We start from the raw sequence: 60,948 nt of genomic DNA, 5'->3' as shown, positions 1-60,948 counted from the left end.
AATGTTTCGAAGTAAGAACGTATATGATTGGAAGGTTGTGAATGAAGTTCTAGTTAGGTTTATCAGCCATGTGGTGTGGTCATAAAGGATCGTTAACACCTAGCATGAAAGAAAGGAAAGTATAAAAAAAAATTAAAATATTAGAATGAAATGAACACGACCAAAGAATAAATTTTAATAATCATCTCGAAGGATATAGTAGAAGTCTAATGAAAACGAAGAAATTGTTAAGAAAATATGTTCCGAATAGCGGATGGTGCGAGCTCGGATTCGAACACACCACATCATCCATATATGCACTTTCGGTTCAAGTTATCTTTTGAAATGGGTCAAATAATTTTTGTAATGTAAATGTAAATTTTATGTTTTAGGGTGTTTGTAAGTAGTTTGAATTTTAAAACCTTTTTTTTTTGGGTAGTTCGGACATAACCCTTGTGTTAAGTCTTGTATGGTCACAACTTTTATTTCTTTTGAAAAAGTGTCATAGAAGTTTATTTGAATGATGTTTGTTAAAAGCAGGGGAATTGTTTATAGTACGAACGGGTTATGCCCAATTTTCGTTAAAAATAGTATGTCATTATTTGTATTTTTGAATGTGAAAAAGTGGGCGTTACAGTGGTGGAAGTGTAGAGAGAGAAAGAGAAAGATTCAAAGGGTTTCTGGAACTGTGTGGGTTTTTGGTGTTTGGTGAAGAAGACAAGATTTAATTATATAATGGGTGATATTTACAAAAATTGTCCTTTATATGTATAAAGACTAAACTACCCTCATGTGACTTGCATGTAACCAGATTTAACAAGAAAATCTAACTAGGTTAGGGTCAAAGGACAAAATGTGTAACAAAATTCCCTATAAAGGGCAAAACCTGTCAAATTCGTTGAAAATGACACCGCCTGAAATATGGTATCAAGATAAAGGACAAAACTTATAATTTTTACTTTTTAAATATGTTTCTAATGACTTTTGACCTGTTTTTATGATTATATAAGTTTTAGTTTGATGTTCTTTTATTTTACATGACCCGACCCGCTATGAACCGAACTTTTTTATATAGCCAGGGGCCTAAAATGTTAAAAAATATTCTTCACCCCAAGGAAAAAAATCTTAGGTCTGCCACTGATGGCTAATTATAATACCTCGACAATTTGAAAACACTAAGACCATGTGTAGCGGGTAACACCCCACCCTTGGGCGTTTTGCGTCATGTGACAGCCCAGTCAGCAATGGAACATTATGGGGCGTTTCCTAAAATGGGTGTAGTGGGGATGTGGGCATTGTGGGGCATTATGTTTGTAATAAAATTAAATAAAAAAAATCAAAAAACCTGATTGGTTTTACAAAAAGGAAGATGAAGGTGATTGGACACAAGAAATGAAGCTGAGCGTGGAAAATAAAACGCCTAAACCAATTTTTGCCAAAAAAACGCCCCGAGTGCCAATGTTGGGCGTGGTTGGGCATTATTGGGCAAAAAAACGCCTACTTTTTTGACCACTACGCATGGTCTAAACAACAAATATGAGAATAGTTGTAAATTATTATGTCCTAAATTTTTATTTAAGCATTTATTGACTGTGATAATATCTTGGTGGTAAATAAGGAATAACTTAAACATATACTTTTTAGTATTTATACAAAGGAAATTTCATTTTTTTATTGTAAATTAGTACATTAAGAATTTAGAGTATAATACAAATAAATTAGATGTTAATATCTAACTAGTAAATTTAAAAGAGGTTAATGTGATTAAATAAATATTAAAGAGGTCAATTTGGAAAATAAATTAAATAAGAAAATGGTTGGCCTTGAAGGCACTACAATGCAATGCCCTAAAAGAAATATAACACAAAAAGCTAGAGTGGGAGGTTAGAACTCTTGACCCTTGACTGAGAGTGTTATGGCAAGTGAGATTAGCTATGTGATATATCTTAATTTTGGTTTCATATCATGCAAATAATTTTGATGGGTCACGTTAAAGAACTTGCGAGTCCTTCGGATTTCAATTGTATAGATGCTATATATGAATTATTTTTTGTGTCGTCATTTTACCCTGTATGATATGTCTTTGGTCTGTCATTGTTTATAGTACCCAAAAAATATGTTTCCTATGGTATGGTCACGATATGGTAGGTAAGAATCACACTTCTTTGTAGGCCTATGTTGCATGTGCACATGTTGTGCCTAAGCTAATGTCACACGCAAAAAAAAAAAAAAAAAAAAAAAGAAAGAAGAAGAAAGAAAGAAAAAGAAAAAAACAATTAACATTCATAAAAATCATTTTTATATCCCTTCAAAAAAATTTAAATGGTTATGCTACCTCAAGTCACAAAATCATACTTAATTTAAGAGGCAATATTTAAGGAATATATGTGCATCTAGATCAAAACTTTTAGGCACTGTTGGTAGATCAGAGCCTCTGACTGAATAACAACCTTTACTCCTTTCAATGGTTCAACGACTCCTTAAAGCTAAATAGTTAAGAGCTTGAAATCCTCATTCAGATGCCATTTAGATGTCGAACCAAACACCAAAGCCAACATCTGATTGATTCCATTCAGATGCAAACAAACAGGGCCTTAATCAAATATACTTTGATACATACCCAGGGGCGCAGGATTGAAGGGGCGGGGAGGGGCGCCCGACCCCCCGAACTTTTCGCGCAGTAGTGTTACGTATGTACTTTTCGTATAGAAATTTTTAGATATGTACGTTTTCGACCCCCCCCCCCCCGGTTTTAAAAAAAAAGTAGGTATATATGTTTTCGACCCCTCGGTTTTATAAAAAGATTATTTATATAGCCCAAATAAAATATTTAATAAAAAAAACCCAAAATCAGATCGTTATATTTATTATAGCCCAAAAATCATTATATAAAGACCAAATTAAAAGCCCAACCTAACATTGTATAAAAAAAAAAACCCAAATCGGTGGATTTCCGGATTACGAACAATCAAAAAAAAAAAAAAAAAAAAACAAAAAAACCAGCGCCATTTAGCTGAGAACAGAAGAACAGAAGTGGCTGGACAGCTGGTGGTGTTGTTCGACTTCGAGGAGACGATGAACAGAAGATCAGAAGGGTTGCGCTGCTTGTGGTCTTGTTCGACTTCTTCAATAAGGTATGTGTTTTTTATCTTTAGGTTTAATTTAGGGCTTCAATTTATGTGATTTAGGTTGAAATTAGGGGTGAAATTGGTCCGATTTTTTGCCCTAAACTTGTTGAATCTTTCTGTAACTATTAGAGTTTGAAATTTAGGAAACCGGGTACCCTCCTTCCTTTCTCCTTTTTATTGTTTTGGTGTCTTTGTTCGTTTGTTTGTTAAACAATGTTTACGTTTTAATGTTTGAGAACGTTTTTTATTTGATATTAATGTTTGACCCGACCCGAATCGAATTACCGACATCCGACCCGAACATACACCTCGAAACTACGAGATATAATTTTTTTTTAGGTCCATTATCTTCCGACCCCTCGAACTTTTTTTTCAAGCTTCACCAGTGTACATACCATGTTTTGATTTTGAAATCACTATGTATACACCTTGGCCACTTAAACCTACAACAATTTATGTTGATAAAGTTAGTGTCACCTCACCATTCTATTATAGTTAACCGGGATTTACTTAACATCCAAAAAAATCAGAATAAACAGGATAAAATATATCTTATGTTGACGTAAAAGTCAAGCTAAGCCATAAATAATGTCAAATTCAAAAAAACACCAAACTATGTGTTTACTGTTTAGTGGTCTGAATAAAGGGATTCAATTTTCAAGGGACCAAAAGTGTCATCCTCACAAACTTAAACTCTGGAAGTGTTTCATTTAAGCAGAGAAAACTTATTCCATTACAAGAGCAAAAGAGTTATTATTGAGAAATCTTTGAACATCAAATCAGTTCTTACCAAGTAGATCACAAGATCCACATTATCAAATCATTTCAACTCTACTATGTGCATCCAAAGAGACTAGATTGTTTATATTAACTGATATATAGTGGATAAGGGAACAAATGAGATATTTTTTTATGATTTATGCTCCCTTTTAAGAAAGGGCATGCGAAGTGTAGATTTTCTTGACTAAACGTAAACTCAATAGGGTGAAATACGGGATAGTCTCATCCCACATCGGTGGAATGTACAAACGAGAGTATGTATATAGACTCAATGGAGTGACACAATGGCACGACCTTACTTGAACAGGATCTGTTCTATAGGCTCGTACCTCTGTATTCTTGATTCCTAAGAAGACAGAAACCCATGTCTGGTTGATGAGCCATGACCATGTAACCAGAGCGTGATTAACAGAGCTTATGGTCTTGACCATGGCTCAGTAGAGGATCGTTGCCAGCCCATCTGATGGGTTCTGGCATGGTTACATGGTTGTCTGACAGACAACTTCCCTTTTTTCCCTTTTTTGTGTTGATTCGGTTCTTTAGTTTGCAAGGATCAGTCCTCTTTTTGTCGTCCGCTCAACTCTTCTCTTCTATTCGATTTAGCAGTTCTTGTTAAGTGACATGTTGGCTTACCAGAAACTTTAAATAAGAAATTCAAAGGGATCGAAAGCGTCATTTCATGACTCTGTAATGTCTTCTGAATTCTAAGTGTAACATATACTAACATGACATATGCATAAGTTGAAGAACTGAAATATTTACATAAGGATATATGTCTACCTAATACCTGCATCTTGTGTTATCATGATAAATTGATGATACAAAAGCTGTTTTTCTAATGATCCAACTGCAGTTTTCATGAGCTCATCAACGGTGTATGAACCAGGGGCGATGCTTTGAAGGGGCCGGGAGGGGCGCCCGATCCCCCGAACTTTTCGGCCAGTAGTGTTATATATGTAGTTTTCGTATAGAAATTTTTGGGTATATATGTTTTCGACCCCCCGGTTCTATAGAATTTTTTGGGTATATACGTTTTCGACCCTCCGGTAAAAAATTTCAAGCTTCGCCACTCGTATGAACCTCATCAGTCACAGTGACTGGTGATATGGAGGCTTCTTATCATAAGATACCTGCAGATGCTCTTTGGGTTTCTTAGGTAACTTGTTAATTTTCGGAACTTATACATGAGTTTGTGGATGTGTAGTGCCACAACACTTGCACCATAGGTCTATGGTGGATCACTATAGCCTTATTTGCAGGGTGCTTGCGTCGTGTCGGTTTATGCCTATGCTACACTGCCCGTTTGTGGCTTGAAGAAAAACATACTTTCTATTTGTTCTTAAAAGTTTTTTTTGAAGTCGTGTATTCAATTAGTTTGACTAACCGTATAAAGTGTTAAGTCTTGTTATTTCTGTCTCCAATTTGGCAAATATGTGGCTTTTATGATACAACAGAATCAAGTTTAGGTAGTAAGAGTTGCCATGAATATTGGGCTTCGACTTCAAATTTATATTGATTCTGATGAAAAATGGATAGAATGAGCTTTTGTAATCTATGTTGGTACAACAACCAGGGTGTAACAAATCTTTTTTATAAAAAAAAATGTTGCATGTGAGTGAAAATTCGTTGACTAAACCCAAAAGAATGGGTATGTCTCGTCCCACATCGGTGGAAAGTGCAAATGGAATTTTGTATATAAACAGAAGATAGAGACACTGAGGCACGACCTTACTTGAACAGGATCTGTTCTATAGGCTCGTACCTCTGTATTCTTGATTCCTAAGAAGACAGAAACCCATGTTTGGTTGATGAGCCATGACCGTGTAACCAGAGCGTGATTAACAGAGCTTATGGTCTTGACCATGGCTCAGTAGAGGATCGTTGCGAGCCCATCTAATGGGTTCTGGCATGGTTACATGGTTGTCTGACAGACAACACCCCCTTTTTTGTTGACCTGCAGAATCTGATGGGTTCGTTGATGGTGCTGTCTGTTCTCAGTCGAAGACGACCTGGTTCAGATTGACGGTACGCATCTAAATCAGGTTGTCCCATCACTGGTTTGCTTAACTTGGAGCCCTATTAAAATTAACTTCTTGTGGCGGGCACAGTTAAATCGGCTCCCTATGGAGAGGCACTTGCTAAAAGGGGGTGGTGGGTCAATGTAGATAGTCTGAATTGTCCGTTATGCAGGGGTGCTTATGGAAACGCTAACCACATCCTGTTGTCTTGCATATGTTGCAAAAGTAGTGTGATCTTACATATGGTCATGGTGCAAGCTTCCCATTGCCTCTTTTGGATCTTCTTGGGCTTCCAAATCCGTGGTGTCATCCACTGATAGTGTGAATGATATCGGCTTGGCACCATGTCTTCCTTATTATGTTTTGTGTTTTGTTTGCCTTTCATTTCATGTCAGTTAATTTAGTCATAATAGTTAAGTGTGTTAGTGGGTAGTACTAGTAGCAGTGGGTCTTTATATCAATTCCTTGGTCTGTAGGCTATATAATTAGCCATGAAGTCTTTGTTTTAGATCATAAATGAAAAGTTATTAATTGAATCAGAATTCCTCTCTTATTTTCTTTCTAAGCTTCTATCTATTTTCTAGGACCACTTGATAACGATTTGGTTTGTATCATAACAATTTACGCCGTTAAAAAAAGTAATGATATGACTATAGGAGTTTCATATCAGTCCAACCCATATACTGCATAACATAACATAAAAATAAGTAATGATAGGACTATAGAAGATGTCACCTGTTTCTATCTGATCGAGTTAAAAAGATTCCTATAAATTATTCGTGAATTTGAGTATGTGTGCGAACCTTACTTTGATATTATCTAATACGACACGTGCATAAGTTGAGCTAATACACCCGTCAGTGGCGGAGCTTGAACAAAAATTCAGTGGGGGCCGGACTCTTTAAAATCCAATATTTTACACTAAAAAAATCGGAAATTTTCGATAAAATTAACACCACGAGCGAAAAATCAGTGGGACCGGGGTATAAAGCTTCGCCCACGACACCCGTGTCGTTGTGTGTGTTCACTTTTTTCACCATGCCTACAATGATGCTTCTTGCTTAGGTATTTACATAAAACAAACAAGTTTCTGGGAAGTTATCACATTGGATCCATTCCTAATTAAAAACAGTATTAAATTGAGGTGTCTGCCTGCATCTTTTGTTATCGCGATACAAGAAATCGGATAAATGTCTAACTTCAGTGAGTGGCGATTATGGTAGTTTTTACCTTAAGATAAACTGCAGTTGACTTTGATTTAGTCATGTATGTTTATCAATGGTGTCTGCAACTCATCATGTATGGTCTTTGATTTAAGCAAAATACCTTTTGAAGGAACAAATGTAGACAAAAATGGTCTTTGATTTAAGCAAAATACTCATCATGTAACATTCTTTTCTTTGACCTTTTTATGACCTGGCAAACGGGTCGGGTCGGGTTGGATCATGGGTCAAAACGGGATCGGGTCAAAACGGGTCAATTAAAAAAAGGGTTGTTTTCGTTCGGGTCGAAATGGGTTCGGGTTGGAACGGGTTCAGGTCGGAAAGGGTCCGGATCAGAATGGGTTTCGGGTCAGGTCGGGTTGGTTTTAAAAGAATGCTTTTTCCTAAAAAAGAAAGATGTAACAGTTAGGGGTATGACTTGGCAAAACCGTAGGGTCAAACGCCGGGTGGTTTATGAGAAATTAGATAAATTTTTCCTAATAAATAAATTTTAATAAGAGTAAACTGCCATTTTGGTCCCTGAGGTTTGGTCACTTTTGCCACTTTAGTCCAAAACTCAAACTTTTTGCATCTGGGTCCCTGTGGTTTCAGTTTTATTGCCATTTTGGTCCAAAAATGAAATCATGTCATATTTGTCTTATAAAATCCTGCAAATTTTGTCATTTTCCGCAGGGGCAAAATGATCATTTCTTTTTATAAATAAATATCATATTTTATAAGACAAATATGACCTGATTTGCCTCTGAGGAAAATGACAAAATTGCAGGATTTTATAAGACAAATATGATCTGATTTCATTTTTGGACCAAAATGGCAATAAAACTGAAACCACAGGGACCCAGATGCAAAAAGTTTGAGTTTTGGACTAAAGTGGCAAAAGTGACCAAACCACAGGGACCAAAATGGCAGTTTACTCTTTTAATAAACTTCAAAAGATTCCTACTTATCTATTTTTCACAAAAAAAAAAATACGAAAAAGTAAAGCCATAATAGTGTTTTTGTAAATTATAAATTAAATCATAAAAGTATTACAATTCTTTATCTCTCACCTACCCCTCAAAAGTCTCAAAGTTCAACCTTTCTCACACATTGAAACTGGGAAGAAACATAAACTAAACAAATATTAATTTTTGCTGCCAATTTGTTCAATAAATACGAAGATCGAGGTTGTATTTAGTTCGATTGGTTTTATCTGGGTCACTCTATTTTCAGAATCGATTTCGTGACATTTTTTGTCTCTCTCGAGTTAAAGGCAGTAGATGATGGTGGTGGATGACGGCGGTGGAAGACGGTGACGAGGCGACGACCAAGGCGGGTGACATTTTTTGTGTCTTTCTAGAGTTAAAGGCAGTAGACGATGGTGTTGGACTACGGCGGTGTACGATGGCAGTGGACGACGACGGTGGACGATGGTGGTTGATGACGGTGGTGTACGACGGCGACGAGGCGACGACCAATGCGGTAGATGAAGAGGCTACTGTACCCGCTCTTCAGTCTTCAGAATAATGGAGAACCCGAACTTCACCTGCCTCGACCCGTTCTGACCCGTTTGGTCACCTTCCTTGACCCATGCTGACCCGCTCCTCCAAAGCAAGAATTTGTCAGCTATCCATTTTGACCCGTCCTTCACTTTTTACTTACCCAAAGTAACCCAAAGGCATAAAATTTTGACCCATATCTACCCGTAAATGATAGTTTGGGTTGTGATTGCAAGCCCTTACCAAGATTCATGTAGTTTGTTTCATCGATTCAATAAACATGTTGAGAGATAAAGTTATTGGTTTTAAGATTAATTTTACCGTCATATTAATTTTGAATGTACACTAGGTGACAACTTATACTTGTTCTAAAAAATAACAAATACATCAAGTCAATAATGGGTGTCACTAATCAAGGAGACCTTAGCCTCACAGTCGGTTGACATGACAAGTGGAACTCGAAAACTATCACAAAGAATCAAGGATATTTAGAGCGTAGGCATGGTGGGGCTTGGGTTGGGGGCATGAGTTGACACGTAAAGTTTGAGCCCTTCCACCGTCTAGTGACGTGTCCGTGGGTTATGGCGGGGCGTAGGTGCACCGCTTGGGTTGGCAGGTTATTAAAAAAAATTTAAAAAATTCACACAACATTTATAAAAAAAAAAAAACCTAAAATTTTATTAAATTTTTAAAAATTACATAATCCTAAAAATTACATAATTCCTAAAAATTACAAAATAAAAAAACCTAGAGCGTTAGGTAAATTTCAAAAAGGGCGAGCTTGTCGAACGCCTTTCGCTCCTTGCCTCGAAACTCCAATGTTCGCCACCGCCATCCGGTCCTCGTGGCTTAACTCGCCGCTCGGAACGGCTTCGTAGTAGGCTTTGAAACGATCGAGCTTGGGCCGTAGCTCGCGCCATTTATGTTGGCACGCGTTGAGGTTGTGTCGGTCGTGTCCGACGTTATGTCGGTAGCTTGCGAATGCTTCCGGCCAATATCGTGTTTGGCCGGGTTGTCGGCCCTTCATAGCGTCAACGACGCTTGTGACGAGAGCCAATTCTTCTCCGTGGGTCCAAGAGGCCATCTTCTTTGGGTTGGGGTAGCGGGTTCGTGGGATCAAGCGGGTTATGGTTGGGGTAGCGGTGGACAGCGACGATTTGGGATGGGGTAGCCGGTGGGGTTTGGGGTTACATTTATAGGGGATGTTGGGGGTTGGGGTGACCGCTTGGCTTGGCCAAACGGTTGGAATTTAAAATTCAAACCCGCTATGACATGGCGGTGGACAGCGAATAGGAGGCCGCCACATCGGATCTCAAGCCCGCCCCACGCCCCGCTTCAAACCCAAGCCCCAAGGGCCACGCCCCAACCCAAGCCCCATACCCCATAGTCTTAAGGGATAATCACCAAAATAGCCATTGAATGGTCGACTTTTCAAAAATGGCCAACTGAAACGGCTCCACGAGCCTTTTCATGAGTTCTGACACTGTAACGCTCCGCATTTTCGTACCTTTCTTATTTTAGCAAGTCGTGTTGTACCTTCCATATTTAGACACTTGTACTCTCTTTGTAACCTACTTTCGTTTCGTTTGTAATTCGAGACTATTGATCATAATGAAAACGAAGCTATTTTATTCATGTTTGTGTTAGACTTATGTGCAATGTTCACGTTTGAACGATATATTATCATAGACTCCCGATTCGTTATTACGCTTAATGCTCGTTAAACAAGTTGAAACCCGTAAAATAGTGAAACTCGAAAGTTTCGCGAAATGAATAATCATTTAAAGATTTTTATTCGTTATAAATAAGGTCATTTAAACTAATTAAATTAACTAATTTTGTTATTTAAAAGTTTATTTTTATTAATAAACTGGTTAACCTCGTTAGATATTAAAGTTAGTAAACTAACTTAGTTAGTTTAAATTAAAACGTTAGTTTTCTTTTAATATAACTTGGTTATTTAATAATTCAGGGGTGAGTTATGCAATTTTTTGAAAGTATAGAACTTGCAGGGACTGGTTGTGTAATATTTGAAAGTTTAATAAAACAAAAAAAAAGAATAAAAAAAGAACGCTGGCCACGGGACTCGAACCCGGGTCAGTGGTTCCACAGACCCACGCATTAACCAGCTGAGCTGGGACTCCTCATTGAACAATATCAGCCCAGTAAAATATATATCAACTCGTTAAAACGGCCTGATTCACAGCCCAGCGCGGACAGACTCGTTTTGGGCGGGTTTTTGGTGAGTTTTTGAGTTTTAAATCATGTTTTAACATTAATTACTAAACCACAACCTAACCTAAACCCTCTCCTATAAATACACACTCCTTCCAAGCTCAAAACACTTTACAAACACTCTCTAATCTCTCCAAATTCACTCTCAAAACTCTTGCAAATCAGAAATTCGGGCAGATTCAGACTCTTGCATAAAAGTGAGTATAACTTGCTCATTTCTTAACGAAATCACTTGATTCTTCTTCCTACTTCCTTGGATAATCCTTGGGTTCGATTCCTTGACTTCTCCTTGGAGAAATCAGACCTGGAAATGCCCTGAAATGGTCCAAGAACTTTCTGTTTTGTTCAAACTTGTTTAAACTTCATCCAACTTGTGTCTAACACATCTCACACCAATGTCCTAATGCTTACAACCCTTCTTATGGTTGGTTAAGCTTAAAAACATGGTTGAGACACTTAAATCAGAGGATTAAACCTCATAAACTTTCTGTTTTGTTAGGGTATTTAACCCACAAGTCATGTCAAGCTTAGACTTTGGTGAATGAGTGATTGTAGAACAACTTGGGTTGTTCCAACATAAAATCCTCACATGATTTGATGATTTCTTTTAGTTTAGATTATTTACATAATTGTATTAACCCTAGTTCGTGACCCTCCTTGGTTGTCTTTACATCAAGTGAGGTGGTGAACATTCAAGGGGTCCCTAAATGGAAGCATGTTCTTCCTACCCCATACATGACATTCATGAATGACTCGAGGTGCCTAAACGAAGATCTTAATCTTCTACCTCCTACTTGAAATATTGAACTTAATAATATGTAATACTTAAATATATATATACACACATTCGAACCTTTAATATTAAACTTGTGTTTATATGTTAAGGTAGTAGAATGACATCTAAGACTTAACACTCCAAGTATGATTCTAATGGGCTTACTACCCATGAAATACAATATAACCCCAGTGGTTACGTAGTGTCATATAAGAGTGTAAGTTAAAGATGATTATTTTGATATCATACTTTATGTTATGTTAAACTCCAAATTTATAATCTTCCGTTATGCGCCAAACTCACACACCTACGTTTCCTTGTGTAGAAGGACTAGGTGCTCCAACTTAATCCATCCACCAAACTCGCTCGTGGGATTTCAAGTGGGAAAGCTTGCAACCACCGTGAGTATACTCGAACCCATTTTACTTTTAAACACTTTGGGTGCAACATGTATTCTATATTAAACGCACGTGACACTTGAAACTCATTTGAAACATGCTCTATCCTTTTAAACATGAAACATGAAACTTGTGATACTTGAGACTATTTTGTGCTATGTGAACGTTTAATCCTTGTGTGTAGTTCCGCCTTAACAATGGTAGCGCTATAGGGGTAATGCACCTCCCCCATTTGTAGTCGAGGGGTATTGTTAGGAGGAGACATATTAACCTCCCGTGAAACTTTGGGTTAGGTACTTTAACGCATTGGAAACTTGGGCTATCACTTGGACTGCGTAAACTAGCATGGCTGAAACTATTTTATTATGTTCATGTTGGATATGAGTATTATGCTATGTAGACAAACTTGTATACTCGCTCTTTGCTTTTGCATTGAAACTCTATTTTAATACATGTTGCAGGTTGATTATTGAAGTATGGATGATTGATGAAACAAGTTTAGGGTGGCTAGATACACACCTAAATTTATCTATCTTTTGTTGTTATGTTATTTGTTGAAACAATGTTGTTATTTCCTTTTGAATATTGTATAACATTTAGTTTTGAAATGAAATTTGAATTTAATTAAATATTGTCACATAGTGTTATGACGTCTCTAGCAATCTTTACACACTTCGTCTCATCCCGATGTTTCCGCCATCGGTTGGGGTGTGACAGACACGGCTTAAAAGAACTTTCCTCAGCAGCCACTCACATTTTGACACGTGGCGACTCCCTTTCTCTCTCCTCTTTATCACTCTCATCTCTCTCTCTAAACCATACATTCTCTCTCTATATCTATATCTCATTTCTCAGTTCATATTTCTCCGTTCACAACAATATTTCTCTTTTCCATTTTTACCCTTCACCACCACCGAGTCACACCGTTTCTATCACAGCCGGCATACCATCTCCGATCATCTTCATCGGAAACTCACATTATGTTCATTTTCAAAACCACATGAAAAGTTGGCCATTTTTACAGTGGTGGTTGTGGTGGGTGGAGGGTGGTGGTGCTCGGTGAGGGTGGTGGTTGGTTGCAGGGTGGTGGTGCTCGGTGAGGGTGGTGGTGGTTTGCGGTGGTGGTTGTGGTGGGTGGAAGGTGGTGGTGCTCGGTGAGGGTGGTAGCTGGTTGCAGGGTGGTGGTGATAGTCGTTGAAGAAGAAGAAGATATGTATATATGTATATATATATACACAGAAGAAAGATGTGCAGGTTCAATTCAAGAAGAAGAAGATATGATGTGATGATGGAAGCAGATACAGGTAGAGAGAGAGAGAGAGAGAGTGACTGAACAGAGGTGTAATGTCAAAGTGTCTTGAATTCTTGAAGCATATACAGTTGCAGTTGACACGTGTCAAAAGGTGAGTGGTTGCTGAGGAAGGCTCTTTTAAGCCGTGTCGGAACTCGTGAAAAGGCTCGTGAAGCCGTTTCAGTTGGCCATTTTTTAAAAGTTAACCATTCAATGGCTATTTTGGTGATTATCCCGATATTTAATATTGAGTTTGGTTAAATATAACCCCTTTAAACGTACCTCACCCTATGTGAGAGAGATACTATTTTTATATAATAGGTCCTTCCTCATATTTTGTGTTAGAAGGTATGTTAGGAGCACCTTTAATATTTTCTTAGTTTCACTCGGTTCATAGCTAGAATGTACTTGACTATGCCCATATGATTGTTTACATTTTGGCATTGTATATTTTTCGTGGTTGAGTATGAAATGTTTTACAGATAGAATTTGGTAAAATTTTGATTTTCAAACCTAAACATATAGAGAGTTTAATAAATTTTGATTTTTCAATTATGAACTTAACTAAAATTTTTAGTTTCAAAATTCAAATCATATTCAATCTTAAACTCATGTTCGATAAACAATTGCAAAAACATTTAGTACGCTCAAATCACATTAAAAAAACTGACCCTGCAACGCGGAGAATCAATTCTAGTTACGATAAAAATCGGGAGAATGTAAATTTTTTAAATCAATTTATTATTTAGGGTAAATTACTGTTTGGGTCCCTGTGTTTTAGTGGTTTTAACCACTTGAGTACAAAAGCAAAAAGTTTAACGACCTGAGTCCCCATAAGTATTTTCTTTAACCATTTGAGTCCAAATTTCTAACTCCATCCATCAAGTCTGTTAACTATGAGGGTAATTTGGTCATTTACACACAAAGTACAAGTACAAGTCTCTTCTCTTTCTGTAAACACCACCGCACAACCACTATCCCCACCACTGCCCCACCATCATCACCACCACTGCTACCACCATCGCACTACCGCCACCTCCAAACACCCACCACCACCGTGACAGAGTTCCTCGCTAGCTGAACTTTGTGAATGTGATCTAACAGACAATGAGACAAACGTAAGGATATTCAGTAGTTGCATAGAGATCTGTTTAATCAGATAACCAATGAAGCATTCGCAATACTGTTGTGAACCTAGAAGTGAACCTTAATTTCATCAAAAAATTTATTTCAACAAATTAAACATCCAATTTTCACTAATCTAGGTCAATTACGCACAAAACAAAAATTCAGAATACATAGATATAAAAACAATTCATATATAGCCAGTGATCAGATAGATTAAACCTACACTGAAGTTGAGAACAAGCGAGCCTAACAATCATACCGAAGTTGAGAGGATTGTTCCAAACTAAACGGAATGATTCTTCGACAGTGGAGGTTGTAGCGGCGGCGGTGTTGATAGAATTAACATTCAAATAGTAACCATCCACTGACATCAATGGAGTGTAAGACAAAGATTTAGAGATCCCGGCGCCGGAAATTATAAATCCGTTCGATGAAGATAAGCAGACAATGAACTTTCTAGGGAAGTCAAAAGCGTTGACCATCTGAGATTGAAACGCAACTTTTGACCTTTCGAAACCTAGCACACCTTTGGCACTGTTGACCGAGCCTTTGACTAAATATTCCGGCGAACACGAAAACAAAAAGATTTCAGGGGTCATACCATCGACAGAGACTATATCCTCGGCGAGATCTCCGAAAGTGGTGTCTCCGGTGATGGGTTTTGTTGGGGAACCTGACAACTGGGAGACGGACCAGCCATCAAGCATTGGAGGGAACCATGGCTGACGGTGGTGTTGATGATGGAGGTGTGGTGGTGGGATGGAGGCGGTGAGAGAGAGAATGAAAGATGAAGATCTGAGAAAGATTATAAGAGAGAGAGAAAGAGAATATTAAAAACAAATTAGTTTTTTTTTATTTTTTTAATTATAAGGGTATTCTGGTCATTTAACAATACTTAACCAAAAATTCTAACAGTGTTAGAAATTTGGACTCAAATGGTTAAAGAAAATGCTTATGGGGACTCAGGTCGTTAAACTTTTTGCTTTTGAACTCAAGTGGTTAAAACCACTAAAACACATAGACTCAAAAAGTAATTTACCCTATTATTTATCTGAAGGTAAATGTTTTTTATCCGGTCAATGGGCAAAAATTCATGATATTTACCGACGATCGGGTAAAAAACCACATCCCCTAGTCGTTGATACTACTCTACAAAACAACAACCGTCCAAAACCACACCCTACAATTTGACTTCTTATTACCACCGCTTCCAATCTCAGCTTCTCACACACGATCCGTCACCGGAACCACCAATCGCCACCGTTACGAATGGCGTGGTTAAGATCTGCCGTCAACAAGGCCGTCGAGGTCGGTAACAAGAACAACCTCACTCGCACCGTCAAGAATTACGCCGATACTGTTGTTCAACACGCCGGTCAAGCCGTTGCCGGCGGCGCTAAAATCTTCCATGACCGACTTGTAAGTAACGCTACTTCCTTGTCTTCATTAATTAACATTTGCTCGTTTTGTTATTGTTTGTATTGCAATTTGTGAAATGTTGATTGTGAATGTTTGTTTGGTTGATTGGAATTAGGGCTTTATTATCTGGCTGATAAATTAGGTTACATTTAATTGCAAGTTTATTATGTGCGTTTAAGATGTAATATTATTTCGTAAACCTAATAATATTTTGTAGTGGAATTGAAGATCCTATTGATTAAACTTAGTTAAGTTTGATGATAAGAGGAAAAATTATATTTGTTTTACTTTGTTAGATGCCTTTAGAAATAATGAAATAACGATAGAATCACACGGCAAAACAGGCACGGCCCCCGAACATCACATTAAGTTAAAGAAATTTGAACTGTGAAAATTAGAATCCGACAAATGTAACTTTGTAGATTTGTCCAAAGGACAAGTGGTACATGACATAGATTGTGAGTTTGTAGTAATACGAAGAGAATTATTGGAAATCATAAAGTTAAAAGACGATGACGTGGATGACCAAGACACCTGTGCAACAGAGAAGGCAGTCTTATGAAGAGTGTAAAGTTGCCATTAGAATGTGATTATATTGATATTTTCATTTGGGTTCCGTTTGGTTTATTGAGTGGTGTATATTTGATATTTTCATTCACTGATTAGTATTCCAATATGTTATTCTATTGCTTATTGACATTTCATTCATCTATCTACTTGCTGTTTCTTTCAATCTTTTGATGAAGCTAAGCATGACAGGGGGCTAGAAGTTTCAAAAGCTTTAAGCAGACTGTAAGAAGATTAGAAGAAGCATCCATTTCCGCCAGAGGTCCAGAAAGGATACTCTTGATGCGAAGATGGCTTGCTGCGCTAAAAGAAACCGAAAAATTTTCAGGGGGCTCTCTTGAAGATGACGACAAGAATCAAGAACCACATTTTCCTTCTGAAGAACTGAATGACAATCCGAAAAAGCCCTCTCTAGTGAGTAAATCCACCTTTTATAGTGATACTTTTCAATTTTTAGTGTATGCTACATTTGGTTGATGGCCCACCACTTAGTTTATCTTGTTTCTCTTTCCAATAATAAAGTATCTTTCTTTTTGTTTTATTGTAGTTTCACTTCACTAGTGGTGTAGTTATAATAAAAATAAATATATATTTTTTTCATTTCTTGTGCTAATACTTAGAAATCATGGCAGGTTCTGTACTACGACTCTGATATGGTTGGAGATCCAATGAATTTCCGTGATGTTTTTCTTTACAGTCAAGCTTTGGAGGGTATTACAATATCTATGGTAAGAACAATTGTAATGTTTATTGTTTTTTTGAAATGCATGAATAGACACTGCAGTCTGCAGCATCTGTTGAATAGACACTATATATGTATCTCTATAGCTTTCTCATGAACTAAAGGCAAGATTGTAAATTTGTAATTGGTCATCTGATTCTGTTCAATAAGATTTAGCTTCCATGCTTCTCATGATTATTGACGAAAATTATAATATTAACATCATCTTCGTATTTGGAGTAAAATGCCATTTTCTTCCCTGAGGTTTGGCCAGTTTTACGACTTTCATCCTAAGGTTTTTTTTCCGCATCTGGATCTAAAAGGTTTGAAATCTTGCCATTTTCATCTGGCTCGTTAACTCCATCCATTTTTCTCCGTTAAGTCAAGGGTATTTCCGTCTTTTTTTTTTCTAAATTAAAGGACAATTTGGTCTTTTTCACTCTATGTAAAAAGACCGAATACCCCTGAAAAAGACTGAATTGCACTTTAAGTTAACAAAAAAGACGGAAATACCCCTAACTTAACGGAGAAAAATGGATGGAGTTAACGAGCCGGATGAAAATGGCAAAGATTTCAAACCTTTTGGATCCAGATGAAGAAAAACAAACCTTTGGATGAAAGTCGCAAAACTGGCCAAACCTCAGGGGCGAAAATGACATTTTACTCTTGTATTTGGCTAGAAAGTTTAAGATTTTTTCCCCTTAATAGATTCTTGTACCGCCAAATGAGGAGGAGGTTTCTCTGCTTCTGGAATTTTTCGGGCAAGTATTTTTTAACATATTTTATATGAGTTTACATCTTTACATCACATGGATAACGTAGATCATTCTTGTGTTTCACAGTTGCTGTCTTACTGGAGGAAAAGAAGTTCATAACGCGATAGTCAGTAGCATCCAGGATCTGGCAAAAGCATTTTCAGGCTATGAAGATGAAGTGTTAGTAAAGCGCGAGGAGTTACTGCAGTTTGCACAAGGTGCCATCACTGGTTTAAAAGTCAATGCAGAGCTTAAAAGGTAAAAGTCCAAATGTTCTGAAAGTATAATAACATGTGATGCAATTGTATTCTGAAACTATAATAACATGTGATGAGTCATATAATTCTCAGAATAGATGCTGAAGCCTCTGTGCTCAAGGAAAAGCTTGATGGAATGGAATCATCTGCGGAGATAATTGGTGACGGGTATGAAAAAGCGTCTAAAGAAGCAACCATTGCTACAATAGAGGTGAATCTGTCTATCAGATTTTAAGTACTTAAAGTTTCATTAGTATTTAGTCAATGGATATGATAAGGGTATATCAGGGAGATTTGTACTTTGTAATCTAAATGTTATGTTTTTCTAGTAGGCTCTGAAGAAGGCTCTGGCGCATATTAGAGTTTGCTCTAAGCTAGAAGGGCTTCTACTGAAGAAGAAGAGGCTTTATGGTGGAGAAACCCCTGAGGTTCATGCTCAAAAGGTGGTTTTTCTTTTAAGCGTTATACACTTATACATGTTATTGGCTGATAATTCTGTATATTCTCCAACATGCAATATCAACTAATCATTTATCTGTATTATTATACTCAATAGAGATTACACTTTAATACTTTATCATGAGGGAGAAACCTATGAAAAATGTACATTAAGGGGGTTTGTGGACAGTGGCGGATCTAGGATTCCGACCAAGCGGGAACGTTTTATAAATAGGCGGTAACGAAATCGAAAAAACGTCAAATTTTTCCAAAATTTACACTAAAAACGTCAAAAATTTTCCGACCAAGCGGTAGCGGAGGCTACCCCTTGTTTAGCTATATATCCGCCCCTGTTTGTGGAGCGTGAAAATTACCTAAAGGGACATTAGATAACAAAACAGGCAATGGGAATATTGGATACAGTGGGAAAAATTTCTATGCTTACAAAACTTCTGTTGCATTCTTTTTACTATTCGTTTCGTCTTTCACTTTAAAAAAACGTGTTTAAAAAGTTTGACGAGTAGAAGTGGTGTGTTTGGGTCCAATCAGGTGGATAAGCTGAAAGTGTTGTCGGAATCTCTTGTTAGCTCCTCGACAAAAGCCGAAAAGCGTATTTCTGATAACAGGTATTCATACATGCTATATATTCTTTTCTGATATTTACATATGATGTGAGTATATATTATATTTCATAAGTTTTTTTCATTTCAAATGCTTTGTTGATAGATAGAGCATTTATAGAGATAAAAGTAGCACACCAGTTTATGCTTCATTCCTTTGTTTTCTTTTATTTTGTAACTTTTGGCAGAGTTCAGAAAGAGGAAGCTTTGAATTTCCGTGTCTCTAAAGCAAGTGAAGTTGATGAAATAGAGAAGGTAGTTTTGATATCTAATAGAATGATTGTAATAACGTTATAACGGTCTTTTTCGCATAGTACATACTCTAATTATTCCTTTATTTTATAGGAATTGGCTGCTGAGGTTGCAGGTCTTGAGAAACAGAGAAATGACCTTGAAGCTGAACTAAAACGGGTCTGTATATGTATCAATTTGATATGTATCATTATATTGGATTTTTCACTTAGGGCTGCTATTTGATATATTTTCTTTTTTGTTTTTTAAAAACTTAATTTTTGTTATTTTGACAAAAGTAATAATGTGGACTTATGTTTTAGGTCAACATCTCACTGGCAGCTGCCAACGGACGGCTTCAGAACGTTAGGGAAGAGAGGGACCAGTTTTACGAAGCTAATGATCAACTTGTTGCACACTTGAAAACAAAGGTATATTTTTCAGTTTAAGCATGCATTTTTTTGTGTTGCAAAATAATAATAACTGCGTTCTCTTATTCTACTTATATGTATAGGAAGACGAGCTAGTGAAATCCATTAGCTCCTGTAAGCAAGAAGTGAATGTCTTGAATACTTGGGTCAATTTCTTGGAAGATACATGGGTTCTTCAACGTGCTAATACAGAGACCAAGGAGAAGCAAGTCAGGTACGTTTTCATACTTAAAAATTTTCTACTCATATTTATAAATAATTCTTGAAAACCGTCGTTAATCTCCAACTTTCAACCTTTTTAAGTGATGAATTGACAAACCACGAGAATTATTTTGTCAACTTGGTCGCTAAACTGCTTTCCGCTTATGAGGTACTTTGTATTCTAAAAATAAGTTCCCAGTTTATACATAGTTTTTGGTATTTATTAATGTTTTTTAACTTGTACACAGGAGGGATTGAAGCCTTCTGTTGAGCGTATCGAGAAATATGTTGAAAACTTGAAGAGCTTAAGCGGAGGGTAATATATACTTACATATCTTTGCTGCAATAGATTTTTAATGTTTAACAATATGAATTACAATCTTTATCTTCTTAATACAGGTCAGATCCACCATCCAATGTGGATAAAGAAGCTTCCAAAGTGATAAATCCTAGAAGAAGCCTAGAGGAGGAATATCTAGACTATGAAGCAAAGGTAGCGGTTACTCATTTGAAGTTCTGTCTCGGATACATTATTAAAAAAGTTAATGCAAAAATACAATATTTATTTATTGCAGATCATTACAACCTTCAGCGTGGTGGATAACATGAAAGAACAGTTCTATTCTGAACACGGGAAAGCTTCCAGGTATGCTTGAATTTGCCAGTCTGGCGGATTTTATAATTGTTTCTGTAGAGCCTTAAAATAACGTGTTAGGTTTTCACACAGGAAAGAAGATACCCGAATCAAAGAACTGTTTGAAAATATTGAGAAGTTGAGAGTAAAGTTTGATTCAATCGAAAGGCCGAATCTTGAAATGGAGAATCCTGATGAAGCAGAGGAGACAGCTGATGCTGAAACGAGCACCAAGCCAGCAGACAAACCTCAGACCCAGACACAGATCCAGACAGAGACCCGGACAAATGAGCAACGGGCGAAGTCACCCACTGCAAAAGGCGATCAGGGTCAGGGTCTTGACCCAGAAGCTGAACTAGCAAAGCTGGAGTCTGAGTTTGGTAAAGTTAACCGTGAGTACACAGAGGAAGAGATCGGCGACTGGGAATTTGATGAGCTTGAAAAGGAATTAAGCAAATAGATAAAATGTTTTGGCTACAATCAAACAATAAGTTAAAAAAAAGGAGTGGCTTTGTATGTACATAATTAAAAGTCTGGTTGATTTGATTATGTGCCTTGTTTATGTAATTTACGAAGCTTGTACAATATCACACAACTTTTATATGTGATTCTTGATGCTTCTCAAAAAAATCTTAGTTACGTTACGTGTTTTAAACTACATGTACAATGATCATACCAATCCAAACTAATTTCCTACACAAAACCACATAATGTATTGTGTATTAATTATTGTTGTTAATTATTACATTTTTAGTATTCCTAGCTTACAACATTAACTTTCTGCTCTATTCCTTTGCAAGCTAAGTACAGGAGCGATTATAGCTTGAAATGTGAAAGGCGATTATTTTTTGTTTTTAGACGACATACATCAGCCTGAACCCTAATGATGGATGGGGGCATGATTCTCCTCGAGTTTCCAGTTGTCTTAAGCGGCTTGTGGCGGCGCCTAATGATGGATGGGTGATCCCCTAAATGGCGACCCATCCGATATCTCAATCGGATGGTTAGGCGTACCTGATGGTGGTAGCGAGGGGTCCGTATCCTCGTCGACGTCCATCTCGTGACCACCAGAAAAGTGGTCCTCCGGTCCAAGTGGGTTATGACCCACTGGCTCATCAACAAAAGCATCAGGGTTATACAAACCCTGGTAGACTGGCGCTGGATACTGGTGCGGTGACTGATGAAAGGTATGTAGGATCCATGCGAACCATGGGGCCCATTCTCTGAGTGGGGCCCAAACGAGTGGGGTAAAGACGGTGAAGTGCTGGCGGATACCGAGTGTCTAGCAGGCTCGGCGAAAGACCTCCAAAGGTCGTTGGCGGCTATGTTGTGCGTGGCGGATGGTGCTCGCCTATGTGAGGGCCCTGCCTCATGGTCGTGAGACGTAGCAAATCCTCCTCGACCTCTCATTCGTGGCGGCATAGTGATCCTGTCAAAAGTCAAACAAGTTGCACAACAAAAATATAAGACAAAGCAAAATAAAAAAAATAAATTAAACGAAATGTTGAACATTTCTTAAGTTCTTTGTCTAGACTCGAAAATCGAGGAATGTGCAATTGTGTAACTGAGATTAAACACAAAAGACTAGTGTTTAATTCGCTCAGCGTTGGCTCTGATACCAACCTGTCACACCCCGATTTCCACGTGTCACCGGTGGGCCCGGTGTGGGGTACAGTGACGTAGTTGGCATCGTCATAGACAATCAACACAATATAATAATGCACAGCGGAAGCAGAATAGAAACATTTCAACTTTAAATAAAGTGCAATAATAAATATCACAGTAGTTGAAATGGATCCACAGGCGGATCAAATAAAATAAGATAAAAATAGTTCAACAGATATAACGTCGTCCGAGTTTGCGAGACCTAGTGGACGCTCTTAGGAAACAACCAGCCTATTTCCGTATAGTACCTGCACTTAACCTTTTGGGAAAAATACGTCAGTTTACACTGGTAAATACAAATCGACTGACTCATTTTGAAAATGATTGAAAATTTATTTAAATGCACAAGGCATAAATGTTTTTATTAACTTGGGATAATTATATAATATAAACTTGTGAACGAATTACATGCACTTATATCTCTGGTGGCCCGGGATCTGCTGTCCGGGCTAGAGATTAAATGACACACCACATTAAAGCGTTATACACGTCGGGTGTACGCCTACACCCCGTGCTCTGGTCGTGGCCATCTCGTAAGATAATGCCAAGGATATCCGGGACACGGTCAATAACCCCCCAAAGCCTTTAAGTAAGACAAAACTGTTTAAACGAAGTCGCACAAGCTATTCAAGACTGTACACCTATAAGGCGCAGGACTTGTGCGCCCGATCAAGCGGTATTTTAAATACCGTACCCCAAGCCCGTATAGGGAAAATAAGTCAAAATGTATTTACCTGAGCAAGTATAAGTCACAAATGATAAGTGTTGGTAGCTTTTACCGGGCCTCCTAATCTGGAACAAAGGTTTATAATTAACCTATTAGATTCCTAACGGCCTTTTATTTAAGCCTAAGCTTTGACTGGTTAGTTTTAGGAATGATACGGTTTACGCACTATTAAGCGAAAGACCGGGTAGAATGTGATTTAGACCCGACAAGTTTGAATACTTGTATAATATGGGTATACTAAATACATTCTGGATTTTGAAATAAAAATGATATCGTTTGACCCGTTTCGGTCAATTTACGCAAACTAGTTACGTAAACCGAACCGAACGCGAAAAGGGCGATACGGGTAGACCAATGATTCAAATGCAAGTTCCCTGAGATAATATGCTTAAAATATGATATTATATCAGTAAGTTATGTTCTATATTGCCCGGAATAATTTTAAACCCAATTTATGCCTTAGAAGGGCATTTTGGTCATTTAAAAGATAATAAAAGGGTAAAATTAGAAATCTGAGTTTCGGGTCTGGTTCATACAGTAAATATACTTAATATAACATATTATATCAGTAGGGTATGACCCATATACCAAATTTATCATTTAAAACCAAACTATGCACCATAGGGGTATTTTAGTAATTTCACAAGGGCTAAAAGTGCCAAAACTGGAAGTCTGAGTTTATATACTTATACTTACTGTTTTTATATGAAAATATGCTAAACACATCAGTAGGTATAGGTCTTATATGTTTAAAACAAGTATAACGCTTACTATGCGCTTAAAACGCTAAATATGCGATTTAAGGGCGTTTTCGGGTTTTCAAATAAAATCTGAGATTTTTATATTTCCAGAATACTTATAATAATTTATTCATCATATAAAATCAGTAGAAAAAGGTTTCGGGTCAAAAGGAGGTGTAAAACTCATTTTATGGCTAAAACGGTCAAAACCGACATAAGCCGAAATGACTAGGCGATCTAGGATCCGTTCAGCCAAAAATTAATTAAAAATCATCAAAATTCCCAGAATATTATATTACTTCTGTTGGTAAAAAGTTTTATACCAAAACGTGGCCAGAAACGGGTTCTACGCGAAAAGGACCGTTTATGTAAATTTATAATATAGTTTTACGCTAATGGCCATAACTCACAATCTGGACCACCAACTGATCCGAAATTTTCGGTGCAAGTTTATATATTAGAAATAAAGATTTCTATCCTTTCACTTTTCCAAAAATCACGTTTTATAACAAAAAGGGCAAAATAGTCAACTTTATGCATAAATCGGAAACATGCATTCGAATAGGCTATGCATAGACTCAATCAAAGAAAATCCCAGAAAGTTTAACTAAAATAAAAATAGTCAAAAATACTTTCCAATACAGATCTCGAACATGCATGTACGAATCCGAATCGATAGTCTACGAAATAATCGTTTTACAAGACTTTCGGTTCCGATTCGTGGCTATACTATAGATTGTCGAGTTGATGATGATTAAAACACATTCTTATATGTGTTACAAGTTATTTATAATGATCAATCAGATTGCATGTCTAATATATTAACATTCAAGCTTATTTTTGCGAAAATCAATTCTGTTGACTTTTTAGAAACATGTTTGACTCGACAATTAGCATGCATATAGTGGGATTCAGATAGTGCCCTTTAGAGGGTTTGTTTCCCACATAAATACCAATCTATAACAGGTTTCAATTCGAGAAATGACTGAAAGAAATCCGTTTAATCAGAAAGTCAAAGCTTATGAACAAACAGTTTGACTTTTACTAATAATCGTAACAAGAACGAATTAGAGATTGAATTGAGAGCTTACAAGAGTCCTATAGATGCTTAGTGAACACTAGGATCGGCCTTGAGGATCAGATTAGCTCCAGGGGTCTGCCTTGAAGTTCTTGAATGTTGAGAGCACTTTGGTTACTAATGCAAATGTCCAAGAATGAGCTCAATAATCTGATTTATGGTGTTTTCCAGAGGTTATAGATAGCACACTGTTGCTATAGCCATGCAAGCAATCCTATTGGAGCCCTTGGAGGTGGTGAAAGCTGTTTGCAACTAAAAATTCGGGCCAAATCAGCAGAATTCGCGAACTGGGCATCTGGGCAAGCTTTACGGACCGTATGGTCCTTGCTTTACGGTCCGTAAGGACCTGGTCTGACCAGCAAGTTTCCATAATTGGCAGAAATGGCCCCTGGACTTGTACGCGATGTTTCGGCTACTTTTCTCGACCCGTAAACCCCCAACCTTGGTTTTTAAGAACCTTAGGACTTTTACCAACATGGAAATGTCCTCGGAACATTTTGCGCTCAACCGAAAAGCCTTGAAATTCGACGTTGACGCTTTTAGTCCTTCAAGTACGGTTTTGGCCATAACTTTCTCATACGTTGACGAAACTTCATGAAATTTTAATCACATATTCTAGTGAGTATATTTTAGCTTCTCAAAGCTTCGGGTCTGCCAAAAGTTCACTCAGAGGTATAAATTTAACATGTTGACACTTTTGGCCCCTATAGTTTGAAATACTTCACTTTTGTGCAATTTCCGCGTCGTATGATCCATGAACCATCCGTTTAAGGTTATAAACATTATGTAGGGTTATCATAGAGTCTATTTATCCATTGTTGACACTTTGGACCCTTACGTTCCATAGTTTTCACTGTTTGTCACTTTTAGTCCTTCTAAAGTATGTTTTCACATAACGGAACCTTATGACACGTGTCAAGACATTATTGGACGAAATTTTCCGAGGTGTTACATCCTCACCCCCTTAAAAGAAATCTCGACCCCGAGATTTATTCAAACAAATGGGGATATTTATCTTTCATCGTGGATTCCACTTCCCACGTGTATTCGGAACCTCTACGGGCATCCCACTTGACCTTAACAATAGGCACGTGCTTCCGTCGAAGCTTCTTTACCTGTCGATCCTCAATCGACAAAGGTTTTTCCACAAATTTTAGACTTTCGTCTATGTGTATATCTGTATGCGGTATAACCAGTGAATCGTCAGCGAAACACTTCTTCAAATTACAGATATGGAACACATTATGAATAGCACTAAGCTTTTCAGGCAAGTTTAACTTGTAAGCGACTGACCCGACACGTTCGATAATCTCGAAAGGTCCTATGTATCTCGGGCTTAGCTTGCCTTTCTTCCCAAATCGCATTACACCTTTCAAAGGTGATACCTTAAGCAACACTTTTTCACCTACATCGAAGTGAAAATCTTTGCGCTTAGGATCCGCATAACTTTTCTGCCTATCCCTGGCAGCTTTCAAACGATCACGGATCTGAACGATCTTGTCTGTCGTCTCGAAGACGATATCCGGTCCAGACAACTGGACATCTCCGACTTCTGCCCAACAAATGGGCGATCTACACTTCCTACCGTATAGGGCCTCAAAAGGCGCAGCCTTTATGCTGGAATGGTAGCTATTGTTGTAGGAGAATTCAATCAGTGGTAAGTTCTTATCCCAACTACCACCTAAGTCGATCGCACATGCTCGAAGCATGTCTTCCAAAGTTTGAATAGTACGCTCACTCTGACCATCAGTCTGAGGATGATAAGCCGTACTAAAATTCAAACGAGTGCCCAACGACTGTTGGAAACTCTTCCAAAAATGTGACGTATATCTAGTATCTCTATCAGAGATAATAGATATAGGTATACCATGTAGCGCTACTATCTTATCGACGTATAATTGAGCTAACATATCTGAGCTATACGTCTCTTTGATGGGTAGAAAATGAGCCGACTTAGTCAGTCTGTCTACTATGACCCATATGGTATCATTTCCCTTTTTCGTCTTTGGCAACTTGGTGATAAAATCCATTGTCACCATTTCCCATTTCCATTTGGGAATTTCAGGTTGTTGGAGCAAACCTGACGGCTTCTGATGCTCGGCCTTGACTTGCGCACAAGTCAAGCATTTGGCCACATACTCGGCCACGGACTTTTTCAAACCAATCCACCAGTAGTTTGATTTCAAATCCTGGTACATCTTATCAGCTCCAGGATGAACGGAATATTTAGAGCTGTGGGCTTCCTGGAGGATAACATCCCGAAGTCCTCCATATACTGGAACCCATATTCGTCCGTTTAGTCATAGCATCCCATCTTTGTCGTGGGATAACTGCTCCTCAGTTACTCCCAACTTTTCTGCAGGATAGTTAGCTTCCAGCACAGCTTCCTTCTGTGCAGCTAACACCCTTTCATTCAAGTTATTTCTTATTTCAATGCGCTTGGCATTGATTCTGATCGGTTTAACCCTTTCCTTTCTACTTAAGGCGTCGGCAACCACATTTGCCTTGCCTGGATGGTATCGTATCTCGCAATCATAATCATTTAGAGTTTCCATCCATCGCCTTTGTCGCATGTTCAATTCCTTCTGATTGAACAGATGCTGAAGACTCTTGTGATCCGAATAGATTATGCACTTGGTCCCATACAAGTAATGTCTCCATAGCTTCAATGCAAATACAACCGCACCCAATTCCAAATCGTGGGTGGTGTAGTTCTTTTCGTGCACCTTTAGCTGTCGAGAAGCGTAGGCAATGACTTTGCCTTTCTGCATGAGTACACAACCCATGCCCGTATGTGATGCGTCACAATACACCACAAATTCATCTATACCATCGGGCAACGTCAACACTGGCGCATTGCTCAGCTTCTGCTTCAGAATGTCAAAGGATTCCTGCTGCTTAGGGCCCCAATCAAACTTAATCTTCTTACGAGTCAATGAAGTTAGGGGCGCAGCAATTCTTGAGAAGTTCTCGATAAATTTCCTATAATATCCTGCCAATCCGAGGAAACTGCGAATCTCGGTAGGAGTCTTCGGCTCCTGCCAGTTCATGACTGCTTCTACTTTAGCGGGATCTACTTGGATACCACGCTCGCTAACTACATGTCCAAGGAATTGGACTTCTCGAAGCCAAAATTCACACTTCGTAAATTTGGCATAAAGCTTCTCTTGATTCAAAAGTTTGAGAATACAACGAAGGTGTTTCTCATGATCAGCTTGGCTCTTCGAATAGATAAGGATGTCGTCAATAAAGACGATAACGAACTTATCTAAATAGGGTTTGCAGACGCGATTCATGAGATCCATGAACGCGGCTGGTGCGTTAGTGAGCCCAAACGGCATCACTAGGAACTCGTAATGTCCATAACGAGTCCTAAACGCGGTCTTGTGTACGTCTTCATCCTTGACCTTCAACTGATGATAACCTGACCTCAGGTCAATCTTGGAGAAGTAACTTGCTCCTTGCAACTGATCGAACAGATCGTCGATCCTGGGTAACGGATATCTATTCTTGATAGTGACCTTGTTAAGCTCACGATAATCGATGCACAGACGCATCGAACCATCCTTCTTTTTAACGAACAAGATTGGCGCTCCCCAAGGAGACGAGCTAGGTCTAATAAAACCTTTAGCTAAAAGCTCATCTAACTGCGTCCTCAACTCCTTCATCTCCGTTGGTGCCAATCTGTATGGTGCTCTTGCTACGGGCGCGGCGCCTGGAATTATGTCGATCCGAAACTCCACTTGCCTATCTGGTGGCAAACCAGGTAGTTCTTCAGGAAACACTTCAGGATATTCCGAGATAACAGGGATATCCTCAATCTTCGGCTTCGGCTCATCTATGGTAACTTGTGCCATATAAATGACACATCCCTTCTGCATGCACCGGGATGCCTTGAGCATGGACACTTGCTCGGGTAATCCATGCTGGGTATCTCCTTGAATAGTAAGTGACTCACCAGACGGAGTCTTAACTATTACTTGCTTTCTATTGCACAGAATCTGGGCTTGGTTACTCGACAACCAATCCATGCCTATCACTATGTCAAAACCAGCTAGCTTAAAGGGAAGCAAGGATAACGGGAAAGAGTGATTCCTAATGGATATAACACATCCATCTAGAACAGTCGAGGCGGTTTCTATGGTTCCATCGGCTAATTCTACCTCATATTTCACGCTTAAGGTTTTAACAGGAAGGTTCAACAGTTTACAAAACTTATCATCTACAAACGACTTATCGGCTCCTGAATCAAACAAGACTCTAGCAAAAACATCATTTACAAGAAACGTACCGGTAATGACGTTGTCGTCAAGGACTGCTTCCTTAGCGTCCATTCTGAAGACTCTCGCATTAGTCTTCTTCCCATCATCTGCTTTCTTCGCATTCTTCGGGCAGTTGGGCCGGATATGCCCTTTCTCGTTGCAACCGAAACAAGTTGCATCCTTCATTTTCTTGCAATCCACAGCTTTATGATCTGTGGACTTGCAGATCCCACAACGTTTTTCTGAAGACTGGGATTTTGTCTCCAAACGACATCTCCCAAAGTGGTGCCTCCTGCAGGTCTTGCATCTGGGTTTCTCACCCGACTGGTGATCACTTTTCCTAGACCCCGACCCTTTCCTGTGGTCGTTGTTTCCTCTATGTCGCTTCTCAGACCTTCGTGAGGTGTCATCCTCACGTTTCCGTTTGTTCTCCTCAGTACTCTTCATAGCTCTCAATCTTACCACATCCTGAGTGAGGGAGAGGGATAGATCTGCTACGGATCTAAATGTAGTAGGTCTTGAAGCTTTGACACTTGCCTTTATCTCCGGTGCCAGACCCCCAATAAATCGAGCAATCCTACGCGGCTCCGGGGTCACCAGATAAGGCACTAAACGAGACAACGTGTTGAACGTAGTAAGATACGCTTGACAATCGAGGTTCTTCATAACTAAGGATACAAAATCCGTTTCGATTCGTTCGACCTCGTGCTGCGGACAGAAGTTCTCTTTAATCAGGGCCACAAACTGTTCCCATGACAAACCGTACAGTGTGGCCTTACCGGCAGCTTGTAGGAGTGACTTCCACCATGCTAACGCATCTCCCTTGAATGACTGGGACACGTACTTCACGACGTCCCTATCAGCACACCCGCTGATATCAACCACAGTATCCATCTCATCAATCCACGTCATACAATCGACGGCTCCCTTTTCCCCAGTGAAATCCCTGGGCTTGCAAGATACAAAATACTTGTACGTACAGGACCTGCTGTACGTGTCATGTTTCAGCTTAATCTCCTGCTTTGGGACGCTGCTGTGGTTGGAGGAATGATTATCATCCTCAGCTTTCTTTGGCTCACTCTTTTTAGATGGCGGCTTACTATGAGCCCCTGAATGAGTCTTAGACTTGACATGCGTCACTGTGCGGGTTCTACTCTGAGTACCACTAGATTCCTTGAACTGCCTATCCATAGCCTTGGCGACAACATTATCTATCAGTGCTTGCAACTCTGCACCGGTAACGTGAATCTTTGCATTATCTGAGTGTTCCCCAGAATGACTGTTGGTTTCCTCCGATTTGGCCATTGTAGCTTTAAGCTACAATAAAGGACAATGTCTATTTTAGAACCTAACAGTATCATCTTTCTTAAACGATTTATTAACCATGGTATCAAGAACCTTAGCAGTTAATTTAATAAATTTCATTCAGGCTCTTATTAGCAATCAAGGAATGAAAATATATATATTGGCACCATAGGCCTAGTCACAAGGACAATCACTAAATTATAAATTTAGATTCTTATAGGATTATAAATTGTATAATTAAACAAATAATCCTTTACTAGACAGAGAGTCATAAACCACAACTGTCACTATATGACATAGTCATAACCCGTAGGTATCAAGCCATTAATAGACTTGTGTACAGATAAAATCTGTAGATAATTTATTAAAAAGGGTGACATGTGTGATTTTACGAATCACGCTTAGTCAAGAATGTTAACATGTTCTCAGACGTTAACAGGGAGTTGAATCTTTTCAACCAGGTTTTACCATCATGGCCAGGCCTGTTAATAAGGCATTCAAGCTAGGTTATACCTTACTAAGATTCTTATAAAATGGCAAATCAAATAAAAATTGATATTTTCCATTATTTTAATATTATATTCATGCATATAAATAAAATGAGAAATTCAAACTAACCATTTCAAATTTCAAACAAGTACTAGTACATATTTTGCCCTAAACGGGACTTTGAAATAACATGAATCACATGAATAACATACCCGCGCAGGGGCTAAACAAATAACAACAATAACTAAATAAAATAAAGCAAACCCGCGCAGGGGTTAACAGAATCACATACCCACGCAGGGGTAGAATAAGATAGATATACCCACGCAGGGGTAGAGTACAGGAATAGATGTCCGCACAGGGACATGAGTACATGAGACAAAAATCGAAGGATTCAATGATCCCTCTTGCTCTTACCCTTGAGCAGGTCAAACACCTTCTTGAACATGCCACTGGTGCGACGGCGATCAGCTCGCATCTCGTGTTGAAACTCACGTCGCATGCTATCAATCCCATGCAGGATTTCCTGAACCTGTGGCGGCGACATCATAGGCGCCGGTGGCGGTGGCTGGTACTGCTGCGGCTGCGGCGGCTGGTACGGCTGCGGCTGCGGTGGCTGCTGTTAACCCGGAGGGTAACCAAAAGTAGACTGCCCAGCAGCCCAAGTGTCTCCCAATGGACCACTAGGAGGGAGTGAGCTGTAGTTCACAGCTTGCCAATAAGGGTCTCCTGTGTAATCATAACCCTGGGGGAAAACATGCTCGAACGGGTTAAACTGAGCGGCACTAGCATAAGCCGGAATCGGCTCTCCATAGTTCTGCGGCGGCAGAGGCGGGATCGGTACAGAAGTAACCTCCGATACGGGATGCTGAGACTCCCCTGTCTCGGACTCCCCGGGAAGAGACGTGTAGCGGCTGCTACCAACATGTGGAGGGGTGCCTATGCGAATCCCTCCGCGCGTAGACATGCGCGCATTCCTCCTTGGCCTCTGAGGCGGAGGAGGTAAAACTGGTGGCGGCGGTGGTGACGGAGTGATCACGTCACGCCATAGGGCCTCAGATAGGTCCTGCGGTAGAGGCGGCTGCTGCTGAAGCTGCTGCTGCTGCGAGTGGTGCTGCGAGTGCACCGGTGAAACCTGGTGAGACTGGAGCATCGGAGAGTTGTGGCTGGGGGTGTAATACCAATCATGCTGCTTGAATCTCTCCTGAAAGCTGTCCCCACCATTGTAGGGTGATCCCCTAAATGGCGACCCATCCGATATCTCAATCGGATGGTTAGGCGTACCTGATGGTGGTAGCGAGGGGTCCGTATCCTCGTCGACGTCCATCTCGTGACCACCAGAAAAGTGGTCCTCCGGTCCAAGTGGGTTATGACCCACTGGCTCATCAACAAAAGCATCAGGGTTATACAAACCCTGGTAGACTGGCGCTGGATACTGGTGCGGTGACTGATGAAAGGTATGTAGGATCCATGCGAACCATGGGGCCCATTCTCTGAGTGGGGCCCAAACGAGTGGGGTAAAGACGGTGAAGTGCTGGCGGATACCGAGTGTCTAGCAGGCTCGGCGAAAGACCTCCAAAGGTCGTTGGCGGCTATGTTGTGCGTGGCGGATGGTGCTCGCCTATGTGAGGGCCCTGCCTCATGGTCGTGAGACGTAGCAAATCCTCCTCGACCTCTCATTCGTGGCGGCATAGTGATCCTGTCAAAAGTCAAACAAGTTGCACAACAAAAATATAAGACAAAGCAAAATAAAAAAAATAAATTAAACGAAATGTTGAACATTTCTTAAGTTCTTTGTCTAGACTCGAAAATCGAGGAATGTGCAATTGTGTAACTGAGATTAAACACAAAAGACTAGTGTTTAATTCGCTCAGCGTTGGCTCTGATACCAACCTGTCACACCCCGATTTCCACGTGTCACCGGTGGGCCCGGTGTGGGGTACAGTGACGTAGTTGGCATCGTCATAGACAATCAACACAATATAATAATGCACAGCGGAAGCAGAATAGAAACATTTCAACTTTAAATAAAGTGCAATAATAAATATCACAGTAGTTGAAATGGATCCACAGGCGGATCAAATAAAATAAGATAAAAATAGTTCAACAGATATAACGTCGTCCGAGTTTGCGAGACCTAGTGGACGCTCTTAGGAAACAACCAGCCTATTTCCGTATAGTACCTGCACTTAACCTTTTGGGAAAAATACGTCAGTTTACACTGGTAAATACAAATCGACTGACTCATTTTGAAAATGATTGAAAATTTATTTAAATGCACAAGGCATAAATGTTTTTATTAACTTGGGATAATTATATAATATAAACTTGTGAACGAATTACATGCACTTATATCTCTGGTGGCCCGGGATCTGCTGTCCGGGCTAGAGATTAAATGACACACCACATTAAAGCGTTATACACGTCGGGTGTACGCCTACACCCCGTGCTCTGGTCGTGGCCATCTCGTAAGATAATGCCAAGGATATCCGGGACACGGTCAATAACCCCCCAAAGCCTTTAAGTAAGACAAAACTGTTTAAACGAAGTCGCACAAGCTATTCAAGACTGTACACCTATAAGGCGCAGGACTTGTGCGCCCGATCAAGCGGTATTTTAAATACCGTACCCCAAGCCCGTATAGGGAAAATAAGTCAAAATGTATTTACCTGAGCAAGTATAAGTCACAAATGATAAGTGTTGGTAGCTTTTACCGGGCCTCCTAATCTGGAACAAAGGTTTATAATTAACCTATTAGATTCCTAACGGCCTTTTATTTAAGCCTAAGCTTTGACTGGTTAGTTTTAGGAATGATACGGTTTACGCACTATTAAGCGAAAGACCGGGTAGAATGTGATTTAGACCCGACAAGTTTGAATACTTGTATAATATGGGTATACTAAATACATTCTGGATTTTGAAATAAAAATGATATCGTTTGACCCGTTTCGGTCAATTTACGCAAACTAGTTACGTAAACCGAACCGAACGCGAAAAGGGCGATACGGGTAGACCAATGATTCAAATGCAAGTTCCCTGAGATAATATGCTTAAAATATGATATTATATCAGTAAGTTATGTTCTATATTGCCCGGAATAATTTTAAACCCAATTTATGCCTTAGAAGGGCATTTTGGTCATTTAAAAGATAATAAAAGGGTAAAATTAGAAATCTGAGTTTCGGGTCTGGTTCATACAGTAAATATACTTAATATAACATATTATATCAGTAGGGTATGACCCATATACCAAATTTATCATTTAAAACCAAACTATGCACCGTAGGGGTATTTTAGTAATTTCACAAGGGCTAAAAGTGCCAAAACTGGAAGTCTGAGTTTATATACTTATACTTACTGTTTTTATATGAAAATATGCTAAACACATCAGTAGGTATAGGTCTTATATGTTTAAAACAAGTATAACGCTTACTATGCGCTTAAAACGCTAAATATGCGATTTAAGGGCGTTTTCGGGTTTTCAAATAAAATCTGAGATTTTTATATTTCCAGAATACTTATAATAATTTATTCATCATATAAAATCAGTAGAAAAAGGTTTCGGGTCAAAAGGAGGTGTAAAACTCATTTTATGGCTAAAACGGTCAAAACCGACATAAGCCGAAATGACTAGGCGATCTAGGATCCGTTCAGCCAAAAATTAATTAAAAATCATCAAAATTCCCAGAATATTATATTACTTCTGTTGGTAAAAAGTTTTATACCAAAACGTGGCCAGAAACGGGTTCTACGCGAAAAGGACCGTTTATGTAAATTTATAATATAGTTTTACGCTAATGGCCATAACTCACAATCTGGACCACCAACTGATCCGAAATTTTCGGTTCAAGTTTATATATTAGAAATAAAGATTTCTATCCTTTCACTTTTCCAAAAATCACGTTTTATAACAAAAAGGGCAAAATAGTCAACTTTATGCATAAATCGGAAACATGCATTCGAATAGGCTATGCATAGACTCAATCAAAGAAAATCCCAGAAAGTTTAACTAAAATAAAAATAGTCAAAAATACTTTCCAATACAGATCTCGAACATGCATGTACGAATCCGAATCGATAGTCTACGAAATAATCGTTTTACAAGACTTTCGGTTCCGATTCGTGGCTATACTATAGATTGTCGAGTTGATGATGATTAAAACACATTCTTATATGTGTTACAAGTTATTTATAATGATCAATCAGATTGCATGTCTAATATATTAACATTCAAGCTTATTTTTGCGAAAATCAATTCTGTTGACTTTTTAGAAACATGTTTGACTCGACAATTAGCATGCATATAGTGGGATTCAGATAGTGCCCTTTAGAGGGTTTGTTTCCCACATAAATACCAATCTATAACAGGTTTCAATTCGAGAAATGACTGAAAGAAATCCGTTTAATCAGAAAGTCAAAGCTTATGAACAAACAGTTTGACTTTTACTAATAATCGTAACAAGAACGAATTAGAGATTGAATTGAGAGCTTACAAGAGTCCTATAGATGCTTAGTGAACACTAGGATCGGCCTTGAGGATCAGATTAGCTCCAGGGGTCTGCCTTGAAGTTCTTGAATGTTGAGAGCACTTTGGTTACTAATGCAAATGTCCAAGAATGAGCTCAATAATCTGATTTATGGTGTTTTCCAGAGGTTATAGATAGCACACTGTTGCTATAGCCATGCAAGCAATCCTATTGGAGCCCTTGGAGGTGGTGAAAGCTGTTTGCAACTAAAAATTCGGGCCAAATCAGCAGAATTCGCGAACTGGGCATCTGGGCAAGCTTTACGGACCGTATGGTCCTTGCTTTACGGTCCGTAAGGACCTGGTCTGACCAGCAAGTTTCCATAATTGGCAGAAATGGCCCCTGGACTTGTACGCGATGTTTCGGCTACTTTTCTCGACCCGTAAACCCCCAACCTTGGTTTTTAAGAACCTTAGGACTTTTACCAACATGGAAATGTCCTCGGAACATTTTGCGCTCAACCGAAAAGCCCTGAAATTCGACGTTGACGCTTTTAGTCCTTCAAGTACGGTTTTGGCCATAACTTTCTCATACGTTGACGAAACTTCATGAAATTTTAATCACATATTCTAGTGAGTATATTTTAGCTTCTCAAAGCTTCGGGTCTGCCAAAAGTTCACTCAGAGGTATAAATTTAACATGTTGACACTTTTGGCCCCTATAGTTTGAAATACTTCACTTTTGTGCAATTTCCGCGTCGTATGATCCATGAACCATCCGTTTAAGGTTATAAACATTATGTAGGGTTATCATAGAGTCTATTTATCCATTGTTGACACTTTGGACCCTTACGTTCCATAGTTTTCACTGTTTGTCACTTTTAGTCCTTCTAAAGTATGTTTTCACATAACGGAACCTTATGACACGTGTCAAGACATTATTGGACGAAATTTTCCGAGGTGTTACATATCACCCCGCCGCGCGGACGGGGCATCAACTAGTTACAATTAACATTTAACATTTTAGTCTAACTCGAGCAAAAAAATAATAAATTAATAATCTAATGATCCGGGTTGTAACAAGTCCACTCTACTCGCCCCACCCGTTTTGCACGGCGCACACACGCCCCACGCCATTTCTCCACCCGAATAAAACTTCAATCATCTTTCACAAATCTCTAAATTCCTCAACGCATTGACAAAACTGATCTAAAAATCAATGGGGTTAGGGTTGCTAGCTTCTAGAACTCTCCGATCTAGGCTTCTATTCACAAACCCTAGAAATGTCAGAACCATCGTCTCAACACCGGACCTCCACAAACCGGAAGCCGCAGCTGAACCGGCGGCGGTTGAGCCGGATCTCCCGAAGCGGACACCTGTTGCCGGAGCTAGGGTTCATTTCCCCAATCCAGATGACGTCATCGAGGTTTTTGTGGATGGATATCCGGTTAAGATCCCCAAGGGGATGACTGTTTTGCAGGCGTGTACGGTTGCAGGTGTTGATATTCCGAGGTTTTGTTATCATGATCGGTTATCTATTGCTGGTAACTGCCGTATGTGTCTTGTTGAGGTTGAGAAGTCTCCGAAACCTGTTGCTTCTTGTGCAATGCCTGCACTTCCAGGTTAGGTTTTTGGTTAAATTGGTTTTTGACATGTGAATTGATGATGTTTAGATCTTGTTTTGGTTTAGTTAAATTGGCAGGATGTGTTTGGTTCTTGATAGGTATAGATGTTTGTTGGAGTTACTGATTAGTTATGTTACCAGAACATAATTGAAGTTTAGAATTTTGGTAAATTAGCCTGCAAAATCAAGGGATTATTATTAGTATTTTGATAGCTATAGATGTTCTGTTCTGTTGTAGTTGTGTGGTTGTTTCTGACCTAATGATAGATTGATTATCATATGCGAATTAGTTGATTAAAACTTTGCTTTTAAGTTTATTTGATAGACCGAGAGAGATCTTTATCTGTTTAAGTCTCTGGTATGTCTCACTAAAAGCACTATAGTTAACAAACGATAGAAAGTAAATGTTGCTCAAGTTAAAACTATATGCTATGGTTTCTTATTTTTTAAAATGCATTCCTTATTCAACAAGTTGGTTAATTAATTTTTTCCTCCCTTGTATTTATACCCGACCATAAGTTCCGAAATGTATTTTGAGAAGAAATCCAACATCTGACTTGGCATTTAGTTTAAACCGAGAGTTTTGACTATCGATCAACTATCTAAAATGCTGTGATAGCCTATTATCAATGTCGTGTAACAGTTACTAATATTTGAAAGAAAAGAAGAAAAAGTGCATTGGAAACTTACTGAGAAAGCTTAAAAACAGACGCTAGCTAATTTTGGACGAGCTGAATGTAACTTGTTAAAAACATTGATAACATTGCTTAATTGGACAGGTTTTACTATTTGATTTGTTTACGATGGAAGAAATTTATGAAATAAGAATGCATAAAAGTTAACACCTATGCTTTCAACTTCGGTGATTGATTGTATTTTGTTTTTCTCTGCCAACTGCCAAGAGTTTCTTTTGCCATTTAAAGAATATGACCCTTTGTTTGCGGATCAGCTAATTCCAGTAACACGTGTAGTTTTGTTAAAATTTACTGTTTTTTTGCCACTTAGTAATGGTTTTCTTGTCACACATTCTTGAATTGCAATGACTTTTTACAATCAAGGACAGAAACGGACTATTGCGAGTTAAGATTTTATTTCTATGTTCAGTTTGGTGCAGTGCATTTTCACAAGTATGATGATTGGTTTGCAACAGAAAAGTACAAAATTCTAACTCACTCATTCTAGTTTCTTATGAACATTACTATGTTTGTTCACCATCAATATTAATGTTTGGTTGCTTACTGATTCTGTGATTTCTATCAAACAAAATGTGTCTTCTTTCATACTTAATGTCTCCTTGATCTTTAGCTCATTGTAGCAATTATGTATAGTCATTTTTGTCAAGCTTCAATAGCCAATAGTTAGTCATAAAGCGTCAACAGCATTAGTAAACGTAAATGTATGATTTGGTTGGGAACAAGTAAATGATACAATTTCAAAGTAGCATCTGAATCAGGTCTGAATTGTGTTGATGTTTTAATACTAATTATGTTTGCAAGTTTGGACAGCAAGACACTTTTTTAGTAAACACTAAATTGTAAATAACATTATTAGTCTGTGTGTTTTAGTCAAATTACGGAGATCGTCAATTCGTTTATTAGGCAAATGGTTATGTGGTTTGCAAAATTTTAACAGACGTTTTGTTGTCCGTTAGGCTTAAGAGCTAATTTTGCCCTCAACCCACAAAGACCATTTTGTTATATACTTAAAATTCAATTTTCATTCATTTTTTGGTATGAATCTCCTGATGGATTTGAAATTTGTTCGGTTGTAGGGATGAAAATAAAGACTGATACTCCAATAGCAAAAAAGGCGCGTGAAGGAGTGATGGAGTTCCTACTGATGAATCATCCACTGGATTGCCCGATTTGTGATCAAGGTGGTGAGTGTGATCTCCAAGATCAATCCATGGCCTTTGGATCCGACAGAGGTCGTTTTACCGAAACCAAAAGATCCGTCGTCGATAAGAATCTCGGTCCCCTAGTCAAAACCGTGATGACCCGGTGCATCCAGTGCACCCGGTGCGTTCGGTTCGCCAATGAAATAGCCGGGGTCCAGGATCTTGGCATATTAGGGCGTGGAAGTGGCGAAGAAATTGGCACTTACGTTGAAAGACTTATGACAAGTGAACTTTCCGGAAATGTCATCGATATCTGTCCCGTGGGTGCACTTACGTCAAAACCATTTGCTTTTAAAGCAAGAAATTGGGAGTTGAAAGGAACCGAAACCATTGATGTTACGGATGCTGTTGGTTCCAACATTCGTATCGATAGTAGGGGCCCAGAAGTCATGCGAATCGTACCACGCTTAAATGAGGACATTAACGAGGAATGGATTTCGGACAAAACGCGATTTTGTTATGACGGGTTGAAGAGACAGAGATTAAACGATCCCATGATTCGTGGTAGTGATGGGCGGTTTAAGCCTGTGAGCTGGCAGGACGCTCTTGCGGTGGTGGCTGAGGTCATCCACCTAGTCAAACCTGACGAAATTGTCGGAGTTGCTGGTAAATTAAGCGATGCAGAATCTATGATGTTATTAAAAGATTTCTTGAACAAAATGGGATCAAATAATGTATGGTGTGAAGGAAATGGTAAGAACACGAATGCAGATTTACGGTCGGGTTATCTTTTAAATAGCGGTATCAGTGGACTGGAAAAAGCTGACTGTTTTCTTCTAGTTGGTACTCAGGTAAATTTTTAATCGAGTAAAATGCCATTTTTGTCCCTTAGGTTTGACCAGTTTTGCGACTTTCGTCCAAAGATTTGTTTTTCCGCATCTGGATCCGTCTTTTTTCTCTGTTGAGAGAGATCCAGATGCGGAAAAACAAACCTTTGGATGAAAGTCGTAAAACTGGCCAAACCTCAGGGATGAAAATGGCATTTTACTCTCTTTATTTTTACCGCTCAAAATTATAAACACTCTTTTTTTTATCATCATTATTTATCCTTTAAAATTTTAAATGCCAGCCACGGGTGGAAGCGGCTATGGTAAACGCAAGAATCCGGAAAACGGTTCGAGCCACGCAAGCTAAAGTCGGCTACATCGGCCCGCCAGCTGATTTCAACTATGATCATGACCATCTTGGCACAGGACCAGAAACCCTAGCGGAAATAGCCGAGGGCCGCCACTCCTTCAGCTCGGCACTTTCAACCGCCAAAAACCCCGCCATCATAATCGGTGCCGGAGTCTTCGAACGTGAAGATAAAGATGCCATCTTTTCAGTCATCCAATCAATTGCCGCTAAGCACCCAAATCTAATCCGACCTGACTGGAACGGTGTCAACATTCTCCTCCTCAATGCCGCCCAAGCTGCCGCCCTGGACCTCGGTCTTGTTCCGGAATCCGACAACTGCATTGAATCGGCTAAATTTGTGTATCTAATGGGCGCTGATGATGTCGATTTAGAGAAGCTTCCGAAGGATGCTTTCGTGGTGTATCAAGGACACCATGGTGATAAAGGTGTGTACCGGGCTAACGTGATTCTTCCGGGAGCTGCATTTAGCGAAAAGGAAGGGACGTATGTGAACACTGAAGGGACAGCTCAGCAAACCGTGCCAGCTGTACCGACAGTTGGCGATGCTAGAGAAGATTGGAAGATTATTAGGGCGCTTTCTGAGGTTTGCGGGGTGGGACTTCCTTACGATACGATTACCGGAGTGCGGTCCCGTATAAGAACCGTTGCGCCGAACCTTTTGCATGTGGATGAAAGAGAAGCGGCTACGTTTTCTGGGTCGGTTAAACCTGAGGGGTCGAGCAAGGTGAGTGCGACACCGTTTGGTGTTACGGTTGATAATTTTTATATGACCGATGCGATTACGAGGGCGTCCAAGATAATGGCTCAGTGTAGTGCTTTGTTGAAGAAGTGAAGTTGGTGGTGGTTGGAAGTTGTACTAATAAAGTTTGTGATTTCACTGTTTTGAGTGGTGAAATACTCTGTTTTGTAATTGTGGTTTTAAGATGAAAGAATAGAGGGGAGAAAATGGTTGCCCTAAGTAGAGTTGATGCTCATAAATGGCAACTTTTGACATTAATTATTGATTTGTAAACATCATTTGATACTCAAAACTGTTGCTGCCTTATTTCTCCTATTCTATTACCTTCTCTATACATTTCGAATTTTTTTCTAGCCTTCTTCTGAAACATAGTTTTCTTGCATCTTGACCATTGATCTTGGCCTCTCATAACCATCCCTCTTTATCGTTCATCTTCCCTTGATTTCTTGATTCTGGTTTCCAGTCAGCTTTAACAAGGGATTCGCCTAATAACTCAGCAATATCTGTGGCTATTGCTTCTTATATCTCCTAACAGGGTTTTAGCTTCAATGACCAACGGTTTGAATCTTTCATCACCGGTTTCTTGACAAATCTTTCTAACAACACCCAAAACACTTGGATCTCAACTTAATGCATCTCCTCAGCTTGCAAACCATGCAAAGCCCGGGTCCACGCATACCCTCTATAATACACATCAGACATCATTTGAATCTCATCAATAACAGCAACCTCTTACAACTCTTCTATATAAACCACTTCAACAGTGCAAGCAGTGTGATTCCCAAATGAACTGTATTTCTTTCTTGACCCGTAAGCAAACTACAATACACACCTAACAAATAATCCTTATCGAAAGGTTCGATTGCCAAAAGCCAAATAGGACTTCAACAAATACCCATTTTTGGCTTCCGTGAATCTTTGTAAAGCATTACATATAATATAAACAATTTCAGGTGGATAATAAGTTACAAAACATGTTACCAATCAATTGTACTTAACAACATGTAAAAATACAGAAGTTATACAATTATTTTACTCCTTAGAACACGAAGAAATGCCAGTTGCTTTGTGCGATTTCTCCCAATTCAACCCATCAAAATGCTTGATCTCCACATGGGTCAGTGTTCCAGGATCAACACACTTGTATGTAATCGCGATTCCATCCGGGTTCGACCTAGGCGTATAAAAAGATGTTATCCCACACACCTTACAGAAGGTGTGTTTCGCTGTGTGACTCCCAAAAGTGTAGGTGGTCAGGAACTCTTTCGAGCCTTCTAAAAGCTCGAATCTTTGTGAAGGTACAATAACATGAGTGTTTCCTCTCATGGCACAGTCTGAGCAATTGCACTGCCAGGCTGTTACACTAACCGGTGATCGAACTCGCCACCTCACACGTCCACAGTGGCATCCACCACTGTGTGTTACCAACTCAGAATCCATATATTTAGCCTGCAATTATACAATATACATCATACAGTTTGTTTCTATCCAAACATAATATTATATATTCATAAGCAATATTAAACAAATTAATTCCCGGATCAGATAATAAAGAAAGCAGTATGATTTTATCCAAACACTATCTTTAAATCCCAAACACCCACTTACTACATATAAATTAGTCCACTGTTGATCAAATTAAAACCCTAATTTCAGGTAACTTCTCAAAAACAAAAAAAAAAAAAAAAAAAAAAAAAACGAAAGAAATGGATGTAAGTTAGCATAAGATTAAAACATGTTATGATGGTATGAAGATGAAAGCATACCTGAAGAATGCAAAGTGAAAACCCTCCTACATACAGAAACCTAGGAAGAATTACTAAATGATTACTTTTTTTACACATGAAGATCGGGTCGGGTCACCAAAACATTTTTGTATACAGGTTCTTTAAGAGCGTGCCCATTGGTTGGCTTTAGGGATGATTATTTGATACCGGTTGTATTGAATTTTCTGTACCGAAACAATTTACCGATTTGGTACCTATTATTTGGTGTTCGGTATCGGTATTTTTGGTTCAGCATGACACCTGTATTTTACTGATTTTTACCTTCAAATACCAGTACTGTACAAAACATTTTCGGTACCGTTATTCAATTTTGACGATTTTCGATATAGATACCGAGCTCATTGCTACTTGGCTTAGCTCCCACATTCGCACATGGTTCTGGAAGGGGTCGGCTCGCTTCACGGTCTAATGCATGCAACCTTACCTCACACTTTGTGCAGGAGGCTATTTCCTGGAGCTAGAACCCTTAACCTTGTCCAAAAGTAGCAACCTTATCAGTTGCTTCAAGACCCACCTTAATAGGGTTTCTTTAGTGTAATCCATTTTTTTTAATTTCGTTAGTAACATCATATGAGTTTTTGACTTTGATTGTAATTTTTCTAATTTGATGTATGGATTATAAGGGAGGGTTATCTTGAGGTATGTATTATAGAGGAGAGTTATCTTACGCTAAATATTTTGATAACCATAAGAAAGAATGAAAAAACTGCAAGAACTTAGTAAAAAACAAGTCAAAAAACATTACACCTAGTATTATTATTCAAGTATAATATTAGAAATTAAATTTACATATGTGTAAGTTTGTCATTTACACATGTGTAAATTTGTTGTATTTATACATGTGTAAAAAATTGTTAAGTGTGATTTTTAGAGGAAAGATGAATTATTTGGAGAGTAAATCCCTTTTTGTAACATTGTATTTTATTTATATTGAGGTTTGTATTTTTATGAATTATCAACAAATAATTTAAATTTTGAAGTGTCTAAAACTTGAAATAAAGCCAAACGGGGTTTATCGGTAATTCCATCGTTGTGCCTACGGATGGGTGAGTTACCGGGTTTTCCTCGAAATTGGTGATGCATTTGAAGTACTCCATTTGATCCAGTAGTTGTCTTAAAAGTGCTTGAGATTGAATCTGTTTGCCATATAAAAAGAGAGTGTTAAATGGTAATCGGGTAGAAAACTATTACGCTTATTTAATGTAGTAGTTATTGGTCTTATTTTAAATTTGCCTTTTGGTATTGACATAAAAATGTCTGAAAGGGAAACAATAAAAAAACAACTTGCAAGGTTTGAACCTAAATTTGTAGATTCTTTGTTTCAACTTTCAAAACTGATGTGCGCAAGCGCAACCACTCAACCCATATATTATCAGTTTGTTTAGTCACACAAATTAAATCGTTGATAAGGATCATCATAACATAATTGATTTTCGATGGCAGATGTAAAATATAAAAAGAAGTGTCGTTACTCATAAGGTGGTTTCGTCTTTGTCTGTCTACCTCCTTTTCTCAGACTCATAAGATGGTTTCGCCTTTTTGTATGTCTGCCTCCTTTTCTCAATGTTTTCATGATATGATGGTTATCAACTAATCACCTTATCGGTCTACTTACCGCTTTATAAAATAAATAACGTAATAAATAATTTAAACAAAATATAAGCCTGACCACTTGATTCAGGCTACTGATTCAATCGGTCTGACAAGCTTTTTTTATCCCTCTTTAAACAACAATTTTTTAAACCTAAATATCATGTAACTTTTCATTTGTAAGGATTTAAATTTATCATTTTTATGGAGTAAGCATTATACCACTAAACCATTAGATCACAGGTAATTGATTAGACAATCAAGTTTTTTTTTTTTTTTTTTGTTTTAAAAGGTGTGAATTATTCGCGAATGTCGGGAGGTCTAGCATATGTTGTCTTAACCGGGTCCGCGCTAGAGAGCCCCCTCGCACAATAGATCCCCAATTTAAACCCCTCAATGAGAAACCCCTATCACTCAGACTCAAACTTGAGACCTGGAGGGGAAAACTCACCGAACCTACCATAGGTGGAACTTAAATACCAGTGGCCACCACTAGAGCACTAGTGATGGTTTGATTAGACAATTAAGCGGCCGGTTAAATGGGGAAGACTCAGATAAATTCAACCGGGCCGTTTATATTTTTAGAAAAAAATTAGAAACCTCATTTATAGAAAAAAATAGAACTTAGAAACCTCATTTATAGAAAAAATAGAACTTAGAAACCTCATTTAATATCAAACATATTGAAAGTAGATATTTTCCAAGATGCAACCAATTTGAGCCACCAACTCTCATTTTTCCACAAAGACGTCAACCAGTTTTAGTGGGTACCAGCAAGCTTAATCGTTTAAAACACGCTCACTAGATAACCACTTTTGGTGGGCCTCAAGGATTGCTATAGGCCATGCATGGAACGAGTATTAGTAATCACAGTCTTATACTTGGTTATAAATTTGTGTTTCATAACCGGTTCAATGCGTATGGTATTGGGTATACCCATTACTGTTAAAAAAAATATTCATTGGGATTTCGTAATATATGTTCGTAATAACCATAATAACTTAAAATAATTTTACACACAATGAAACTATCGAATGAACCGTTACTAGACAATGGTTAGTTAAATTAAAAAAAAAAATTGGGTATATATATATCAGTAAACGGTTATATGTTTTCGGGTAGCACCCAATTCCATTCTGTCTCATAAGTCATACCCACGGATATTTTTAAAACTAATCTCATACCCGCCCAAAATGTTTCATCCATGCCCACCCTAACAACTACACCATTGGATACAACATCCTCCATACACTAATCTACCTCCAACAAAAACTTATTTAAAAATCAAAAGCGTAATATGCATATCAACAATGTAATGAATACAATGATCTTATTAAAAATAAGACTAGACTTGATTGTTAAAACGTCCAAGGTGAGTGTGGTTGCTCAATGCAAATGGTCCCCTGGCTTGATATTAGGGCCTTAGTTTCAAGAGTGTCTCGCTTTCGACCATCTTGATATAAATAAAGTTTCTTCATTGACCTTTTCAGAGATTGTGTACGTGCACGAACCTTCGGGTTTTGTGGGCTCTCATCACCCACCCTGATTATTTTTTCAACCACATAAATCTTTTTTTTGTGGTATCAAGCAAGTGGCATGTACATAGTAACATCAGTTTGTTGCCTGCATAATTTGTCTTTTTAGTTGTATGTGGATGATGTTGTTCGGCCTTAAATACTATTAACACGTTTTGGGCAGTCTTGGTTATGGATGAGATGAGAACTCCACAAATAAGCCTTTTTGATGAAAAAAAGACGCATTATTGGTTAATATGAAAAGGTTGATGTTACAAATTCAATGGCAGAGACATGTTGGTAACCAATGACCAAAAATATATACTTAATTTACAGAAATCATTAAGTGCACCAAATTTGTTTGTATACTTAATGACCAAAAATATTTTTAGTAACGATATATTGTTGGTCATTGAAAACCGAAATCGTATTGTTGGCAACCAAAACCGAACGGTTGCTAATGGTTTGGTTTCACGACTTGGGTTAATCGGACCTTTATAAAAATGATGTTTTTGTTTTCGGTGTAATTAGAACTTTCAAGCTCGTGGTCCATGCTTCAAAATGGTGTTTTTGTATTTAATTTTTGTTTTGTTTATCTTCAAGATTGTGTATTTGCATTCAAGCTCATGGCCATTCACTATACTAGTTAATCGTTAACAAATTACATGGTTTAAAAATTTAGTATAGTCATGCACATATAGAAAACTACATATGATTATGGAGAGACTTAATGGGATGCGAAATAATAATTTTAGTGAAAGTTAAAGAAAATAATATATAAATTATCAAATATCTAAAAAATAGAATATTTATATAAACTAAAATATATTTTAATTTTATGATCCGGTCCAGTTCTCTATAGTTTGAAAATTTTGAAACCATAAATGAAACCGTTCATTACGGACTAAAAGTTTTGAAACGGCTTGTAACACCCCGTGTTTGGAAAGTCAAAGTCAAAGTCAAGACTGAAGTCGTCAAAGTCAAGACTGAAGTCAAAGGGAGACAAGATTGCTAATTGTGACCTGTCTCTCCTTGCTCAATTCCTGTTTTGACTTCTTTGACTTGTAGATAGTCTTTTTACGCTTTTACGTTAGTTGTATTATGTGGAGTACTTGTTATAATCGAGGTTTAATCGATGTTTATCGCATGTTTTACCGCTTTATCGGTTATCGCAATCGTACTCACAACTCGAATTTCGCGTTCTGATTATGGTTCTTATGTGTGTGTGCCTTTTATGTGTTACTTGTGCATGTTTATTTATGTTGATGTAGTGGTGATTAATCGAAATGCAATCGCAATCGAATCGCAAACGCTAAACGCAAGTTAATTATGATGATTGTATGTTAGATATAGTAGTTGGGATTAAAAGTAATTTAATGAGAAACTCTATCGCATCGCAACGCTCAACACGCGAATCGAAACCGCAAAACTCGTCGCGCCAATCACTCCAATCGAATGGCCAGCCGATCGAGCTGCCACCCGATCGGGTTGCCACTCGATCGACCAGCCTTTTCCCCACTTTCCTTTTATGGAAAGCCTATAAATACTCCTCATATGTCAACATCACTTGATGTTGACAGCTCTCTCTCTCTCTCTCAACTCGCTCCAGCCGCTATTTCTTCCAATTTCTCGCGAATCTTGTAAGTTTTCAACCTAAATCTTGTACTTTCTTGATCTACACGCACTCCTAAACCTTTCTATCTTTTGAATCTTAACTTTTAACCGTGAAATCATTAGATTTGAGGTGATCTAGGATGATGTCATCATGGTGTTCATAAAAACATCATGTTTTGGCTTCAATCCACCAAGAACAACTTAGATCTGGACGATTTCCACATAAATAAACAAAGATCTTTCATAGATCTGAACATATTCATGGTGAAAAAGATTGAAAGATGGTTTTCTAACTTTCTTTCAACTCTTTTACACTCAATGCACTCAAAACCGATAGAATCGGAGCTTGTTCTAATCTTCTACTCCTTCTTGCTGATGTGTTGGTTCAAGATCTGGATTCTATCCAAGAGATTACAGATTTCGGGTTAAACATGAAACACCGTCTCGAACAGTTAACTGGTCGGACTAGGGTGGTTCCTGTCTGATCGGGTAACTAAGTCTTGACGAGGTTTCTGTTGTTTGACGCGTTATCGTACAGTCCCAAGAAAACTACAAACTATCAAGACAACCAAGGATGAAGACGATCAGGTCAACTGGGACGGATTGCCGTCCGATCGGATTGCCACCCGACCGCACAGCCACCAAATGGGCTTGCACCTTGGGTCCCACACTTAACTTTTATTTCAACATTTGAGGTTGAACATCGAACGGATTGCCGTCCGATCGGATTGCCATCCAATCGGATTACCACCCGACCATGTGATGTTTAGACTTTAACACTTAAACAATTTTCAACATGTTCAATGCATACGGATTGCCACCCGATCGGATAGCCATCCGATCGAGTGACCGTCCTACGGTGAACTTGTTCTCAACTTGAGAAGCCTCGATTGCTGTCCGATCGAACGGCCGTTCGATCGACCGACCTGAAGGGTAAAGATACTTATCTATTTTCAAAATGCTACAACGAAAACTTCAAAAGACAAGCCATCATACACAAACACATCCATCCCAAACGAGGTAATAATCCACTCGCATGGTCACCCGATCGGATGACCATCCGAGCGGATTGTCACCCGATCAACCGGCCACCCGATCGGATTGCCACCCGATCGGATTACCGTCTGATCCATTGGCACTTGTATCGTTTTACGCGCCGCTTATCGTTATGCTATCGTTCTGATCAGGCTAATCTTACTCTAAGCGCTCCCTTCAATCCATCATCGTTGTGAGTATACTCGAACCCTTTTTGCTTTACGCACTTTTGGGTGTTACTTATTCTAAATCACATCGATCACACTACGCTATACTTTAACGCTAATTATTACCGTATGCTATACGTGACTTAATGAATGCTTGTTTGTTATGTTTACACATGGAATGTTGTCTACCTGCCTTAGCAACGATAGTACTATAGTTTGGATTCAGCACCTGTTCACTCAGGGGTTGTTAAGGACAATTAATTACATGGCTCAGAGTGGTGAGTGTGTATTCCGAACTGCCTCGGGCAGTCAACCCGCAGTCATTGGTATCGATAGGTTCATGTCGATAACTAACGTGCTTCATTTCACACTGTGTACGTGCTGGTTATGCGTAAACAATTTCGAACCCTATTATATCTATTAAACTTGTATGCTCACCTTTACACTATGTGTATTGACTTTTACTTTAACATATGTGGCAGGTGCTTAGGATGTTTAAATGCTTGGCTTGCTGTGAAATCGAGGCTAGGAAAGGTCTAGAAACAAATAAACGAATTGTCTGTAATTGAAATCTGAGTTGTCGGAACAGAACAATTTGACCTAATTTTGTCTGTAATAATTATATTACTTTTTATGTCATGGTATGGGACGTGATGCTTTAAATAATTGGCAATAATAGTTGTTATGGAAACTTCTGGACAATCTGTTTTGCTCAGTGCCACGCCTCGATGTTTCCGCCATCGGTTGGGGTGTGACAGATTGGTATCAGAGCCATAACTATAGGGAATTAGGCAAGACTCGACCTAGTCCGGGTCGATGTCTTAGAAACGACCTAGTCTATAGTTAGGTACCAATAGACCAAGTTGTGCACACCCTGTAAGGGTTTTGTACAAGCTTGCTTGCCATTTCTCGCTATTCTCGCCTACGCTACACTATCACTGCACTCTAATTTTCGAAAATGAACGAGCGATTAAGTCAAGATTATGTGTGAAAACCAAAAACTCTCGACTAAATTGCTTGTTCGACCCGCGTTTTTATCTATAATTAGGGGAATTTGCGTTGAATCAGGAGTGAAATCTCTACTTTGGCGCATAATTCTTCCTTATTTTATCAAAACAGGAACGAAGTTGTTAAGTCAGGGGTGAAACCTGAACCTTGACGACCTGTTCCGATCTCATTTTGGTTTTACAAAACTCTCACCAAAGTCTCAACGGACTCCAACGACTTGAAGTCACGCTGAAACTGGAAGGATGCGTGCCATTCGCCCAAATTCGAGGCGAGAGCACAGTCCCGAAGGTCAAAGTGTGCACTAGAAGTCCTTGTGAATAGTCGAATCACTTTGGGTAGTCGATGTCTATCAAGCCGCAGACAATCTATTCTCGATTTTTACATGTCTCGATTCTGAGCTCGCAACTGCCGACTCTGATATTTCAACGCTTTTTATGTGGATTTTATGTATTTTATGTGATTTTATCTGTTTATGTGTTACGATTTTTGGTGATTTATTCGCTTTTCGCTATCGCTTTGATCGACACACACGACTTGCACCGCACCTCTATCTCTATACGCTAACAAATCGCTGCGACTTGAGGAATGACCTTATGCTATGTTGTTCGCTATGTATTCGCTAATCGCAATCGCTATTCTCGAAATCTCGCGGACTTTGAATGATAGGTTTCTGTATTCTGACTGCCTCTTGTGCTTATATGCTTTTGTGTTTCTGTGCTTTACGTGCTTATGTGCTTCTGTGCTTATGTGAATCTGTGGTTATGTGCCTATGTGCTTACATGTTACATGATCGTGTTCCTGAGCTTTAGTAGTATTAGGCGTGTGAGGTGAGATTCGATTATATTGTGTCTGAGTCCCAAGACGATGTCTATTGCAGACAATGTCGTCATCTGGACCCCGTCACCCCCGAGTTACTCGTCAAGAACAGAGATACAAACGCCTTGCTGCTCTCGTCGCTAAGAAAGTGGCGAAAGTTGTTCCTCAGATCGTGAGTGAACTATACGAGAATGTGAGCAAATCGTCTGAAGAGTCCAGGACTGAGACTCCTAAAGCTACTCCTAAAGCTGCTTTTAGCTTCAAACAGTTCAAGGCTTGCGGACCGAAAGAATTCACTGGCGAAGATGGCCCTACGACTTTGCTTCAATGGTTCGATTCTATCGAGTTCACCCTGTGTCAGAGCGAATGTCCTGACAATCTTTGCACTCTGAATGCTATCGACATCTTCCAGTCCCGCGCTTTAGACTGGTGGACGGCCGAGAGAAACAAATGCGGAAACGATGCAGCTTATGGTCTGTCATGGGATGAGTTGAAGAACGTCATGTTGGAAGAGTTTTGCCCTCCCCATGAGCGCCAAAAGTTGGAGGACGAATTCTGGCATCTGAAGCAGAAGGATAGTGACAACGTTGCTTTAACTGCTCGCTTCAAGCAGCTTAGTATAATCTGTCCTGATCAAGTCAAGACTGCTGATATGACGATCAAGAAGTATATCCGAGCTCTGCCAGATTGTGTTGCAGATTTTGTGCATGCCTCAAAGCCAGCAACAATCGAGGAAATTTACCTGCTTGCCGCTGTGATCAACGACAAGCGAGTTAAGTCTGGCTACTGGGATAAAGCTACCAAGAACCTGCACCAAGCTACCGCCGCACCAACTGCCGAAACCGCCGCCCCTCAGTCATCAAAGTCCTCTCGTCGCAAGAGGAAGAACAACAACAGCAACTCCAGCAACAAGAACTATGCTGTCACTACCACTACTGCCCCATTTCAAGCCGTACCGGCTCAGCAGCAATCTCAGCACCGATCAGCTCCAGCACCAGTTACCTATGCACCGCCTGCAAAGCGTGCATACACTGGCCCTCACCCTGCTTGCCCGACATGTACTTATCATCATCCGGTGGGTATCGCCTGCTGATTTTGTGTGCATTGCAATATGTATGGCCACTACACCGCCAACTGCCGTACAGGTCCTCGACAAGCACCAGTTCAAGCTACTGCTCATCAAGCTATACTTCCTGCCCCTTAAGGCCAACAAGCGGCTCAGGCACCCGCGATCAACGCCAGAGTCTGCTTCGCATGTGGTGATCCCAACCATTTCGCGAACATGTGCCCGGACAGGGTTGTGAAACAAGAGCCCCAGCAGCAGCAGCCTCAGCAACAACAACAACAGCAGCAACAGCCTCAGCAGCAACAGCAACAAGCCACCTGCGCCCGAACTTTCAATATCAATGTGCGCCAAGCGCAGGCCGACAACAACATGGTCAATGGTACATTTCTCGTTAATGGTATTTATGCTTCGTGTTTGTTTGATACTGGAGCCGATAACTGTTTTGTGTCGTTTGAATTCGAGAAGCTCCTTAATCGTAAGCGCTCCCATCTCCCCTCGACGTTTGATGTCGAAGTTGCCACCGGAAGAACCGTCGCTGTCAATTCTGTTCTTCGTGATTATACTCTTGAACTCAACAATCACATCTTTCCGATTGACCTTATTCCGATGCAGCTCGGAAGTTTTGACATCATAGTAGGCATGGACTTTCTTCGTGAAAACCATGCTGAAGTTGTGTGCTTTGATAAGATGATTCAATTCTCACTCGCGAATGGTGATTTATTGTGTGTTTATGGTGAAACTCCCTCGAACGGTCTTAAGCTCATGTCATGTATCCAAGCTAGCAAGTATCTCCGCAAGGAATGCAGGGCTTTCTTGGCTAACATTGTAGTAGCGGAGAAGGAAAAGAAAAGGGTGAATGATGTTCCTGTTGTTTGTGAATTCCCGAATGTTTTCCCTGATAATCTTCCAGGCTTACCGCCGAGTCGTGATATCGACTTTCGTATCGACCTCATTCCTGGAGCCAATCCCATTGCTAGAGCTCCTTATCGACTCGCTCCGTCTGAAATGCGTGAACTCTTGAGTCAGCTCCAGGAATTGCTTGATAAAGGCTTCATTCGCCCGAGCACCTCTCCATGGGGCGCACCAGTCCTCTTCGTCAAAAAAAAAGGATGGGTCGTTCAGGATGTGCATCGACTATCTGGAATTGAATAACTTGACTATCAAGAACCGCTATTGTAACACCCCGTGTTTTCGAATGTCAAAGTCAAAGTCCAAGTCAACCTTGACTTCTTTGACTGTTAAGGTTTCTTTTTACTTTTTGTATTATGTGGAGTAAGTGTTGTCTAAATGAAATGATCGAACGTTTAATCAATACGACCGATTTACGACTGTGAATAGTAGGAAGTAACAATGCGATAAAGTTAATCAATCAATAATCAAACTAATCGATTCATCAATCAAGCTCGAGACTCGAATTATGTGAACCCTGGTATTGTATTACGTGTGTGTGTGCCTTACGTGTTACTTGTACGTGTTTATTTATATGTTTGGTGTGGTATTCAAGCGAATCAATCGAAAATCGAATCGAAACTCGAAAAGCAATCGAACTCAATTGAAACCGACATCGAAACGTGACTTATAGAAGATTGTATGTTAGATATAGTAGTTGGAACTGAAAGTAATTTGACTAGGAACCCTATCGTATTCGTATCACCATTCATCGAAATCGAAACATCGAAAATCGTCGCGAAATACTCAAAGTGGGTCACGGATCGAACAGGAGGCATCCTGATCGAACAGGCCAGCCGATCGGCTAGCATCTTCCTAGCCGATCGAGCAGCCCATTCGATCGGAGCTCCTGGCCGATCGGCTGCCACTTTCCCCTTTTGGAGCCTATAAATAGGGCTGTCATTGTCACACTTTCCATTTTTGGAAAGCTCTGGCCGAACCAGCCTTCTTCTTCACCTTTTCTCAGATTTCTCTCAACTCCGGTAAGTTTTCACTCTAATTCTTGTACGATTTTGATCATTGTATGATTCTACACCTTTCTATCTTTCAAAACTTGATTTTTAACCGTGAAATCACCAAGATCTAAGTGTTCTTGGGTGATGTCATCATGGTGTTCTTCAAGAACACCAAACTTTGGCCTCATTCAACCGTGAATAGCTTAGATCTGACCGATTTCCACATAAACAAACTAAGATTCTTACAAATCTTAACATTTTTATGAATAATTTCCAACATTCTTCAACCTTTACACTCGAAACCTTAAAACCGGTAGAAACGGAGCTTGAGCCGGCTAACTAATCATTCTAACAGTTAAGAGGTTCAAGATTCGGATTCTATATACAAGGTTCACCGACGATGGGTTAAACTCTAAACCGACGTTCCGAACCGCTCACTGGCCGGACTTGGGTGATTCCTGTCCGAGCCGAAGAAACGAATAGGAACGGAGGATATCATAGTTCAACTCGTTATCAAACTACCTCGATATGGCAACAAGTGATCAAATAGCCAAGAGTTAGACGAAAGGCCGACCAGGTCAGAAATGCTGGCCGAACGGCTAGGCTGTCCAAACAGCCCAGCCGATCGGACATGCCAGCCGATCGACCGGGCCAGCCGATCGGCTAGCACATGGTCCCACACTTTTCGAATTTTATGAAGTATGCTATTGACGAAGTGATGTTCGATCGAATACGCTACTCGATTGGTAAACATTACTCTTCGGATCATGAGATACTATGCTTCAACACTTAATCGTTTTTACAACTCGTTCGTAGTATGGAATGCCAGCCGATCGAATAGTCCGTTCGATCGAGCGACATCCTGTTGAGCATCACTCTAAGGTTCCCAACCGATCGATTAAGCCGGCCGATCGAACGGACCGTTCGATCGATCGACCTGAAAGGTAAGGACATTTTTGTGTTCTCATATACTACAACGAAAACTTCAAAAGTTCAAATCCTCAAACACAAACACACCAGAGGAAGAAACAATCCACTCGAATGGCCCAGCCGATCGAGCCTACCTGCCGATCGAACAGGACTGTCCAATCGAATATACCAGCCGACCGAACAGCCCGTTCGATCGAACCTGCCGTTCGATCGACCAGCCCATTCGATCCATTCACACTTGTCTATCTTTCCACGTTACTCATTGTTGTGCTATCGAACTATTCATGCTAACCCTACTCTCAGCGCTCCCTTCAATCCATAATCAATCTCTGTGAGTATACTCGATCCCTTTTTGCTTTTAGCACTTTTGGGTGTTACATACGTTGCTTATATCAAAACACAAACGATCACACTACTCAACTACTTGAACGCTAACCAATATGCATGTATTACGTGACTTAATGAATGCTTGTTGATTGTGTTTACACGTGGAATGCTGTCTACCTGCCTTAACGACGTAGTACTATAGTTTGGACTCAGCACCCGTTCACACGGGGGTTGTTAAGGACAATTACTTGCATGGATTACGGTGGTAATCATGTATTGCGAACCGTCTCGGACGGTCAACCCGCAGTCATTGGTATCGATAGGTCCATGTCGATAATTAACATGCTTCGTTTTCCTCTGTGTACGTGCTGGTTATGCGTAAACTATTCGAACTCTATATGCTATTATCAAACTTGTATGCTCACCTTTATATTTTATGTATTGACTTTATTTTAACGTATGTGACAGGTAATTAGGATGCTTATTTGCTAGGAAAGCGAGGCTTGAATAAGTTTCTAGAAGCCCCCAACAAATAGTTGTCTGCCAAGAACAAGCGTCTAAGGCATAGTTGTCTGTAGATCTTGTCCTCTGGCATTATAGCCAGAAAGTCAACAGAATAGGGGTCTAGAAGCAGATAAACAATTGATGTAATAATATTTGAATCTGAGTTGTCAGAACAGAATTTCTTGTTTGGATGATTATCTGTAATGACATGTTTGTTTATTCGGGATACGGTATGGGACGTATCTTTAACTGGATTATATAAATAGTTGTTATGGAAACTTCTGAACAATCTGTTTCGCTCAGTGCCACGCCCCGATGATTCCGCCATCGGTTGGGGTGTGACAGATTGGTATTAGAGCCATAACTATAGGGAATTAGGTTAGACATGACCTAGTCCGGGTCGCTGTCTTAGAGACCTAGACTATAGTTAAGAACCAACAGACCCAGTTTATGTGCCTTATTCTATAATTATTCACTATCACTGCACTCAAAATTTCAATTAAAGTCAGGTGATTCAGTCAGGAATAGGTGTGAAAACCGCAAACTCCCGACTAAATTGACTGGCTTATGGGGATTTTATTCCTTCATCTCGACATTTTCGCCAATAAACGAGGAGAATTATACCAAATCAGGTGTGAAACCCCCATTTTGACGAAATTTCTCCTTGAATTTTCTTAAAACAAGGAAGAGATTGCTAAGCCAAGGGTTGAAACCCTAACCTTGGCAGTTTGTTCCGAATATTATTCCATCTCACCAGGGCATACGACGGACTCCAACGACCTGAACTCACAAGTACGACCTAGGGAACGCGTGTGGAATGCCCAAGAATCGAGGTAGAAACACGACCTCTAGAGTCGAAAATGATGACAAGTCTACTGTGAATAGTCGAGTTGCCTTGGGTAGTCGATGTCTAGTAGCCGCAGACAATCTATCTCTCGATTTTATGTGTTTCGATTCTGAGAACCGCAGTCGCGTACTCGGATGACTCATTTATTTTATGTGTTCCTGTGTGCTTTACCTGTTTGCGTGTTTATATTTTGGATATTATTCGATTCTGCTATCATTTCAATCGACACACACGACTCGCATTTGCTGTTCTATCTCAATTCGACATCCAGTTGTCGCAACTCTAAGACGATATCATACTATGTTATGCTATACGACTAAGTTAGGCTAATACGATGCCATTCGACATGCTATTCGAACGACACGCGAGCTTTAAAGGATAGGTTTCTGCTTTCTGACTGCTTCTGTGATTAAATGCCTTGGTACTTATGTGCTTCTGTGTATTGTGCTCTACGTGCTTATGTGCTTCTGTGACCAATGTGCTCTATGTGCTTCTGTGCTCCATGATTAGGTATATCTGTGAACCTGTGTTTATATGTTACGTGATTCGACGTGATTCTAAGCTTTAGATAGTAGTAGACGTGTGAGGTGAGAATCGATTACGTTGTGTTGAGTCCTGTGACGATGTCTATTGCAGACCATGTCATCGTCTGGATCACGTCAACGCCTGACCCGCCAAGAAAAGAGAGACAGACGTCTCGCTGCTATCATCTCTAAATCCGTGGCGAAAGCTGTGAGTGAGGTGTATGAAAACGCTAGCAAATCGTCGGAAGGATCTCATGCTGATACCCCTAAGGATTCCAGCAAGGCTGCCTTTAGCTTCAAGCAGTTTAAAGCATGCGGACCGAAGGAGTTCACCGGTGAGGATGGCCCTACTGCCATGTTTCATTGGTTCGACTCGGTCGAAGTCACTCTGCGACAAAGCGGATGCCCCGAAAATCTCCGCACTCTCAATGCTACTGGCGTCTTCCAGTCCCGTGCTCTAGACTGGTGGACTGCTGAATGAAACAAGCGTGGGAATGATGCAGCTTACGAGCTGACATGGGAGGAACTGAAGGCAATTATGATCGATGAATTCTGCCCTCCTCATGAATGCCAAAAGCTGGAGGATGAATTTTGGGTCATCAAGCAGAAAGACGGAGACAACGCTGCTCTCACTGCTCGCTTCAAGCAGCTCAGTATCATATGTCCCGATCAGGTCAAGACTCCAGAGATGACCATCAAGAAGTATATCCGAGCTCTGCCAGACTGTGTAGCAGATTTTGTTCATGCCTCCAAGCCAGCAACGATCGAAGAAACCTACCTACTTGCCACTGAGATCAATGACAAGCGAGTAAAGTCTGGTTTTTGGGATAAGCAAACCAAGTCTCTGCACCAAGCCACCGCAGCACCCGCCGACTCATCTGCTCAACCCTCCAAGTCATCAAGAAGGAAGAAGAAGCACAACAACAACAGCTCCAGCAACAAGAACTGTGCTGTGACAACTACTGCTGCTCCTCTTCAAGCAGTACCAGTTCAACAGCAGCAGCACCAGCGCTCAGCTCCAGTGATCAATGCACCGCCAGCAAAGCGTGCATACACAGGCTCTCACCCACTCTGCCCGACATGCTCTTATCATTACCCAGTGGGTCTGGCTTGTCGTTTCTGCAAGATCGATCTACGCTCTGGCTATCACCAACTACGCATCCAAGAGGAAGATATCCCCAAAACCGCTTTTTGCACTCGATATGGCCATTATGAGTTCGTTGTTATGCCTTTTGGTCTAACCAACGCACCCGTGGTTTTCATGGATCTGATGAATCGCGTGTGTAAACCATTTCTTGACCGCTTCATCGTCGTGTTCATTGATGATATCCTGATCTATTCCAAGTCAAAATCCGAACACGCGCAACATCTACGTTTGGTTCTCGAGCTACTCCAAGGGAATCGACTCTATGCCAAGTTCTCCAAGTGCGAATTTTGGCTGGAGGAGGTTCAATTCCTCGGTCATATTGTCAATAGTCAAGGTATTCATGTCGATCCTGCGAAGACCGAAGCTGTTAAGAGTTGGGTTACGCCGAAGAACCCGTCTGAAGTCCGTTCTTTTCTCGGACTAGCGGGCTATTATCGTCGATTTATCGAGGGGTTCTCTAAAATCACTGTGCCGCTTACTTCTCTCACGCATAAAGACAAGCCTTTCTTTTGGGGAACGAACAAGAGTCTGCTTTCCAAACCCTCAAGCATATGCTTTGCAATGGTCCTGTCCTCACTTTACCCGACGGAAACGACGACTTTATTGTCTATTGCGATGACTCGAACCTTGGTCTTGGTTGTGTTCTCATGCAACGAGACAAGGTTATCGCCTACGCATCTCGTCAGCTCAAGATCCACGAGAAGAACTATACAACCCACGACCTCGAGTTAGGCGCAGTTGTTTTTGCGTTAAAGATTTGGCTACACTACCTGTATGGTACCAAGTGTTCGATCTTCACCGATCATAGGAGCCTATAACATATCTTTAACCAGAAAGAGCAAAATATGCATCAACACCGGTGGGTAGAACTTCTCAACGATTACGACTGTGAGATTCGTTATCATCCAGGCAAAGCAAATGTCGTTGCCGATGCTCTAAGCCGACGAAGCTATCTGCATAGCGCTCGTAATGTACCAGCCCAGCATCATCTCGAAACCCTTATCCGCGAAGCCCAACATGCGTGTTTTACCGAACGCACTTTGAAGAAGGAAAGGATCTACCACGATGGAGCCCATCTTGTGAATAAGTCAAATGGGATATTCCATTATCTGGATCGAATTTGGATCCCTAAGCGGACCGAATTACGACAGATTTTGATGGACGAAGCACACAAATCCCGATATTCTATTCATCCCGGTGCCGATAAGATGTACCAGGACCTTCGCTACAAGTACTGGTGGCTGGGCATGAAGAGGGATATCGCCCTCTATGTTGGGAAGTGCCTGACTTGCTCGAAAGTCAAGGCCAAACATCAAAGACCCTCTGGCTTACTTGAACAACCCCCGATCCCGATGTGGAAGTGGGAAAGTATAGCTATGGACTTTATAACGAAACTTCCACGTACGCCATCAAGTCACGACAACATCTGGGTTGTTGTTGACCGTTTGACCAAATCTGCTCATTTTCTGCTAATACGAGAAGACTACAAGGTAGAAAGATCAGCCCGAATCTACACCGATGAGATCATTTGTCGACATGGGACGCCTCGCGACATCATCTCTGACCGTGATGCTCGGTTTACCTCGCGTCTCTGGGAAACGTTTCAAACGGCTCTCGGTACTACGCTTAATCTAAGTACCGCATTCCACCCTCAAACCGACGGTCGGACTGAGAGAACGATTCATACCCTTGAAGACATGCTCCGTTCGTGTGTCATAGATTTCGGTGGTAATTGGGACGCTTACCTGCCTTTAGTCGAATTCTCGTATAATAACAGTTATCATTCCAGCATTTAAATGGCACCGTTTGAGGCTTTATACGGAAGAAAATGTCGATCGCCTATTGTATGTCACGAGATCGGGCACTCGTAATTAACCGGTCCTGAGCTATTGCAAGAAACGACTGACAAAATCCTCCAAATTCGAGACAATCTGCTGAAAGCTCGGAGTCGTTAGAAAAGTTACGCCGATAGACGACGCAAGCCCCTTGAATTTGACGTTGGCGACCATGTACTTCTAAAGGTATCACCTTGGAAGGGTGTAGTCAGATTCAGCAAGAAAGGAAAGCTCGCGCCTCGATATCTTGGACCCTTTAAGATTCTGGAAAGGATCGGAAAAGTGGCCTACAGACTCGAACTACCGGAGGAACTTAGCGACGTCCACCCGACTTTCCATGTTTCGAACCTCAGAAAGTTCCTGGCTAAAGATGATCTGTATGTACCTCTTGAAGATCTCCAAGTAAACGAAACACTACACTTCGTGGAGAAGCCTGTCGAGATCATGGATCGCCAAACTAAGCAGCTCAGATGCTCACGCATTCCCATTGTGAAGGTTCACTGGGAAGGCAAACGAAACGCAGAGTTCACTTGGGAACTCGAAAGCGACATGAAGGCGAAGTACCCGCAGTTGTTTGTTACGGCTTCGGCCTAATTTCGGGACGAAATTCCCTTAAGTAGGGGAGGCTGTAACACCCAGTGTTTCGAAAGTCAAAGTCAAAGTCAAGACTGAAGTCAAAGGGAGACAAGATTGCTAATTGTGACCTGTCTCTCCTTGCTCAATTCCTGTTTTGACTTCTTTGACTTGTAGATAGTCTTTTTACGCTTTTACGTTAGTTGTATTATGTGGAGTACTTGTTATAATCGAGGTTAAATCGATGTTTATCGCATGTTTTACTGCTTTATCGCTTATCGCAATCGCACTCACAACTCGAATTTCGCGTTCTGATTATGGTTCTTATGTGTGTGTGCCTTTTATGTGTTACTTGTGCATGTTTATTTATGTTGATGTAGTGGGGATTAATCGAAACGCAATCGCAACTCAATCGCAAACGCTAAACGCAAGTTAATTATGATGATTGTATGTTAGATATAGTAGTTGGGATTAAAAGTAATTTGATGAGAAACCCTATCGCATCGCAATGCTCAACACGCGATTTCAAACCGCAAAACTCGTCGCGCCAATCACTCCAATCGAGTGGCCACCCGATCGAGCTGCCACCCGATCGAGCTGCCACTAGATCGAGCTGCCACCCGATTAGGTTGCCACTCGATCGACCAGCCTTTTCCCCACTTTCCTTTTATAGAAAGCCTATAAATACCCCTCATATGTCAACGTCGCTTGATGTTGACAGCTCTCTCTCTCTCAACTCGCTCCAGCCGCTATTTCTTCCGATTTCTCGCGAATCTTGTAAGTTTTCAACCTAAATCTTGTACTTTCTTGATCTACACGCACTCCTAAGCCTTTCTATCTTTTGAATCTTAACTTTTAACCGTGAAATCATTAGATTTGAGGTGATCTAGGATGATGTCATCATGGTGTTCATAAGAACATCATG

At 39.8% G+C, this 60,948-nt stretch overlaps 3 protein-coding genes, 2 long non-coding RNA genes and 2 other non-coding genes across 7 annotated transcripts; 5 read left to right on the top strand and 2 right to left on the bottom strand.

The window, feature by feature from the left end:
• Positions 1 to 3,927: 3,927 nt before the first annotated feature.
• Positions 3,928 to 5,688, bottom strand: LOC118486646. Its single transcript, XR_004879320.1, has 2 exons — positions 5,615 to 5,688; positions 3,928 to 4,181 (listed from the first exon to the last, which is right to left on the bottom strand). It is a non-coding gene; the product is annotated as an uncharacterized LOC118486646 (long non-coding RNA).
• Positions 4,175 to 6,463, top strand: LOC118486645. Its single transcript, XR_004879319.1, has 2 exons — positions 4,175 to 5,043; positions 5,848 to 6,463. It is a non-coding gene; the product is annotated as an uncharacterized LOC118486645 (long non-coding RNA).
• Positions 4,177 to 4,388, top strand: LOC118487083. Its single transcript, XR_004880249.1, has one exon. It is a non-coding gene; the product is annotated as a small nucleolar RNA U3 (small nucleolar RNA).
• On the top strand, positions 5,610 to 5,821 carry LOC118487084. The gene has a single exon (XR_004880250.1). It is a non-coding gene; the product is annotated as a small nucleolar RNA U3 (small nucleolar RNA).
• A 9,101-nt stretch (positions 6,464 to 15,564) lies between the features above and the next one.
• LOC110909264 (centrosomal protein of 162 kDa) lies at positions 15,565 to 21,362 on the top strand. The gene is made up of 17 exons (XM_022154296.2): positions 15,565 to 15,852; positions 16,612 to 16,833; positions 17,052 to 17,147; positions 17,849 to 17,901; positions 17,983 to 18,153; positions 18,246 to 18,363; positions 18,485 to 18,595; positions 19,140 to 19,216; positions 19,399 to 19,465; positions 19,556 to 19,621; positions 19,765 to 19,872; positions 19,956 to 20,086; positions 20,176 to 20,242; positions 20,322 to 20,389; positions 20,473 to 20,566; positions 20,649 to 20,719; positions 20,801 to 21,362. The coding sequence occupies exons 1-17, from the start codon at positions 15,703 to 15,705 to the stop codon at positions 21,165 to 21,167; spliced, it is 2,037 nt and encodes a 678-aa protein (XP_022009988.1). The 5' UTR covers positions 15,565 to 15,702; the 3' UTR covers positions 21,168 to 21,362.
• Positions 21,363 to 36,524: 15,162 nt separating this feature from the next.
• Positions 36,525 to 41,186, top strand: LOC110909265 (NADH dehydrogenase [ubiquinone] iron-sulfur protein 1, mitochondrial). Its single transcript, XM_022154297.2, has 3 exons — positions 36,525 to 37,060; positions 38,834 to 39,750; positions 40,029 to 41,186. The coding sequence occupies exons 1-3, from the start codon at positions 36,658 to 36,660 to the stop codon at positions 40,926 to 40,928; spliced, it is 2,220 nt and encodes a 739-aa protein (XP_022009989.1). The 5' UTR covers positions 36,525 to 36,657; the 3' UTR covers positions 40,929 to 41,186.
• A 424-nt stretch (positions 41,187 to 41,610) lies between these two features.
• On the bottom strand, positions 41,611 to 42,788 carry LOC110909266 (centromere protein V). Its single transcript, XM_022154298.2, has 2 exons — positions 42,602 to 42,788; positions 41,611 to 42,284 (listed from the first exon to the last, which is right to left on the bottom strand). Exons 1-2 carry the CDS (start codon positions 42,677 to 42,679, stop codon positions 41,868 to 41,870), a joined length of 495 nt encoding a protein of 164 aa, XP_022009990.1. The 5' UTR covers positions 42,680 to 42,788; the 3' UTR covers positions 41,611 to 41,867.
• Positions 42,789 to 60,948: the final 18,160 nt, after the last annotated feature.

This window comes from Helianthus annuus, chromosome 14 (assembly GCF_002127325.2).
Source record: "Helianthus annuus cultivar XRQ/B chromosome 14, HanXRQr2.0-SUNRISE, whole genome shotgun sequence".
Classification (NCBI taxonomy): Eukaryota; Viridiplantae; Streptophyta; class Magnoliopsida; order Asterales; family Asteraceae; genus Helianthus; species Helianthus annuus.
The sequence above is the reverse complement of the archived record's forward strand: the minus strand, read 5'-3'. Positions and strand labels throughout refer to the sequence as shown.

Excerpts from the sequence above, each read along its gene's own strand:
- LOC110909266 (XM_022154298.2), bottom strand. The coding sequence starts at position 42,679 with ATGTGTAAAAAAAGTAATCATTTAGTAATTCTTCCTAGGTTTCTGTAT. Across the intron at positions 42,285-42,601 it reads TTTCACTTTGCATTCTTCAG|GCTAAATATATGGATTCTGA; the intron begins GTATGCTTTCAT and ends GTATAATTGCAG.
- LOC110909264 (XM_022154296.2), top strand. The coding sequence starts at position 15,703 with ATGGCGTGGTTAAGATCTGCCGTCAACAAGGCCGTCGAGGTCGGTAAC. Across the intron at positions 17,902-17,982 it reads CTGCTTCTGGAATTTTTCGG|TTGCTGTCTTACTGGAGGAA; the intron begins GCAAGTATTTTT and ends TGTGTTTCACAG. Across the intron at positions 19,217-19,398 it reads AAGCGTATTTCTGATAACAG|AGTTCAGAAAGAGGAAGCTT; the intron begins GTATTCATACAT and ends AACTTTTGGCAG.
- LOC110909265 (XM_022154297.2), top strand. The coding sequence starts at position 36,658 with ATGGGGTTAGGGTTGCTAGCTTCTAGAACTCTCCGATCTAGGCTTCTA. Across the intron at positions 37,061-38,833 it reads TGCAATGCCTGCACTTCCAG|GGATGAAAATAAAGACTGAT; the intron begins GTTAGGTTTTTG and ends GTTCGGTTGTAG. Across the intron at positions 39,751-40,028 it reads TTCTTCTAGTTGGTACTCAG|CCACGGGTGGAAGCGGCTAT; the intron begins GTAAATTTTTAA and ends TTTAAATGCCAG.